The sequence below is a fragment of the Budorcas taxicolor genome, chromosome 4 (genome assembly GCF_023091745.1).
Source record: "Budorcas taxicolor isolate Tak-1 chromosome 4, Takin1.1, whole genome shotgun sequence".
In the NCBI taxonomy this organism is placed as follows: Eukaryota; Metazoa; Chordata; class Mammalia; order Artiodactyla; family Bovidae; genus Budorcas; species Budorcas taxicolor.
In genome coordinates this window covers 13,655,428-13,727,516 of record NC_068913.1, presented here as the reverse complement: position 1 = coordinate 13,727,516, position 72,089 = coordinate 13,655,428, and the positions used below count along the sequence as shown (strand labels likewise).

The window sequence follows — 72,089 nt, the reverse complement described above, 5'->3', positions numbered from 1 at the left end:
ACTGGAAAAACCATAGCTTTGACTGGACGGACCTTTGTCAGTAAAGTAATGTGTTTGCTTTTTAATATGCTGTCTATATTTGTCATAGATTTTCTTCCAAGGAGCAAGCATCTTTTAATTTTATGGCTGCAGTCACCATCTGCAGTGATTTTGAAGCCCAAGAAAATAAAGTCTTTCACTGTTTCCACTGTTTCCACAAGTTCATGCCCACCAAGAATTCCTTTTCTTGTTAAGAATTAATTGCTTTCTTTTCTCTCCCCGTCCTTCCTTCTTGTCTTCATTCCTTCTTCCCTCCCTCCCTCTTTTCCTCCCTTCTTCCTCCTCCTTCTCCTCTCTCTTCCTTCCTTTTTCTTTATTCTCTGGTTTTGTGTGTTGGTCTGCATCTTGGAAGGAAATGGCAACTCACTCCAGTGTTCTTGCGTGGAGAATCCCAGAGATGGGGGAGCCTGGTGGGCTGCCGTCTATGGGGTCGCACAGAGTCGGACATGACTGAAGCGACTTAGCAGCAGCAGCTGCATCTTAGAACCAAAATCTATAAATGAAATTTAGTACCTTTTGGTTAATGAATTTACATAAACAATGGCATTTTGTGTCTTCTCCTTCATAAAGATAGAGTTATAATGCTTCTTTGTATTTGGAGTTTAAAGACTTTTCTGAGTCATTCTCATCAATGGGCACTCAAATGTAGCACCATGTGGAAAACACACTTTCTAGGATAGTGACTTCTTTAGTATGTTTAGGCTTAATACAGTGACAGTATAATGTGGAAGAGCACTGGGATTTTGTCTGTATTTCCTATTTGATTAAGTTCATGTTTTCTTTTTATCTTTAAATGACTGAAGTATTTCCGGAAGTTAAATAGCTTTTCTTGAAAGTCAGCCAAAGATTTTTAATAGATAACTATTTGGGGGCCTGACTGTGGTTCTTCATAATCATGTGTTGCTTGTAACAGTCTTTCCCCACTTTGAGAATCTGATGATCTATTAAAAAGATCTGGCAATTTCCAGGGCCTTTAATTGCATCACCTGACTTCTGCCAGGTATCCTCTCTCACAATACTGTTTCATTTCAGTGGTTTTATAACGTAATCATTTTGAAAGCATGTTAAGTGAATATTTGAAATCTGAATTTCAGTCTGTGAGTAACAGCATAGCATGTGACACCATGGCTGAAAACAGGGTCACGACTCAATGACAAACTCCTTTGCTGGAATGTGTACGGACGTTGGCATCACAACTTATCCATCAAAGTTCTTGGGACACAAAGTATGAAAAAGTTTTGCTTTAGTTAAAAAATATGGTATTCTTGTTATTAATAAACATCTAACACACTGAGTTAGAGAATAGAAACGAAAAGGGTATAGTAGGGTAAAAGCAAGGAACTCGGTCTCTGTGTCAGGCAGGTCTCCTCTGATAACATGGAAAAGGAGAGATAATTCCAAGCAGCTTAAGAAAAAGAATATATTGACTTGTGTAACAGAAAATCTAGGGGTTTGATACAGGACTTAAAATACTATCATTAGGACCTGGTTTTGCCATCTCTCTTCATTCAGCTATCCTGTGTGTTGGCTTCATTCTCAGGCTGGCTAAGCCTAACCTCTCCAGTGTTCAAGTCCAGAGGAAATGGGAGAAAGTGTCCTCTGGAAATTTCCATGTAAATCCTAGGATCCACTGTAATGGGACCAATTTGGATTCTATGGTCTCTGACCCAGACTCCTGGGGGATCTTCTACTCTGATTGACTAGGCATCAGGATGGCATGCCACCCAAAATACACAGATTGAGACTCAGAGGGAAGATAAATAGTTTGCTAAGGAAAATTGTGCAATTTAACTTTAAGCAGCGTGACATGATATTGGATAGTCAACAACAACATGTCTTATAGATATGGTTGAATATTGAAGACAGAGAAAATAGATAAATAGGCTAAAAACTCCCAACTGTAGTAAGTAAAGGTGGCTGTGAGTTTCTATTTGATTACAAGTTATTAAATTATAAAGATTTTTAAAGGTCTCTAATTAGCGCTCTGTCATCAGTCTTACATATTACTTCTGTTCTTATGTATAGACTTTAAAATTTATTTAGAATTAAACTAAACAGAAGAAAGAAAGAAATAGAAATATATAGGAGTAAATTAGAAAAAGCCAATGTTTCATTAAATTATCCAAGTATACTTAAGGCTCTTTTTATTTATTATGATGACCTGGAACACTTTGATTGCATTGCTCTACTTGGCTCTAGTGTGTAGGTAAATAGTAGTAAAGAAAAGAAAATCTGTTTGCTAGCAACCTAGGGGTAAACCAGACTATATTATTTGCTGTTCCCATAAATCCCAGATACAGTGCTCTAGGTTCTGGTCAGAACTCAATTATTCTTGTTTACTGACTCACCCAGTAGTATAAATATATGTAAAATATGATTGTAGTATGGCATTCCAGCCTCAAAACTGATTTGTTATGCCTTCCTCTGAGATCGTAACACAGATAAAAATAGAACAGCAAGAAAATAAGCAGCTACTCCCTCTCCTAACCAGCAACAGGGTTACCCTTTCTCCCTGCCTCCTGCAGCCACGCCAGTGGGACCAGGTAAACACATAGAAGTGAATTGTTCTCCGCTTGGGTCATAATTTCAAAACTGTGCTTGAATGTTATCTGTCTTTCAGCTTCACAAAGGCTTTTGCAATGATGAATGTAAGGTGTGGTCTGTCTGAAGACTATTTGCGTTATGGAAGGAAATTCTTGAGGGCTCTAAAGAAGCTCTAGGAGCAGTAGCTGGAACTGTGGGAAGAGAGATTCTTGGAGAGCGAGGGGAAATGTCCTATCCCCACATTTTTGGTGGAGCAGAAAACGTAAACCAGGTGCTTTTTTCACAGTGTTTCTGCTTATAGATTTAACTTAGCTGTCTCCAAGTGCGTCCTGGGTGTGTGTGTGTGTGTGTGTGTGTGTGTGTGTGTGTGTGTGAGAGAGAGAGAGAGAGAGAGAGAGAGACCTAAAGATACTACAGCCCTTCCCTCTTCCAGTTCATGAGAAGTGGATAAATAAAGGCTTGGCAGCCATCTCACAGAGGCTGCTGACACCTGCTCCGGACAAATCCCAGGGCAATGTGCTTTCTATCTTCACTCCATGTTCTGCACGAAGGACGGAACTTTGTTTATCCTCATCCCTCCATCCAGCTAAAGAGATTGTATTTCATGGCCAGCTGGTTCCCTTTGAGGCTGACTTTGGCTCCTTAAATATGATACTTGTCTAGATAAATGTTTAAGTTATTTAACAAAGGACATAAAGGCCCACCTTTTCCTGATAGCTTTTTTCCACTTCTCATTACTCTAATAGAGATCATTCGTGTTTGTCGGCAAAATTATTTGGTTTTGTTCCCCCAGGAACAGTATTAAAAAGACTAAATATTTTATTACTGTAGAAGGAATTCCTTTTACTTCATTAGTATTTGTAGCACTGTCCCCTTGAGGCTGTGACTATGACGATAGTAGGTCTTAGAGTTATTGCCTTTTATTTAATATAAGTAATCTCAACTAATTTTTCTTTTTTGGGGGGGGTTTCCTTTTGGTGTATTTCCCCTTAGTGGTATGTAGTACTTTCCATACTCAACTTACCTACTAAGATGAGAGTGCTTAGAATTAAAAACTTAAGTCGTAATAAAAAATGTTAAGTACACTTGTCTCTGAAGATCCGCGGAGGTTTTCCAAACCCTACAGTGAATACCCATAATGTCTACTGCAGTGCCTTGCACATAATTTGCATTCTGCCTTGCTTGTTATTTGAGTGAAAAAGATGAAAATAGTTTGAATTATCTGTGTAACTATCCTCAAATCATAATATCAATGCTCTTCATAAATCTTCTATTATGGGTTATTTTGATGCTTTCACTGCTCACTTTCACAGAGCCCTAACCCATCAGCATGGGCTAGATCCTCACGAATGCAGTGGACTCAGATGTGAGAAAGCTTCAGACTGTTTCATTACAGCCAGTTTGCCTGGTTTCACATTAAAAAGGGAGCCTAGAAGTGTACGTCCCTGAAGATCAGAAAGCAGCCACCATGAACTAAGCTAAATGAGACACCTCTGATTTTTTGGGGCATGACTGTAAAGCCAGAGATACCACAGTTTTGTAGGGAGAATGTACAGCAGAATGGAGTCAGGTTATCTAGGTTTAAGAACCAGGTCTTCCCAATTACTACTGTGTACTTGCGGATAAATTCTTGAACGTCTCTAGGCCTTAGTTTCCTTGCTTGTAAAATGGAGATAATAATAGTATTTAACTCATAGGGTTGATGTGAGGATTCAATGAAATCATGCTACTAAAGGACACAGAACAGAGTCTGGCACTAAATGAACACTCAACAAATGTTAGCTGTTAAGTCCTGTCTGCCACAACTACTCCTTGACTCTGAAATACTCAAGCTCTTGGAATCTGCAGTGCTCGTTTTGGCACTTGATCATGCATCAATTCATCCATCACCATCTAGTGAGTGATTTCAATCCCCCTTAGATTGCTGAACATGGCTCACAGTGTTCAAGACAGCAGATTGCCTAGTGGTGCTGCTCAGGCTAAACTAATCTCTGATAAATATTTCCTCGCAACTCTAGGTCAATCCTAGATGAGGATGGGATGGTTGGATGGCATCACTGAGTCAATGGACATGAACTTGGGCAAACTCTGAGAGAGAGTGAGGGACAGGGAGGTCTGGTGTGCTGCATTCCATGCGGTTGCAAAGAGTCGGATACGACTCAGTGACTGAACAACAACTAGGTCAATACTAAAAAAGCTAAAGGAACGTGGTACCCTGTTCACGAAGAAAAAGTGTCTAGCTTATGGAAGCCCTGCTTTCTTCCTCATTACTAGAATATCCGGCTTAATTATGGGAACCTACACCCTGAGAATGACACGGATAACAGAAAGCAAGTATAGAAGAGTCTAGAAACCTTACGCGTTGTGAGAAATCGTGGAGAGGACTGGTGACGCAGCAGGTAAGAATCTTTCTTTGATGTTAGGCACTATTGGAGAGCTGCTCTTTTTAGATTTCTGTTTACAGTCAAGCTTTAATCTTTGAGCTCCCGAGGCTGGACTGGGGTTATTTAACCATCAAGAGTTACACATTTTCGAAGCCCTTATTCTAGCAGCTACTGTGGCTTTTTCCCTAAGTTTTTTTTATCGTCCTTGCCATTTTTTTCCCCCTCAAAGAGTTCTCCCTAGAGGTTCCTAAGTTTTTATGAGCTTCTTGAGAGTGCCGACCGGTTTGCCAGAGGGCTTCAGTGTTGCTAAATCCTGAGTCAAACTCTCTGCCCTTTCCCCCAGGCTTAATAGGCTCTAGAGCAGTGGAATAGAAACACGCAGGAAATGGGGACTAACAAACTGTAAGGAGACAAGGGGCCCCATCTTGAGCATGAACTTGGTTTGCAGACCAACTCTACAGCTGTGCTGCTAACCCTACCCTCAATTTTAGACTGTCCTGGATGTTGAGGATTCACTCTGTCTCTCTCTCAAGTGATTTTTAAAATTCAAATTACTTTAAATTACCAGTGGGAAAGACTGTGGTTTTTCTATAAAATAAAAAACTGCCACATTTATACTATATTCAGTTTGGAGACTGAGTGTATAAATACGCGGATCAAAACTGTCCGTGAAAGCACCCAAAACTGCTTTTTCTCATGATCTGATGTTGGGCATTACTGAATTTTGCACGTAGAAAGCAATTACTTTGATTTTATGTTCATTTTTGTTTCTAAAATCAGAGACAGGTGCCATTTCAGACTGCTATTTGCAAGCATTTCCCCACAGGTTTTCTTGGCCCTGCAAAATTTCCACTATCCTGACTGACTGTGACTATCATGATGGCTCAGCTCTGTGTTTTGGATGTTTTGCTAACAATTCAAACTTGCTGTTTTCCCATCACAATTATATTCTCCATTATTTTTCATTGTGTCTTGTTTTTTAGCAATAGTTGTAATTCATGTAATTGTGGGATATTTGTTAGATGTAAACTCTTAGTCCTGCCTGGAAATATCAAATATTTAAAACACTGTCTTCTTTGGAAGCACACGAGGAATAATATTTTAACAGATAGCTTTTATTCACTGAGCTGACATTAAGCTAAGGTAATTTTGTTACATGTTGTGTAATGTTCTCACTTGTGATTATTCCTGCAGTTTTCTCATTTTGTTTTTTTAATCACAACAACTAAAGGGCAACAAACAGCTGCTGGAGTTAGGGTTGTCAGACATTTTAAGCAGTTTTTCCTTTTGCATGAAACAGTTCTGTTGAAAATACTAAATTGTGTATATGTTGAGATTGCCACCCGCTGGTGAAAATAGAGAATTTCCATTTTAATGAGTAATTTAGGAAAACATATTTGTTTTCTGTTTCTGGAGTATGAATTTATAAGTTTAGGTTTAAAAATATATATTTTAAACTTTGCTAGAAGAATAAAGATTTTTATTATTCTGGAACACTTTAAAGCTCTACTGGAAAAAATTAAAAACTCTATCATTTGCAACCATTTAAAAATCTTTATTTACATCTCTTGTGGCCCCTACAAAAGGGAGAAGAGAAAAAGAAAACCAAAACCTCAGAATATGCCTAAGCATTATCAGTGGTTGCTGTTGACTACTAAGATTGAGGGAATAAAATAAATTTTGTTGCTCCTTTACATTTGTATGGAGTTATATTTTCTCCCCCTATGCAAAGCTTGTATTGCTTTAAAAGAAAAATATAAATCTGAAGAAGAAAAATAGCTATATGCGAGTGTACATAAATCTAAATGTAAGTCTCACAAGGGCACTTGATAGAGTGTTTAAAAAAAAAAGCGCCACCCTAAATCAATGCCACATTTAACTAAAAAGATACAAAAGGAACAAAAGCCTGGAGATTGAGCTGCAGCTTTCATCACTCCACCAGCACAAATTTTAAATTCAAATGCATACATAAGAATTTATTATGTGATAAAGATGCCATTTCAAATTCATGTGCAAGGGTACCTCACATCATTTACCAAATACATTCCAGATGTGAGAAATTAAAAAGATGCAATGAAATAAATTAAAAAATATAAATTGATATTTAGGCTAAGCAAAAAACAAAGGAAAAATTATAAAGGAGAATGTTGAAAATGTCTGTGTGCAAGTATCACCAGAAAAACAAATGATAAAATATTTAGGAAAAATATTTAGAGCTTACAGAACTGACAAGTAAAATAAGACTTTTAAAAAGAGGCCTGTGAGCATTTGAAAAGAATATTAACCTCATTACTAATCAAAGGATTACATATGTTTTGAAAACTGAAAAATTTAACTATAAAATTGGCCAAGATTTAAAAAATGTTATTATACTTAGTGTTTTCTGATAAATGTTTTCCTTTTCTGATAAAGCTTTCAAATATCTGACATGTTGAAAGTGTGTTGCTTGGTAGATGAAAGATGATACAGACAAAAGTACTCCATATTATAAGACTCTACTGCTGTTTAAAATTATTCCTTAAAATACATTTAATAATATGTAAAAACACTCAGCTAGAATTTAGATTACAAATAGGGTTTAAGTAATAACACAGTTTTATTTATAGCTATCTCTCCATAAGGATATTATTTCAGAGTTTTAATAGTGATTATCATACTACCAAAATTATTGGTGATAATTTCCTTCTTCATTTATTTCTGTATTAAAAAATTTTTTTGAAAACAGTAAAATTGCAAATACATAAAAGGCTTATTAAAAATTTAGGGTATGAAATAATACAAGTAGTTTATTAGTTTAATAAAAATATATGTTATATATACCTATGTATATTCATAACTATAGATTTAAATTATTTGAGAGTTTAATAGTGGTTATTTATATGGTTATTTCTATAATTATATTTCCTAGTTAGAGGTGATTATTTTCTTTATGATTCATTTTGTAAATATTTTACTTCTGATAAACAAAGATGTGCATTTCATATATATATATATATATATATATATATATATATATATATATATAATCTTTTAATTTCCCAGGTGGAGCAAATGGTAAAGAATCTACCTGGCAATGCAGGAGATGCAAGAGATGTGGGTCCAATCCTTGGGTCGGGAAGATCTCCTGGAGAAGGAAATGGCAACCCACTCCAGTAATCTTGCCTGGGAAATCTGATAGACAATGGAACACGGTGGACTACAGTCCGTGGGGTTGCAAGAGTCAGACATGACTTAGCGACTAAACCACCATTATACCTCAATAAAACTGTTAAAAAAGGAATACATACAACTCATGTCCTTTCTTTCTAAAAAGAAAATTTAATATTTAAAACATTCAGTGTTTACCTTTTACTAGCTCAATATTTATTTCATCCATTTATTGATGTATAGAATACCCAAGATATTTAAAATATTCCCTCATTGGCATTTGTCACTGCAATGAATCAGCATTTTAAATCAGTCTACACACATTTGGATCTGTACATTATTTTCTATAGTGGGATGGTGGGGGGGGAGTAGAGTAGAATATTTCCATTTATCAAGATAGGTTAGTCCTTAAAAGGAAATTAGCATCATGTACAAGGAGCTGACTGCTTTGTGGAAATATTCAACCATTATTTCATCAAAAGAAAGTAGTTTCTTATGATTAACAAACTTAAGCAATCAAATATGATGACTTTTCAGAAGGAAACTTCTTACCCAGATATTAGAATATCTCATTAATACAAACTTGGCTTCAGCAGTAATATTACTGATTTTGTGGACTGTTAAATAGTCTATCTGTAATGCAAATATAACCCTAGAAATCTGACATCAATGAATTTTCATCAAGCAACTTCAGAAATAAATTAAATAAAACTCGATTCGATGCAGGCATTCTTTTCTGATAAAGCTTCCAAATATCTGGCATCCTAAAAGTGTGTTGCTGAGTACGCGAAAGCTGATACAAACAAAGGAAAACGCGGTCTCAATCATTTTTCAATAAAGGAAAATATACAGCTCTCCTTTGTAACTGCACAAGGCCTGACTGGAAGGTAACACTAATATGTGTCCAGAGGTACAACAATGTATCTGCCAGGCTTGCTGAGCTGTTTGGAGATCTTTTGCTCAGACTCTCCTGTGGGACAGCTGGGTGTGTAGTCTGTCCTACCTTACTTGCAAGGCTGTCTCACTCTGAAGCCCTACCAGCTAATATTAAAATAGTAACGCATGGCATAGACCTAAAGAATGAATGAAAATACTCATCCCCGAGGCATCTCGAGTTGACTATAATAAAAATTGCTTAATTATTTATGACTAGTTGCTTTATAAATGACTCACTCTGGTTTTGCTGAAGGGTATCAACTGTGAGATGGGAGTGAAGAGCTCGAGAGGTGAAATTGTTAGGGGATCTGTGGTTAAGGGTTTCATATACCACGCAGATGCCTTTTGACTTTATCCTGTAAATAACTGTGAAAACAGGAATCTTTTAAAGGGGAACTGAAAGGTCAGATTTGTATTTTCTCTGTATGATGGAGAATGGATTTGAGGGAGTCAGGAAAAGAGGCAGGTAGTCTATAAGGTGAAAGACGATGAAAGGCTGCACCACAGATAAGAGGAAGCACCAAAATATTTAAAAGATAAAGCATGTAGGAAGAACATTTAGAAGGATTTAGTAGTTGGGTGAATATGGAGGCCAGAGGTAAAGCAGAAGAAAGAATGAGTTTTCTTCCTTATATAATTGGGTAGATGGTAACATCCTTAAATGGTACTGAAATGACAGGTGCTGGTGCTGATTAGAATGGGAAACATAAGTGGCCGGTTGAGCTACTTTGCTAATGGATACACGCAATCATTCAGAAATTTTACAAGAGCAAATTGTATGGACAGACATACAATAAACAATGACAGTAAAATTACAGACAAAGCCCTCCGACTAAATCACAAAGAGCCTGGAAAACATAAGAACCTTTTTATGATGCTGATGTTAGGGATGTGGACAAAGATGGAACAATTAAATTGCATTAATTGTATTTGTTATGTTGCAATGGGAATGATTTTGCTTGCTGTCATAATGAGCTCTGCTATAATAGGCATTCGCCTTGTATCCCACCTATTCATTTATTAGAATGAGGTTTTATTTTTCCCCCCTTTTACAAAGTAAATACACAATAAGATTAAATAAATTTTGATGATTGCCAACAGATGGTGAAGGGCTCAAACTCAGACCATCTGATCTTTTGGTTTTCAGTTCTTTCCGGCTGTTCTTTCTACTTAATTACCTTCCCCTCACTTCCTAATCCCTTCCATGTAATTCTACACCAAGATTGGGTCTAGCACTCTGTTAATCTTCTGCAGCCTATACTGCTTTCTGATGAGATATTCGGTCTTAGTATCTGTGTTGCTAATATATCTAAACAGTCTGGTTGTAGCAGAAAACCTTTCAATCCTACTTGAACCATGTCTTTTCTCAATTTATTAATTCAATTTAATGTTAAGAATTTAAAACTGTGTGATTCACTTCATATCTGACACAATGGATCAACCACCAGTAATTTTATGCAATCAAAGAACTATTTTAATTGACCTGTCTTTTGAACCCTTCTCATGAGACATGTATTTCTTTCAATCACTGAAATAGCCTTACTAGAGTGATATATGTGTTTCAGTGAGAAATTTCCTTTATTACATGAATGCATCTGTGCATCTTTTGTGAATGAAGGAGAGAAAGTATTGTGTATTAGGTATTTTAATGATATTTTAAGGAATTGCATAAAGGGTATGAATTTATGGACACTTCTGAGGTAATTTACCATAGACTATGTGTATTTATATAATCCATGTCTAGATAAAACCTTTCTTTTCTTTTGACAGGTATGTTTAAATGTCCAGTTCAATGTAAGGAGGCTGTTTTCGTGTTCAATAGTCCCTAATAGCACTGCTTTACTGAGGTAACCTAATAGAATTCTGTTGATTGCAATTCCTGCATTATAAAGGTGTCCGTGTGTTTCAGTCATGTTTAGCAGTAGCTTGTTTAACCAAATGCTTGTTCACTAGACACAGAAATTACACACCAAAAACTACATATTGTTAAGTATTTCTAATAATGCTTGGTTTTAAAGATACCATCTATATTTTTCAAATATCACTTAAAATAATCAGTTTTCTTCTGGTAATAGAAATATTAAATGTTCATTTACATTTTTTTTGAAAAATCAAGAAGGATACAGGAAAGAAACCTGACAATACCCATTTCTCATTAAAGGTGATGGTTATTAAAATTTTTACATGGCTCCTTTCTGGATTTTTTATGCATATGTTTGTAAAATGAAAAATTTTAAACAAACTTGAACTTTTATAATGATTTATGTAGACAGACATCACTTTTAACTTGTGTGAATTTTATTCTGCATGTGTGAGAGAGAGAACAACTTAAATAGAGTTAAAATTTTTCCTGTCCATTGCATTTGTGAGTACATGAAATAAGCATGAGACAGGGGGTAGGTATCTGCTGTTTCTCCAATGCGTCTCAGTTTCTCTGGCTTTTATAGTATGTGCATCTTGCTACACTGACTATGATTCTAATGGTAAAAATACATATTTTTCCTACAACCTGGTCAAAACTTAAGCCAACAGCTTTGATGCTCAGTCACAGAAACAGTTATCTATTCTAATACTAAAAAGAAAAACTGTCTTGAAGTTATGGTATTTGGTGTCCAAACTGGAGATTTTCATGGGCAGTCTTAGCCATATGAGATTTTTTAAATCATGTGCTGATTTTAAAATCTATTGCATGAGATGCAACTTCACTGTAATCTACTTGTTGTATCTAGTTATGAATTTTTTCTCATATCATTAAGTACTCTTTGAGAACATAACTGCTTTAACCAATCCACTATTTTTTAGATATTTGATCGCTTTCCAATGTTTGGCATTAAGTAAGGCTAGGACAGCTGTTGCACCCAAGATATGACGTGATAATCAACCATTATTTTTGCACATGTACTTAAATGCTGTTGTGGTATCTTTCCTTCAGGCAATTTTAACACTTTCATACTCTTAAAGTATAGAAGCTACGGAAACGTGACTTCAAAATAACCAATGGGAGATTGCCTTTAATGGAAGAGGAGGCAATATGACATGTATTTTAAATACAATCTTTTGATATTTTGGGGGTAGTTCTTGCCACAACAGCTCCTGTTCAGAGAGTTGGATTAGCACTTAGTCACATGAGCCAGTTCACAGAGTGTCTTTGCTATGATGTTTTTTGAGAGCTACGGTGTTCTGGTTCTTTCTGTTGGCTTCGTTCTGCAAACACCCTGGCATTTTCTCAGACTTCTATGATTCACGTGCTTGTCCTTCAGACTGGCATGGCTGTCCTTCAAAGCTTAGGTTGCGCTAAACAGTTTCATTGGAGGATAGCTGTGTGTTGCTGTGACTTGGGCAGTAGAAAGAAAACCAGGGTTTCACAGCGTTTTGGGAAACTCTTCACGTAGACACGCTTGTCCAAAAATCTTTAGGAAAATCAAGGATTCATCTCCTAGGATACATTCCTAGATGAGGGATAGTAACTTGTCAAAAGTATAAACATTTTAAATTCTTTTGATACATACTGATCAACATCTTTCCAGAAATTTTGTACCCATTTATGTATGAGACTATATGTCATAGTCATATAATGTCACTATACACATACACACACACACACACACACACACACACACACACACACATCATGCCAACTATACATGGGGCTGATCTTTTGTCTAAAACATTATTTTCAAAAGAAGCCTAGCCATAGACCAGGTGAAGTTTTACTTCATATTTCTTTAATTGTTAGAAGAATTGAACAGTTTTTTCACTGCTTAATGACCTTTCATTTTATATTTTTAAATTTGTGTTCTTTGTCCCCTCTCTCACAAGGTTTTTGGTGCAAGCATTTTTAAAATAAAAGCTAATGTGTAAGAGCACTTGGTATTTAAAAATAATGCTCAAACTTAGTGAAATAAGACATGTATTTATCAAGAGAAAGATGTGATAGCAAGAGTGTGAGGATAGAGAGACAACATACATTCAAACAGAATGGCCTTTATGGCCTTTATGCTCTCACCCCCTTTAAAAATTGCCCCATCCGTGGCTTCTGATGCCTAGGTGGCCACGTGTTATACCACATGACTTTAATGATCAGAGCTGATGGGATGTCGACTCAAAGGTCATGAGTTAATAGGCTGCCAAGGGATTTATGAACTACACTGCAATGTCTCCCTAGGGAACTAGAATAGCAAGTTAAAAAAAAAAAAGATTGCCAATTAATAGCAGATCTGAAAGGACAAACATGCAGAATATGAATGACCCAGATTAGCGGTGGAGCTGTAGAGAAAAGAGCCACAAATTCCTGCTCCCGAGATCGCTAAAGCCACCTTGAATAGCCACATTCCAGCTCCAGCTTCAGCAAAGCTGTTCACCTTTGCTGCTCTTATTCGCCTATACACCTCCCTGTCTCTTAAGCTTCCTTGAATGGACCTCTATTATTTACATTTAAGTGACCCTGAAGAAACAGAATCATTCTGAGGAAAAGTAACAGATTTAAAACGATCTTATTTACTACAACTCTCTATATATATGTCCCAGCAGAGTTATTTTAATAGCCAACAATTCTTTCGTTTAACAATTTGTTCAACGTAAAATCATTGAGCATGCTGTCTGTATTAGGTGTTGGGCTAGGTGGTAAAGGAGATACAGAGATGAATCAGACAGTCTCTCATCTAGAAGCATATGGTTCAATCGCGCTTTTCTACGTAGCGTGGTCTTTCATTACTACGATTGTCAGATCAATGGTGACCAACCAGTTGCTAGGCAACTTGAAATCCAGGAATACAGAACCGATGCAGCTTCATTATGATATGAATTCATCTTTGAAATGTTTGTCAAGAATTGTGAAGGGTCTGGAATTTTCCTCTCCTTTAAGACGATGATGTTAGCCTGCCAGAGTTTAATAGATGCTGGCAGAAGACGTGTGACTTCTGAGTCAGAAAAGGACTTTGTTACTCACAGCAAGGCAAGTCACATGAGCTTTATGTTTCCTTCTGGTCCTCTTGCCCCCAGGTCTCATGGGGGCATTGAGGGCAACTCCGTGAATGTGTCATAAATGAGGAACACCAAGTATAGGGAACCCCTATCTTTTACAGTGAACTGTGATCAGACCTGCCTGACATTTACCCTGTAGGGAAACATCTTTATTATACTGGACAGTAGCTTGCCCTCCACTGTGGAAGGAGACACTACCTCTGTCTCCCAAGGATACTAAACAAACATTCTTGAAAAGACAGTCCAAAACATAGACAGTCAGCGTATGGCAACCCACTCCAGTACCCTTGCCATGGACAGAGTAGCCTGGCAGGTTCCAGTCCATCAGGTTGCAAAGTGTTGGACTCTACTGAGTGACTATCATACTTTTGCTTGCAAGACATTTTATAGAAATTTTATAAATCCATAGAGAATTGTGTTCCAACAATATTCTTTCTCTGGATACTTTATAAAACAGTTCAAATGTTTGGTGTTTATTTCTGTTAACTCTTAAGTATCTACTTATTCTGAAATTGTCCTGTATTTCCCCATTTTTAGCATATTCTGTTAAGTAGGTGTATTTACCAAAACTGTAGTTTTTTTTGGCTTGTTTGTTTTATTTAACAGACACCAATTTTCTGTAACTTAAACAAAAAAGAAAGTTAGTCGAAGGACACTGGATTATTTCATAATTCAAAGAACAACCCCTGACTGGTGCTGTTCTGGCACCTCATCGACAGAAGTCCATTGTTGTCTCTGGAGTACAGTCATTAGCATGCCTCAACGTCAGTGGCTCTCAGTCCCTGCCGTTCTCCACTCCAAGTTTTAAATTCTCAGAGGAGAGGAGTGGAATGGCCCAGCCTGGCTAAGACTCTGCCTCTGTCTTTTCAATTATGCCCCAGGGAGAGGGACCAAAAAAGCGCACTAACCTAGTAAAACTTTGTCGTTCCCAAACTAGGAGAGAATTTCTTGGCAGCTTTGGAAACCTCCCGATTGCTTTCTTCTATATCTGAATTTTTTTTTTTTATTTGACTTTACAATACTGTATTGGTTTTGCCATACATTGACATGAATCCACCATGGGTTTTGATTGATATTCCACTGCTCATAGAAAAATACAGTTATTGTTTTATACATTATTCTAGTTCTTAATCAATTAAATATATTTTGGCTTTATGTGTCATTTTCTTAGCCATCTCCTGCCTTTTCTCAATTTTGGGGACTGATCTAAGCCAATTTACTGATTCAAGAGTTTGGGTTAAGTATAGGCATTTTTTGGTGGTTGAGAATAGATTGGACTGTATGTCTTTTCTTATCAATCTTGTTGTCAAGTGGTATGCAATAAGCAGAGCAAGGTTTAGCCCAAATTTTGTTAATATTAAATATTTATTAGTCCAAATATCAAGATCAACTATGATCTTGTCAACTATGAAAATTTATTTTTAACATCTTTCATGCTAATTAATATATATATTCTGGTATAGATTTCAATAATGCTGTTTGAAATACCAGAGTAGCCACCTCTATAACTGTGAATTTTCATAATTAGGGTAATTCCAAGATTACTTATTCAGCCCTGGAATGTGGGGTAATGTTACCTTATTACATATATGCATATATATATATACATGAGCCCTCCTACAGAAGTATTTTTAAAATAAATTATCAGACAGACAATACAATAAGGTCGAGATATAGGCATTTAGTCATGCACTCATGCTAATTTCCAAACTCCTTTGTAATTAACATTCCTCCTGGCCAGATTAATTGGGTTTGCAATAAGTAATCACATTTGTAATACTGCAACTGTTCCCAAATTAATTGCTCATGTGTTCAATGAGCCATTACATGTTCTCATTTAAAGCAGCTTAAAGAGCCCATGATTTTAAAACTGTAGTCCTAAACATTCTGGGGAGAGGGTAACAGAATCATCTAAGAATATGTCAATAATATGATGGGAGCAATAAACCAGTGGTTCCCAAACTTTGAGAGGACATGAGAATCACCTCACTACTCATTGAAAATACAGATACCTTGGCCCCACCACCAGCAGTTCTGATTAGAGAGTTATTATGTGGGGTCTGGAAAAACTTGGAGGAGCATCACACACTTTCTTTCTAGAAAAAAGCACATATTCACATACTTCCAACTTTACCAGTGATTTTACTGTGAGTTTAGTCTAGTACAAATTTTCTGGAGACTCATTGCATATTACAATCACTGAGGGAGTTTTAAAACAATATTTCAGACCAATTAAATCATAATATGAGTGGTATAGGGTGACTAAACTGGTTTTTTTCCCCAACTGAGAATGGAGACTAGAGATTTTCCCCAACATATTAATTTGTTTACTGAATTAGACTCACTTGACAGATACCTAGCAAAAATGATAATAAAAAGAGCTCAGTTACCCTATAAATCTTACAAAATACACAGTTTAATTTGCGTATTGGTGAGAAGGCACATCATTTTTGGCATTGATTTGTCTTTCTCGCTTCAGAGGTTCAAAGGATTTAGTGGGCTTTGTCCTCTGATTTGACAGATAGTTTTCACAAGCTTGAGAGAAGAACAGCACAGCTCTTTTTATAATTTATGACGGCAAGGTGAGTGTTTATTATATTATTTTAGCTGAAGAAAAACCTAAGAAAACATATGGTGCTTCAAATTGACCGTAAGTTCACTGTATTTTAATAACAGGCCCAAGGTAAATATTTGTTGTGAATAACCTAGAAAAATGGTTAAATGGGAAATTTTCTAGATGTTATCTGAAGAAGGTTTTTAACAATTTTTTTTTTGATTAGGAACATATTGTAATGAACAAAGTGGTAGATGGAAACTTTAGTTACACTGATAAAGTTCTTGAAATTATTTTAGACTTCTGTATAACAAAGGAAGGGAGACTGATAATCAGTAATAGAAAAACCATGTTGGAAATAACTCTAATCAAAGCTTCTTCTATGTCTCTTTGAAGTGGATCTACTTATAATATTACTCATATAGACATTCAAAGCACTGGCAATAATAGGTGATTTAATGATGTTTAAAACCCTTGAATAAATTTATATAGGACAAGAAATTTCCCAGAGGACATGAATTTGATAATTATGATCACTTCTTGTACTGATAAGTCTTGAGAAAGGATTACTACTGCAAGAGACAAAATTAAAAAAAAATCAAATTGTGAAAATTAAGTATCAGAAGTCTAGATTATTCAAATGTATGAATTATAGCCCATTTATATAGAAAAACTGGCTTCCAAGTAAGCAAAAGAACCATTTCTATGCTCAGAAACTTTCTCTCAAAAGTTGGAAGCTCCTAATGGCATAGGGCAGAGACCAGTTAAGTGCAAATTTGTTCTATTTGTCAGAAATTTTCTTGTTTTTAAACTGTCAAGGTGGAATCGTTATTGTTTTTTGTTGTAAAAAATTGAAAAGATTTCCAAGCTTTTAATAAAACACTTCTTAAAGTTGGATTGTGGAGTGGTATTCACCAAAACTGTGAGGGTTTGGAAGTTTGCCGGAATCCGTTTGTGGAAGAAAAAAATTAAAGGGCAGTGGTACTGTTGTTTTAGGCTGCTGCTGTCACAGAAGATGGCACCTGTAGAAAGGTGATTGCTGTTCTTAGCAATGTAGCCAAGGGCTTTCAGAGAAGATCCATCCTTGTAGGATAATGATAACAGTGGTTGCTGGGAATTTGCTCTACACAGGTCTTACAAGTTTCTCTGCATTCGTATTTCCAACCCTAACAGTCCAATGGGTGGTATCATCATTATCACTATTTTATGGATGATGAAATGGTGGAGACAGGATTTAAATCCAGGCAGCTCTGCTTACGAAGCCCCTGTTCTGTCTCTCACACCATCTTCTCTCTGTTGCATATAATCTTTAAACCCTCTTGTTTAAACCCTGAAGGATTACTCACTGTATTGGGGGGCAGAATTTGTAGCATGAGACAGCTCTGCTTACCTAAAAGACCATTCTCCTTTTGAGCTTTATGTTTGTCTCCTTGGGATTTCCACTTATTAGCTCCATGGGAGAGAGATTAAGGATAGATTAGAGGGGTAAATGGAATTTTACGCCAGCTTTTTCACTCTCCTCCTTTACCTTCCTCAGGAGGCTCTTTAGTTCCTCTTCATTTTCTGCCATTAAGGAGGCGTCATCTACATATCTGAGGCTATTGGTATTTCTCTCAGCAATCTTGATTCCAGTTTGTGTGTCATCCAGCCCGGCATTTCGCATGATGTACTCTGCATAGAAGGTAAATAAACAAGGTAACAATATACAGCCTTGATGGACTCCTTTCCCAGTTTTGAACTAGTTCATTGTTCCATGTCCAGTTCCAACTGTTGCTTCTTGACCTGCAGACAGATTTCTCAGGAGGCAGGTAAGGTGGTCTGGTATTCCCATCTCTTTAAGATAGAGGGGAAGAAGGAAAAGAGAGCATTAAGGACATAAAGGTAGACCCCTATGGACACTGTCTCTCCACCATCTGGAGAGAAGGCTATGTGTCTGGGCAGGCAGGAAATAAGTGCGGGAAGTTCTATTTTCTCCCAGATCTGAGTGTTCATTCTCTGGTGATGTGCACGCGGCTGTGTTAAAAGGCTGGGATGTTCTATTATCCCGTCAGCAGGGGGAGCAGCGAACTTGAAGTGGCATCCCGTAGGGAGAGAAAGGCAATCCACTCAGCATGGTGGTGTGAGTAAGTGTTCTTATCCTGCCTGGCATTAATAGATTCCATGAAAAAAATTACTTCCCTTTTCTTCCATGCTGTTTATACATAATTAAGTCATTGGACACCAACATCAATGCTGCAGCAGAAAAAAAATTTAGTAGAAAAATACGTTTCATGTCTATGTTCAGTAGTAGAGAACATCTATAAATATGTACTGAATTGCAGTTTTAAAGATATCTTTCTAGAATCCATTGGGATTGCTAATTCTGTCCAAGATTATTCTTATACCTTGGACTCAGAATAATATTTCTGCTTGCGGACAGCCAGATGAAGAAGAGATATTTGGTTCCATGAGGTGACTTGAGGGTCCCTGAAAATCGTGTTCCTATTATTGTCTTTACAACCTCTAACAGTGGCCAGGTTTTAATCCCTTTTAGGTTAAAACTTCTTTTTTAAAAAAATAGATATCACCGGCATCTGCATATTTTACATAAAGAGAATAGCTCATTAATTGTTCTCCATGATTGACTTTGTTCTCATTTGAAGAGGTTTTGTGGACTGGTGTATTCTGATGTTGCGGAGTATAAGGCTGGGTCATAAAGCATATGCTGAGACTTGTTGAACATAGGCCAGAGGGTCTATAGGAGGAAAGTGGAAGAGTGAATGACAAAGCTCCATTTAAATTTGGGCCATTGGTTTGTTCTCTTGGGTCTTAGGAGAAGCAGCATGAGTATGAGACCCAAGATAAGATATGAGAGTCATAGTTTAGAAAAGTCCAAGTTTAATGAAGTGAGTAGTATTTCTTCTGGTTGGTGGTTTATGACATCATTTTTGGTCTTAGACCCCTTGGAGTAGCTGAAGAAAGTTGTGGACCCTTTTCCAATAACTATGCATATGTGCACAAAATTTAGCCCTCTGTTTTAGGAATTTATTGATGTTCTGCCCTCACCTGGAGCCTGCCACAAATTTCTGTTTAGAACAGTGGCCTCAGAGATGTGGAGTGCAGAGGTGGTGCACACCAAGGGGTGTGCCAAATGAGCCAGAGAAGTGTGGAATTTTCTGTTTGTTTTTATTTTTTCTCTAAAAATTTTTTCCACTTAGGTTTTATATTGCACATAATATATTAGTACAGATAATGTTATAGTATACATATAACATTAGTATATAAAGAGACTAACAAAATTAATTGTAAGAACTTACATTTTTACTGATAGGAAGGCACAAGTCAAAATTGATCCACTACCAATTTAGAGAATGGTGCTAATTAAATTTAAATTCTAATCGCTGCTCCCCCTAAACTGGAGGGCCACGGATAGGATCTTAAATCAAGAGGTGACTACAAGTGACTGGAAGTTATGAACCTAACGATGACAAGTACCGTTTGTCTACACTTCATTAAACACTTTCACACTTGCCCCATGTGCTTCTCCCAGTGGTCCTGTGAGACAGGCAGAGTAGGTATGCTCATGGAAATCTCTGAGAGCAGAGATTCGTTAACCAAATTCTCAGAAAACTCTAGAGACTCTCCCAAGGGCCCTTGGCTAGTCAGTAGTGGAGCTGGTGCTCATACCCTTGGCTGCTGACCACAAATTATGTGCTCCTTTGACTGAACTGTGGGGATAAGCCAATCATTATGGGCTGCCTGTGGCCCCCTTGCTGCAGTCACCGGTGCTCCCTGAGGACGCTGAGCTGTTGGCTACCTGGCTGATCCAGGCATATGGACAGAAAGCCTACTTTAGTGACTCGATCAGAGGGCCAGGAAGCTGAGCTCACAATTCAGCATTAGCTCTCTCCTGTTGGTACTGTAATACCAACATATTTCAAAACAGATAGAGGGCTCTGCAAGGGTTTAGATACTTCTATATACAAAGAAGATTTACAATGGGTTATTAAATGGGAGTTTTGAGGCTGGCTTCATGGGAAGTGCCAGCCACTCTTTCCCCCAAATTTCCCTAGGTGCCACTGTCAAAGGCAAAGCACTCATCTAGATGGGTCATAGTTCTGACCCCAAATGACATTTCCAACTTTCCTTATATGTAATTCAATTTCTGAACTTCCTTTTCAGTGACATTAAGTGGAATAGGTTAAAAAAGTCTTTGGGCATTAAAGATATAGATGTGTTCAGCATTGCTCAGGTGTCTCCGCTTTTTGCCAGTGCATTAGCTGTATTGATTTTAGAATTTTAAATGACCCTTTTTACCAGACTTGATTAATATCTCTTCCCCTCATCTTAGCTACCTAGCTCCTTCACCCTCTCCTGTGCCATCTTCTTTCCTCTCATACTGGCACAAATTCGAGGCAGCTGACCTTCGTATGACCAAAGGTCAGGAGATGTTGTGAGGAGGGTCCCTGGAGTCTGGTGATTAGCCTTTAAAGAGGGGATCTACCGTTCCAGGGCCAAGCCTTCAGGACATTGCCCAGCACTGGGATCAGAAACAGTGGGCCTCCTGGCTTGGTAAGCACCAGACTGTCCTACTATGTGGCCTCCAGAGAAGAAACATTTAGCCAGGCAGAGGGCTAGAAGGCGAACTGAGATCTCTGGCGAGAGCTAGCTGGCCAGTCCCAATATCACTGTTATTGCATGAGGCTAGGGTCAGTTTCTTGACACTTCATCGCATTAATTAATGGAGTTCTCTGCTACTGGAGGACACTTCATTTAAAATTGTGTTCGCACGTTACTTTATTCTCTCTCTGCAACTGAACTGCGAGATCCCTGAGGACGCTGCCGCATTATGGGTTTGTACTCCTCTCCCCAGTGTCCCCCAGAGTAGCTGGGATGTGAGGAATAATGACACTTTAGGTCAGGATTTTTCTTCTTTTTCAGAAGGAGTGGGGTGAGTGAGAGGATGACCACCCTTCCCCTGGGGTTGGTCACTCCTCAACCAGGATCGTTTTCACTTGTGACTGTGTATTTCTTTTCATGATATTTTAAATTTGTTGTAAATGACAAAAGTAATATAACTACATTGCAGCAAATTTGGATAATTTATACATAAAATCATTTCTATTGTTAATACATGAATATACCTACTCTTGGTATTTTTATATGCAATTAAAATATTTTTAATGACAGTGTACCTGAATATATTTTAAAGACTCTGACATTCTCTTATCTTTTCTCTTTTAATTATCCTCATAAATGTTACTGGGATATAAAATTTTATTTCACTGTTTTCTTATTATTATCTGTTAGCTATGTCATTTTGTCCTCATTGGTATTTATTAGATATGCCATCATTTTTTTCCTTATTGTTATCTATCAGGTATACCATTATTTAACCGTTTCACTATACTAGTCACAGGTAGATGAGTAAATGACTAGTAAGTCGTTAGGAAATCTCCCTATTTGGATATAGTTTGACAAGTCATTATCATGGAGCATAGTTCAGGCTCATAGTTGGTAGGCAGTAAGTGTTGGTTTTCTTCCTGCTTCTCTTTCTCCCTTTTTTATGCTGTCTTTATGGTTGTTTCTTATACTGCAAGCCTGAGCATAGCGTATTTTTAATCTAGAGATTTCTAACTGATTATTATGTAAATTTACCTTGGTTATTTCAATTAGCAATTTGTGGGGAGTACTAGTACTATGATCGCAAAGGTTCAGTTTTCTGTTACTTGGTCAAGGGTATTGATTCTTTCTTTCTTGCCAGATGTAAAATGTTAAAACTACAAAGGATTGTTTGAAATAACCTTATCCAATGGTATCCCAGTTGGTGCACTGTCAGAATCTTTCAAGGTGCTTCAAGGAATGCTAATTCCATACTAAGTCTTAATTTGGTGGCTGAGGATTGGGAATCTGCATTTCAATAAGCATCGCAGTGTTCTGATCTTGGTGGTAGAGGGACCATAATTTGAAATTGTCGTTTGGTTAGTAGACCTTGCTAACTTTCCAGAGCTAATTTTAGATTTTTATCATGTTCAGTCTTTTGCTTTTAAAAAACTAATTGAATCTCAAGATGACTTTATAGCAGGAGGCAAATATTACAATCACAATTATGTTCTGCAACAGGAAGTAAGTTCTAAATGAATCTTAACATTTTCCTTGACACGCCACTATGTTTAAGTGTATTAAAGATGTCATTGAAAGGTGCAGGGGAGGAGAACGAACTTAATTTGGCAGGTGGGTGTTCACGGTACTATTATCCACAAGTGTCTGTGCTGATTGACAGCCCACACATTACCTCTTAACAGGCACTGTACTCAGTTGCAGCAGATTTAAGTGTATGGCATTTTTCACTGAATATTTGAAACTGTTTTAGTTAATAGTATTAATTGTGCATAGACCAACTTGCAGCCACTGTTTCAAAGTGCTTAATGGATAATAAACCAAAAGATTCTATGGACCTCTACTTAGAGTAAATGTGGGTCAACCTCTGCCATGTTGCTTAGGTATGATGTATTTTGAGTAGGGCAAATGTTAGTTCAGAGAAGGAGTCTTCCCCATACTATAGATAAATAGCGAAACTCAGGAAGGTGAAATGCCCAAGGTCAGTTAGCCGGAAGGAGCTGAGCCGGAATTGGAGCTCAGATCTCCAGGGTCCTTGTTCTCTGCTCTTTGTACCATACCAAACTGCCCTTTTGGCAGAGTTTCTATCTAATGAGAAACACTTGGTATTATGGCTGGTGGAGCTGCTACAATCTATATTTGTATTGAGAAGAGCACTGAAGCAAGGAATTCTACTCAATATTTTCTTTGGAAAACCAAACATGCTTTATTTCATTTTTTTCACAATTTATTTAAACATCTCACATATACAAAATAGGTACAATTTAATTTTTCTGCTTGTCCGAGAAACAAGACTTCTTTGGAACCGTGGGAGAGGATGAACATGAGACTGGCGAGAACAGATGCTGAATTTAAAGAAGAGGACAATGTTGGGCAAATGATCCACTTACTTTGTGGGAATAAGATGTAAAGTACTGATGTTACGTCACATGAAAAAAATACACGATACAGCTCAACAGCAGAGGAGTGTCTCTCCTCGAATTCTCCTAGCACCATCAACATTCTTCAAGTATCTGAAATACTGTTAATTAGCACCTTCGTATTTTGAACAAAAAAGCACAAATACCTCAGCTCATTTCTGGTCAGCACCTCACGGTGTGGATCACACTCACAGGAAAGTGTTTTGAGGTAGTTTAAACCTTTGGAAGTTTGGGTTTTAAACTTCCCTCCGTGGAAGATATTCAAAAGCCACAAGTGGTGCAAATGTTCATGGTTTTTATTTTTCAATTTTTATTTTGGTTTTCTTACAAAGGTTGACATTTTCCACAACAGGTGTAAGAGTGTTGAAAAAAAAAAAAATTCCAAATCTTTTGGAGAGGGGGGAAAGGGAGGGGGAATGAATTAAATTGTATTGCACAATGCTCTGATCAATCCTTCTCCTCTTTTGCCCACAATTTAAGCAAGTAGATGTGCAGAAGAAACGGAAGGATTCAGCTTTCAGTTAGGAAAGAAGAAAAAGAAATGGCCAAGAGAAATGTTTCAGATTTCCTTTTTCTTTAATTTAGGTTGAGTTTGTTTATTTGAAACAGACCGGGCCAATGTTCAATCTGATTTCTTGGTCAGCGCCACCGATGTCCAAAGGTGCAATATCAAGGATAGGCAGGCGAGATGGCTTGTTTGTTTTATACTCAATGATTGTCTTCTTCCATTCATTTGTCTTTTTCTATTTAAAAAGAGAAGACAGGAATAGGTATAAAGCAGCACTGTTATGGAATCTAATCATCTTGTACCATATTATATAATTAGATATATTACACACAATTATATTGTATAATATATAATTATATAGAACACGTATTTATAGAGAAATATATATCAGATATTATTCATATATAATTATTTTATTATGCATGTGTTGCTAAGTTGCTTCAGTCATGTCTGACTCTTTGCAACTCTATGGACCGTAGCCCTCCAGGCTCCTCTAGGTAAGAATACTGGAGTGGGTTCTCCAGGGGATCTTTCCGACCCAGGGATCAAACCCACATCTCTTATGTCTCCTGCATAGGCGAGTGGGTTCTTTACCAGTAGTGCCACCTGGGAAGCCCATTATGTACTATATTATAAATTACAGCCTGGGGCTTTTTAACCTCAAGTAATTTTAAGTTATGGCTTTACATCATCATTTAAAAAACATATGAAAGAAAAATAATACATGGAACATAGTATATATTTCAGTATTTCAGAGAATTTCAGAAGGCAAGATCTGATAAGAATGCTCTGGATTTACCATCTGAATTTAAACAAATGTATTTATGAAAGAAAAATAAGTTAGGTCTCTCTTTCATCTGTTCATTTAATGGTCTAAGCTCCACTATCCCACTTCCCAAATTAATGTTATTCCCATATTCCACTATTACTTACAGAGCAGCCATCTACAAGAACAGTGTAAGTGAATCTGCTGTTGCCCTCAGCAACAAGTTCGACATCATTGGATCCTTGCAGAATGACAGCCTTTTTCAGGTTGCCAGTTTCCTCATCCATGTATGCAATGCTGTTCTTGCAATGGTAGGTGATGTTCTGAGACGCATGGTTGGCCAGCAGACGCATGAAGGCAAGTTGGGTAGCCATTTCCTTGGTGGTTACTCCTTCAACATTATATTCAAACTACAGAGAGTAAGATGGGAATTCCAATTAAATGAAGGAGGACTCAGATACTAAAAGTCAAATTAAAAAAAATATTCTGGTAAAGAGAAGAATAATGGACACAGGTATGAACCTGTACTTTTAAAGGAGACTCAATTCACTTGTCTTTGAAATAGTGGCTACCTAGAAGGAACACAGGAACTACCATGCTGAGGCAAGCCATCTCAAAAAGGGACCTATTTCAGATAAAGCTTCTCTCTCTCCACATATATGTTTCCTTTTAAAAATAAGAGAGCAAGAAGGTAGAGATTTAGACCCTTTTATTTTCCACCAATAAAGTTGATGAAAACTTTTAATTAGAAGTTCAGAAAAGCTCACATCTTGAAAACATATGTTCCTGGATACTGGACTAGATGATGGCTTGTACCCCTTCGCACCATGTGACATTGTCACTTTCTCCAGTGACTATCAGTTAAGTCATATTTGCATAATAACTTCTGGATTGTATGGACACGTCCAATCAATCTATCTGTAATATTCAATCCAGGAAGTAACAGAACCCAAGAACAGAGCAGGTTCTTTTAAAAAGCCCATTTTGGTAAAAGGCCAAAATGAGGATAATTAAAAAGCAAAGAGTGCTAGACAGTATTCAGTAGGAAAAGGAATGTTTGTAAAATTCCTTACCTGGGTGCCACCATTGATAGTTTCTCCTACCCAGACATGCTTCTTGGCCTTGGAATTTCTGTACCAGTTCTTGACTGGGATGTCTTCAGGTTGAGCCCGGATGCAGGTTTCGCCGGTAGAGAAATCACAGTATACTTTGATAGCATCCATAGTACATCCTTGGTTAGGGTCAATCCAGTAGTAACCTTGAAAAGAAAAAGACCTAGGTCATAAAACCTCTCATTGAGCGAGAGGAGCATAGGTTCTAATAATTACTACTGAGAAATTCTGATTCCCAAAAGTAGCATTTTTGATCATACTGTTAAATTGTCTACTCCACATCAACAGGAAGAGGATGACTATTTTCAGTATTAGACAGTTCCTCCTCTCCTCTCCATGAAAATCAAAATCAGGGTATGTATTACCGTGGAAAGGGCAGAAATACGAATCGAGACAATCTTGAAAATGGGTGCTGGTTGGGAAAAGAAAATACTTTATTAACTGGGTAGGATTTTACATAATGCCATTTTGACTCAAATACCCTTTCATATCAGTGGGAGATGACTTTGAAAGGCCTAACTTGTGAGAAGGGTCATTCTGATCGGATATCTCAACCTACCACTGCTCCATTCTGGGTGGCTGAGTCTCAAGTCTCGGCATGTGCGAGCTGGGTTCTTCCTAGAGCCTTCTGGAGTAAGAAGGGTCTCAATCTGGTTGTTGAGAGATTTCAGAGTAGCATCAACTTCATAATCCTTGGGTCTGAGAGAAGTTGGTGAGCGAGGCTGGTCAGCCCTGTAGAAGTCTCCATCAAAACCAAAGTCGTAACCACCACCACTTGGGCCAGGAGGTCCAGGAGGGCCGGGGGGACCAGGAGGGCCCTGCAGAGGTGGAAGTGAGAAACAAGAGGCTCTGGATTTGGTCATGGTGAAAGACAACAATGATAACAGGTTTTCCATGGAGATTCACACAAAAGCTTGCCCTAATAAGTAAAACAGAATCAAAGTCATGTAATAACGACTTGCTCCAAGGCATACTTGCAGGGATGGGCTTAAAGAGTTATCAGGTACAGATAATTTTTATATATTTTAGAAAGCAGGGAAATGGGGACTACTTTAATGTGCTGTTATCACTGTCTTATATACTTAATCGCCCAGTCGTTTCCAGCTCTTTGCAACCATGTGGACTGTAGCTCATCAGGCTCCTCTGTCCAGGGAATTTTCCAGGCAAGAATACTGGAGTGGGTTGCCATTTCCTCCTCCAGGGGATCTTCCCAATCCAGGGATCGAACCTAGGTCTCCCGCATTGCAGGCGGATTCTTTACCGCTCTGAGCCACCAAGGAAGCCCTTCGCTGTCTTGGTTTGGTCTAAAGAAGATATTCCCATAGGTCAGTGATGCCCTTTATTATTTCCCCAAATCATACTTACAGCAGGACCTTGGCTACCCTGAGAACCACGAATGCCAGCAGGTCCGACTGCACCAGGCTGTCCAGTGCGACCATCTTTGCCAGCGGGGCCAGTAGGACCAGCAGGGCCCTAGGAAAGAAGGACACCAAGTCTGTGTGTGCCAGTGAACACCCCACAAGGGAGACAGCGGTCTGCCTGCCATAGGCTCTTCTCAGAGATAAACATCTCTTAGATCTACCTACCCTAGGACCAGCAGGACCCACAGCACCGGGGGCACCTTGATCGCCGTGATGACCCTTTAAAGAGAGAACAGGAAAGTCACACCTTTAGAACATGTGTCGATGAGCAGATTTTAAAAAACTGAACAGAAAATTTTAGTTTCAATGGACTCTGGATTGAGAAAATTAAAAATGTAAAATGGGCCTCTTTTCTTTCATTATGTCTATTCAATTATTTTTTTTTTTCTACAAGCTATTTCACAGTGCAGTATTAGTCATTCCTCTAATTATATTTATTTAAGTGGGGCTGAAGGACATTGTTGCCAGGAGATCTTAGTATATGTACATTTCTATCTCCTCTAACCCTCACCTTTCCATGTTGGGATGAAATAGCATTATCTCTGAGCTATGGAATTTGCCAGAGAACAGGAAATGAATATGGTGTAGGACATTTTAGAACAATAGCAGTAAAATTCAGAGGAAGTTCATTCTTTGCTGAAGGACTTTAAGATCTATATAGACATAAGCTGTTTCTCCATACTGTACTTACAGCAAGACCCGGAAGACCTTGCAACCCATTGTGTCCCTTTAAGCCAGGAAGACCTCTGGGACCCTTATCACCAGGCTCTCCCTTGTCACCTCGAATACCTTGTGGGCCCTATGAAGAAAAAGAAGGACACACAGGACATTTACGGTTAAACAACACTCAGTTCTTCACAAATATTGTTCAGTCTATTTACAAACATAATTCAATATGTGAAAAGTCTAAAAGCCAGGTGGGTGATATTCCCACCTCTTTCCTTAATCTTCTTTAGTTCAGCTCTCTGTTAAGTGGCTAATCTTTGTGATTGAAAGTCAAAGTGTTAGTCACTCAGTCGTGTCCAACTCTTTGTGACCTTATGGACTGTAGCCCACCAGGCTCCTGTGTCCATGGAATTCTCCAGGCAAGAACACTGCAGTGGCTGCCATTCCCGTCTCCAGGGGATCTTCCCCAACCTAGGGCTCAAACCCGGGTCTCCTGCAATGCAGGCAGATTCTTTACCCTCTGGGCCACTGAGGAAGTCCAATCTTTGTGATTATTTAATACCAATAAGAAGAGATTTGAAATACAAGAGATTAAAAGCTGTCTGTAGCAACTCTCAACATGGACTAAATTTTAAAAATATATATATAGTCTATGTATTATTTGTCTTCTTAATGGACAGTCTAGACTGATCCTCCCTAAATGCTGCACAGAAACCATCTATATGTACATACACTGGGACCTCTTGGGCCAACAGCACCAGCAGGACCAACAGCACCGACAGGACCCTGTGAATCAGAAAAGAAAAACACAACTTAGCAGCCAAGATCCTCCTCCCTAGGCCGCCCCCATTTCCCAAGCGTGGGGAGGCCGGGGTGGAGCCCGATAAGGATGACAGCATCAAGGGGCTGCTGTTGACACACTTACCGGTTCACCACGGCTTCCGTGTTTACCAGTGGGACCCACGGGGCCTTGAGGGCCAGGAGCACCAGCAGCACCAACAGGACCCGCATTACCGGGGTAACCACGCTCCCCCTATGGAAGGCAAACACGAAGCTCAGCATCAGTTTGGCTTGTACTGCAGTCCCCTTTGAAGTCACAGACAATGACGAGGTATACTGACCTTGTGTCCGGGTTGACCATCGCGGCCTGGGGGACCGTCATTCCCAGGGTTGCCCTGTGAAGACATCACACCAGCTTAGGCACTTAGAGAGACTGTAGCCCACCGGCCCCTTATAGTTGGGCTACCTGCCGTCATCACTCCCAGTGCCCAATAGAGAACCCGCTTTCAGGCTGTTCAAAAACAGGAACAAGAAACTTTCAAACCTAGATTTTTTTTTTAGAGGTCTTTTTATAATCTTTTGGCCACCCTGAAGTATGCTACTTAAAGACTCATTCCAAGTTATCTTTAGTATTTTCAGTCCTGAGAGTGGTTAGTACAACGAGACTTCACCTCAGGCTACAAAGTTGCACACAGTGATGTACTGCTAAGTTAGATTTTACAAACCAAATGTTGGACTCACGTCACGACCGGCTTCACCAGGAGCACCATTGACGCCAGGATTACCGACATTACCAGGGGGACCACGGGCCCCAGGTGGGCCTGCAATGCCGAGGGGACCAGGTTCACCCTAAAGAGGCAGAGAAGACAAAATTCCTTTCACTGGATGGAGGGCTAGTCTCATTCTCCCAAAGCAGTCCTAGTCAGGGGATTCCAGTTTCGAAAGAGAAGGTAAATGGAAAGTGAGGGGCCACCTAATGGTAAGCAATGTCATTAGCGTCATCCTTGCCCTCCTCCTATACACTGAGATGGTCAGTTGTATGTACTTTGGGAATGTCCTAAACAAAGTGAGCCTCATTTCATCTGATACTCCAGATTAAAATGAATTCATCAAGGTGAGAGAGTTTATGGAGATTAGATGGTTCCTAGTTACTGTCACATACTAGGTTTAATGGAATGATTCAGAACTTGCAAAGTTTCATTCTTGCTCTGGGATAAATGATGCTAGCATTTCGTACTACAAAGGAGTAAATGCAATTAGCGCTTGCATTGTTGTTAAGCATGTAAAAAAGAACAAGAATTGTTCTGCATAATGGTAAGCTGTGTCTTTCTAACGTGTCTAAGGGAGGTAGTATTAAAGCTTCTCAGTTAAGTGACATGTGATCTGTATAAAGAAATGCCATGAATAAAAAAATCTTAAGTGGAGTTATTCAGTGATCAATCTGTCACAGTTGAAGTGGCAGCTTTTAACATCTTTTATTATGTTAATGAGGATAAGAATGGTGTCAAACACTTACCACAGATCCAGCGACACCTGGTAGACCACGCTCACCTCTGGAGCCTGGGAGACCCAGAAAACCAGGAGCGCCAAGAAGACCTTGTGGCCCTGGGGTTCCAGGAGGTCCCTAAACAGCAATAAAAATAGTGGGCATTACTGGAAGGCCCTATAGGATAATACAGGTTGGTCTGAGATTCTGAGAATGGGTTTATCCTTAGTGTAGAAAAAGGCTGTGTGCCTGCAAAGTCACTGCAGTCATGTCTGACTCTTTGTGGCCCCAGGGAGTGTAGCCCACCAGGCTCCTCTGTTCATGGGATTCTCCAGGCAAGAATACTGGAGTGGGCTGCCATGCTCTCCTCCAGGGGATCTTCTCAACCCAGAGATTGAACCCATGTCTTTTAAGTCTCCTGCATATTGGCAGGTAGGTTCTTTACCCCTTGTGCCACCTGGGAAACCCAGAAAAAAGGCTAGTGACCTCCTATTAATAGGACATATCTTTGGCTATCTTTTCTCTAGTGATGACAATTAGTTTCCATTTTGGCATGTATGTTTCTTTGTACCTGGTTTCTCCTTGAGACCAGTGGAATGGCATTTAAAAACACGAGGTTGGGATTAACGAAGTCATCACAGAGTGAGGGAACAGAGTCATAGAATTTACGCTGGGAAGCAAAAATTTTTGACCTTGGCCTCTAACTAAACCAGGTCTAGTAAAATCACTTTTCAGAAGTGGCAATAATACTGCACACTGCGTGTTTTAAAAAACTGATAGCTTACTGAGATTGATTAATTTACAGTAGGATGACCACAGCGATAGAAGTTTGCTCTAAATCCAGTACCAGTAAGGTACCCTCAACAGCTTAAAAGGCTCTATTGATAAAACAGCGAGTTCACTCACTTATTGTTACCTCCACGAAGTGCCTTCTCAGTATCTACTGAAGCCCTGACACCTCAATATCTGTTGGATAGATTTCCTGGCTCAACTGAGTTCTACTTGAGAACCTGCAATACTCATCAGCCAATATATAGGCCGCATGAAGATTTGTATATGGGACTTATTTTAATTCAACACAAGGTATTAAGAAAGAAGAGTCTGAAATCACTTACAGCAGTACCAGGCTCTCCAGAGGGACCCTTCTCACCAAGAAAGCCAGGAGGGCCAGCGGCACCTGGCTCTCCAGTTCGACCAACTGGACCTTGGTCTCCACGAGGCCCACGGAGCCCTTCTTTACCAGCAGGACCAGGGGGGCCAGGGGGGCCAGAGATACCCTGTGAGCAAATGTATGAGGTCACTTTCTGTTAATCATCATGGAGCAGGGAGAGAGCAGCTGAGGTTTTAAATATTAAGATGTCAACAATTTGAAGCCACAAAATAATATCCTGGCCATTTTGGAGAAATGTTTAGACCTTTAAACAATCTTTCTTATAGAAAGAAGCAATTTTCATCTTCCTTCCTGAGGCTGTAATAAACTGAACAACTGAGGCAGAGGGTATGGCAAATGTCTGTGAGGAAAAGCAATGCTGTGGCCACAGCTGCCAGCATATTGGAATCAGAGCTATGCTGAGTTATACTAGTTAGTTGCAAATGAATGGGACTCTGGGTTTTGGGGGACTCTACTTGTTTCTTCTCGAAGAAAGCCAGTACAGGCATTTTGTTCATAATTGAGGAATCACATATGCTCCCAACTAGGTTTAATTAAATGCCTACAGGGAATGAAGATTTTCCTGTTATGAACCTGTGAAAGGATTCCAAGAAATCAACATCTCTGCTATTTTTTTTCCCCTGAAACCTTAACCGGAAGACTTAATCCTTGGTAATTAATTAAATTCTCTCGAGTCCTGACAGGAGAGTCTGAATCAAAATTAAATTAGAGGCCAAACCACCTTTAAATTCAGGAACAATTATACTTTAACAATGGAGGCAGAATGTTGGCCATAAAGGGTAATTAGATATAGAAATAACTGATAAGTGACTAAAACTGTCTTGATTTTTAAACAGAGACCATGCCCCTAAAAGGGGCAAGGGAACTTGTGTTCATATGAATAAAAGCCTCTTAAACTGATATTAGAAAATATAATTTCTGATGATTTTGCCTTAATGATTCAGAACAACTGATTTCAGATGAGGAAAGTCATAGCAAAATACTAGTAGCATGTTTCTCCGTAGAGAGTTTCTTAACAGTTTCCTACTAGAGGCTAGGGGTTTTGGCTAGAGTAAATAAATGAACACACGCTTGGGAAGTGATTTACTCACAGCGGGTCCAGGGGGACCAGTCCGCCCAGCAGCACCAGGGAAACCAGTAGCCCCCTAAAAGCCAAGCACATTAAAATTCCACAGTCAGCACCAACTCCGGTAATCTGGGTAAGAAGGAAAATCCTCAATACATGTAACCAAGGGTGGATCAAAGAGTAGGAAGTGACAGCCCTGGAGAGGGTATTATTTTAACCAGGACCCCGAAGACCCTCCATCTCCGCACATCTTCCTGACCAGCATGGCCCAGATTGCAGTGCACGTGTTTTGCATTCAGGCTCTGATAGTTCTGTCTGAAATGCTATCAGATTATATGATGGTTATAAAGGCAAGACACTATCCTATATACATCAATGTGTATATATTAGTAACTCTTAACCACCTGGCTGGGTGCTAAGGGAATGGACATGGAGTAAGTCATTTTGTTTTCAGAGGAAGGTACAGTAAAAGACCAAGGGTATTAACTGCTGTCCAACGAGAGGAGGAAGGAGTCAGTGGAGTTCATTCCTAGGGAGCTCTGGGTCTCTAGGGAGTCAGTGTAACCCAGGGAAGGGACTTGGTCAGGCAGAAGAGGGGTGTATCAGTAGAAGAATAAAAGGTACCAAAGAAATATTTTAGCCATTTCACAATGAAACTACCTGGGTTTAATCTTGTTATTACTACCTCAAGTGAAGTGGTAAGAATATACAGTACACTGAGTTCCAGCTGGAATTTAAATTAACATTCCAGGAACATGACCCTTAATTTCAGTATCAGAATTTCTCTAAACAAAGTTAGCTTGAGCCTCAAGACTCCCCTTATTAGAGTCCAAATTACCCAAAATTTCCAAACTCTCTAGTTGTCCCTAATAGCTTCTGAAGAAAGAAAACGATACAAATCCAGGGTAAGTACTCACAGGGGGCCCTCCATCACCACGACTTCCAGCAGGACCAGGTGGGCCATTTGGACCCTACATGGAAACAAAGAAAGATGGGGTCAAATCACAAAACAACCTTTTTCACTCTTTTCTTCAAATGGATTATTTCCATGTCTAGTAGAAGCAAATCTAGAGATTATCTTTGTTACATAAAATTCCCACTTCAATGTGACCACCTTTAGGGGGTTATCCAACAAATGAGATAAAACAATATTTATGATGCTTTTATAATATGTAAAGTGGGTACACATGTGTTAGCTCATTTTAAAAATAGTCTTGATGAAATTGTGCAATAAGTTGAAATAAAAACTTTAGCTGCCAAAAAAAAAAAAAAAAAAAAGTCTTCTATCTGATATGTTCCGTGATGTAGGCACTTGATTGATACATGTTGTTACAAAATTTCATGGGTAACTGCCCAGGCTGTGTTGACCACTTGTGGGTTCAACTTACAGATGGACCAGCAGCTCCAACGGGGCCTGTGGGACCAACAGGACCATTTTCACCCTTGGGTCCTTTGGTTCCTCTCTCCCCTTTAGCACCAGGTTGACCAGCAGCACCCTGTTGGAAAGGAACAGTTACAGTTCAGGTGTTCCAATGCACTCTACTTGTTCACTTGGGGTGTTTCCGGATTAACTTTCATGGCGTGATACTCACAGCAGGACCAGCAAATCCGTTGGGGCCAGCGGGACCAACCTCACCACGTTCACCCTAGGTGGGAGAAGGGATTGCAAAATGTCTTAGCAAATCTCAGATTCATCGGTGTCTAATAAAAGTTATGAGTGTCCAAACTGATCCAGGTTTCTACTTACAGGGCTACCACGAGGACCAGCAGGGCCAGCAGGGCCGGCGGGACCAGCTTCACCCTACAAGGGGACCAAAAATGAGTGCATCAGTGCACCTCCCACAGATGCTCAAAGAGGTAGGCAGGAAAGGAAACAGAGGTAGCCAGTGGGTTCTCGTCAGAGTTCACAGTTGCATCCAAAGAGGTGACTAATGCACGTCTCAGAGATAGAAATGAAATGGACTCTTACTCTGCCTAATGTTGTATTCATTTTGGAAGCTGAAGGGGTATTGGTCATAACACTTGTAGAAATATTATAAATCAGTGTCCACAATACCAGAAGGAGGATGTTTTAATTTTGAGATGGACATGAGGCTGATCTATTTGTGGCAATTTGCACAATATAATAAATAATGTCTATTTTAAGTGGACTGTTCGATGTGAAATGGGAACACATGTATTGATTTTTTTTTTTTTTTTTACAATTGAAGGCTTCAGCAAAGCTCAGTACATTAGGATATTGTTAATGGGCAACCCCAGAAGACTTTCAAACAAATGATAGGGATTAAAGTATAGCTCAGATACCAGGCACATGTATAGAAAGGAAGAGAACTTTAACCACGTAGCATTTGTTTTCTGCTGCCCCATACTAACAGGTATGTTTTTGAATAGATGGGCTTTATACAAAGGCATAAAAATGAATTGCTAGGGCCCTTTGGGGCCATGGCAGCAGGGAATTTTCGATATTGCTATCAGTCAGAGAGTTGCAAGTCAGTGAAAATGCATGCTTACCCGGTCCCCATTGGCTCCAGCAGGGCCAGGAGCACCAACAGCGCCGGGAGCACCCTAGACCCCAAAAGAGAAGTCTTGTCAATAACGCCCTGTACCGTCAGAAGGGACACTTAACCTCTCCCCTTGCTGTGCTTATTCAGTGGTGGAACACTTTCACTGGACACTTGGGACAGACCTCAAGAAAGCCTTTGATGCACTTCAGTTCTAATTATCAAGGCCGCAGAAGCCACTCCAAGGAGTAGTTACCGCAGCGATGAAGGTCATGGAAATGTCTAGGTTATGGCCAGATTAGGAACTGCAGAGATCTGAACTCTCTGCTCTTTTAAAATTCCCTGGAGGGTAGCCAATGACTAGCCTTGTTAAGAAGAGTTAGGACTATGTGATTCAGAGACAGGACTATGATGAATGTGTCCCAGCACTGAGAGAGAGGTGAGAAGAACCAAAGGGGCTTATGGCCCAGAAAAGCCATGATACCAGTATTCCAGAGTAGGATTATTATACCTTGATGGGACTCTCATTGGCACCTCCACGCCATTAACAGTTAATCTTGGGGATGCTCTTAAATGATAAATTCTTAGGGTATATAGAACCTTGTTAGAGGATATGGCTTCTTAAAATGTAAGAATTACTGCTTTTTTTTTCCTAAAGCCCTATGATAGTTTAGACAATAATGTTCTGTTAAAGCCAGAGATTTCGGGGTGGTAGTTTGTACTTGGTACAGTTAAAACTAAGGAAGGGAGACAATTCATAACTTTCATAATTTTCAAGGGAGTAAGTCCTCTTCTGAATTTGTCTTTTGGAACATGTAAAATGATGTGATTGGAATACCCTTTTACTAACCTTGACTCCCTCTTTTGTCAGTTCCATTTTGGAAAGCTTCTCAACTCAAATGGAGTGAAATGTTTCAAAAAAAACAAACCAATATAAGTACAAACAGAATTCTACTCACACGAGCACCATCTCTGCCAGGGCTACCAACGTCACCTCTGAGACCAGTTTCACCCTAAAAGTATAAAGCAAAAGCAACTTTTTATTTCCCAACCAAACTTTTGAATCAAAATTGTTTTTTTTTTCCCTACAGAAGAGGCTATAATACCTTTATTCCTTTAAGATCTATAGTAATGTTTTGATTTCCTACCATATTCTAAAAAATCGAATGGAAATACTCATCTGATAGAAATATGGAAGGAAAAAATAACAACAACAAAAATTCAAGTCCCTTTCCAGATTACTGTTAACTATTCTTTACTAATTTCCATGCACCCTCCTGAAGCATAATCAAGTGAGGTACAAACTCCTGTGGACAGAATTATAAGGCAACATCACAATGGGCTTCAGCGGCCGATCCCTCTTATGGCTTAAGTAGTGCAGCAGCACGGTTGACAGCTGTTCAATATAGCTTCTTCCCATTAATTAGGGCAGGCGGAGGCATTATTGTTAGTGGCATTAAAATGAGCCTCATGTATTACTCAACACCATCTGTTTGCGTGAAATTCCATGGTAGCAAGGAATTTTGCCAGATTGGTGAGTTTAGAAACACGTAGGTGCTAGGTGGCAGAGGGAAATGTATACAGATAGACATCAAAATGCTACCAGACCACCTGCCAAGAACTGTTTAAAAAAAAAAAGGTTAACCTTGTGCAGCCTTGTTTGCTAGAGTTCATCAACAGTATGTGTTAAGGCCCAATGCGGAGACAGTACCTTTTCTCCCTTGCCTCCAGGAATGCCAGCCGCACCCCTCTCTCCTGGGAGTCCGCTAGGACCAGATGGACCAGCAGTGCCTGGAGCACCAACCACACCCGGTTCGCCCTTGAATCAAACACATGCGAAATCAATTATTTCTGTGGTGAAAAGAAGAAAGGGGAGAGAGGAACTCTTGAAGGTTCCAATTGATACATTTAATGGAGAGCATTCTCTCCTGCTTAGAGAGACACAAAGGAGGCCTACCGAAGGAAAGAGGGAGGCTCTAAGTGAGGGAGACGCTGTTAATGACCAGGGATTAAAGAGAAGTGGGGGGTGGGAATGGGGGCCGCCAAGTTTTCTATAACCTGCTCTTAAAGGAAGGCAGGCCTGCAGGAGAAGACAGGACGACAATGGGAAGCAGAAAGTGAAGAATGTGTGCCCACAAACACGTTTCAAGGTGAAGTCTCTTAGCCTAGACAGGAAATGTGGAAAGAGACCTCATCAACCAGAGAGATGTTTACATTTTAATCTTCCTAAGAGTGGGGACTATAGCTTCCATTTTTCTATAACGCCTTACAATTCCATGCACTTAAAACCTGTTGACTGGCTTCCGAGATAAAACCCTTTGAAAGTACTTTCTCAGAGAACCAATATTTCCATTCTTCCTTCCTCTCGCCCTCTTACCTTATTGTTATGTTTTCCAATATCCTTCCATATACCAAAATAGTTTTTTATAGTGACTCTTTACTCCTTAAAGGTAAGAATCAGAAGTAGTATAAATTGCCTTCTCTTTACTGCAGTTGAAGTAATCTGTTTTTCAGAAATGTATAATTCCATCTATTTTAAGATCTAAATCAGAGGTTCTATTTTGAAATGCATGTTTTCAGGCTTAGGTTTTGGAGATGAAAGTACCGTCCAGTTAGTTTTTATCATCATAAATTCTCTTATTAAAATTTAGTTACTTTTCGAAATTTTACTCTACGATGTTGGGAAAGTAAAATTTCATTCTCCAAAAATTGTGTCCAGATATATATGGTGTTTCTAGATTAAGACAAAAGTATGAATAATGTAATGAAAAAAGAGTAAAAACCCATACTAATTCATTTATGTGTGTAGAACACTGGGGTTTTGCTTCCTTTGGAATAATTTGGGTCTACTAGAATCAGACTGTTATTTACTGAGGTGGAAATCATTACCGTACTGAAAGTAAATTTTAAAAATCTGAGAAATAGTTCATTTACTATTATAAAGGATTTTACTTATTCTAGAGCATACTGGGCCAAACCAGCAATATAGAATATCACATTTTACCTTGTTCCCATCAGGCCCTGGGGGTCCAGAAGGACCTCGGCTTCCAATAGGCCCAGTAGGCCCAGCAGCACCACTTTCACCTGGGGGCCCACGCTCCCCCTGTGGGAAGGAATCAGAAGAAGTGTTGTGCTGTTCATCATTTTCCAAGATACCATGTTATACATCAGAGTTCATGCTTGTTTAGCTTCTGAATCCCAGCTCTCCATTTACAAGCAAATTATAATTACTTTCCCATAATTTCTCTACTAGTAAAACAAAAGGATGGGATGAGATAATCTCTAAGGTTTTATTCAGTTCTAGTGGTCTATGGCTACAAAGTCAAAATCTGTTGCCTCTCGGGTATAATGTTCAACTTTTAGAATTCATTTCCTCTTTTTGGTCTTTTTCTGTGATATTAATAGATCCATACGTAAAAACAGATGCCAGTTATACACAGTATTCAAAGGGAAACATTGTATCATTTTCAGTGAAAAGCAATACCAGGTGTAAATAAGGTTATATATCCTCATATCTATGTTCTCTTTTTACAATTGCACACAATAGGGGTGTAACAGGTATAAATAAATATATGTGTGTGTGTGTGTATACATATACATATAAAACAAAATATATATATATGAAATGTGTATATTTGTATATATATCTCTTTATTTTTCTGCCTATCTAAACACGTCCCATTTTGCATGTAAGTATCACTACAACATAGCATTCTATGGTTCAGAATATTTGACATGTAAGTCCACACTGTAACTGTTTCAAAGACCCTTGTTACAATTTGGTTCTATGGTCCTAAAGAAGTGAAGTTGCTCAGTCCTGTGTGACTCTTTGCAGTCCCATGGACAGTAGCTTAGCAGGATCCTCCGTTCATGGAATTTTCCAGGCAAGAGGACTGGAGTGGCTTGCCATTTCATTCTCCAGGGGATCTTCCCAATGGTCCCATATCACTACATTTGTGTGGGCATCCCAGCTCTATGGTAACTAGCTACATAACAGGATACTATAGGGGCCAACTAATCTTTCCAGTTAGTCTAATGACCACAGACAAAATTATATAAATTTATTTAATTTTTTAAATAAGAGTAGGCTTCATGATTTCAGATTTTAGGCTTTGAGTATCAACAGGCATTGGAAAAACTGACTTTAAATCTTAATAGGATATTACTTTTCCTTAGCTCAGGTCATGTCACTGTCATATAAACATATCTCACGTGTATGTATAAGTCACTGGATATAAAACATATATTAGTTCACTTATGTTTTTTATACCTTGTAGATTTTTAATAAGAAATATGAGCAATTAGATACAAAAGTCTATTATCAATTTAGAAATCAATTTGACTACAGAAGAGTAACAGAAATTTGTTGTTACAAGGTCATCAGTAGTTTTTAGAAGAAAGCACAATATTTGTTTTAAAAATATTGTCAGGAGTTTATGAAAGTAATACTTACTCTTGCACCAGCAGGGCCAGGGAGACCAAATTCACCAGGGATACCCTAGGCAAAACATGGGAATAAATAAAGTATGACATTTACGTATTTTCTCTAGATCCACTTATGTTTACAATGTTTAGAAAGTTTTTGAAAGAGTAAAATAAAGCCAAATGGGCTCTACCTCCATGAGTGTGTAAGTACACAGGCTATTAGGAACAAGAAAACTTTCTTGGTGTATGGAAAGATAAAGTGAGAATTCCACTGATATGAAAGATAGATCTCCCCTAGAACCTGGTAGCAGAAAAGTTTAGTTTCTCATTATTTAGTGTATTGCTTTTTTAAAGGTGACAAAAGACTCTTCTCCTTTGATAATATAATAAATAATGATGATGAACAGTATCAGACATTGCCTATTTTTAGTTATATAACAGACTGCTCTCTTAATAGAAACAATCATATTCTGCCCATTACCTAGTTAATTGTATACCCAAGTGTATCTCCTTTATTACTGACCAGCTGTCTCCTTAATGTGCCCCACTGTTGACAAAGGAGAACAGGCCACAGAATGTAACTGAATTGAAGCACATTCATCACAATTATAGATAAAATGACTCAGAGCTCATGCCCTGATTGTGAATAGCGGTGTCATGTCTGAATGCCAAGAAAAACATTAAAAGCAATTTTTCAGGGCCTAGTTTGATGGAAAATCAGAGCATTCACTTCTTTTCTGTGGAGAGGGAAATAATCTGTATTTTAACGTTACCAAGAACAATACAAAAAAGTAAAGCTATTAAATGGAATGTTCACGATATATTTCACTTCCATAATGTGATGTTTCATTCAATCCTTAAAACAAAGTAATTTGAATGAAAATGAGTAACTTGGCTCATTCTCTCCAACAGTACCAACACACGTGGAATACTATCATTAACGCATGAAATATGAAGTTTCCTTTTGTATGTCCTAATTGCACTGCAGTAGGATATTAAACAGAGAAAAAGTCCTAAGTTTAGGTAAATTTATGATCACTTGTTTTACTCACCCTTTCTCCTGGTTTGCCAGCTTCACCAGCTGTGCCTGCAGGGCCAGGCAGACCCTAGATGAAAAAAATACAAACCTCCATCTTTATGACTATGTTTGGGGGATTTTCTAATAATTGGTTTTGGGGGCAACTATCTAATATCAATATGATCACTAACCACTGTGTGTTATGAAGGGCTTATAGAAAAGTTTGCCTTGAAAAATATGTACCCTTCTTTGCTTCAGTTCTTTCTAAAAACTTTTAATTGGAGAATATTTGCTTTACAGTGCTGTGTTGGTTCCTGCCAATATGGTAAATCAGCCATAAGTATACATAAGTCTTCTCCCCCTTGAGCCACCCTGCCTCTCCCACCCCAATCCCACCCCTCTAGGTCATGACAGAGCACCAGGCTGGGGGCCCCTGTGTTACACAGCAGCTTCTCACTTGCTATCTATTTGCTTCAGTTCTGAAATCATGTTCTGTGTGGTCGGCGGGGAGAGTGGTATAGTGATTTACAACTGGACAGTCTGACCAAAGTAACCATACGGACCCCGAGTCTGTGAGTTTTAGCTGACTTACCTGGAAGCCTGGAGGCCCAGCAGGACCTTGTTCACCCTTTCCACCTTGGACACCCTGAAAGTGATAGGAAAGATTACATAGAGGCATATGCCACCCTTGCTTTCTAGCTACATAACTTTCAGACTGGAGGAAAAACAGAAATGGCCATATTTGTGGGATTAGATTCATTTTAGGGCAGAATAGGACAAGAGTGGGCGAATACTCACCTGTAGTCCAGGGGGTCCCTGAGCACCATTGTTGCCATCAGGACCTGGAGCACCCTAAAATGTTTAGCAGAAAGGCTCAGTGTTAGTCGCTCCTGAGTCAGACAATATAAGGCTCCCTAAAGCACGTGTGACTCCCTCAAAACAAAGCTTGACATTTTAGCATGAAATAAATATATTGTGGGTCCCCAGCCGAAGCCCAAATACTGCCTGCTGACTTTTTGATATGGCTTACGGGAAATCCATGGATGAAGGGCAACTTGTGAAGGCCAGAGAATGCTACTAGCACACTCATAGCTCCTAAATCACAAAATGAATTAAGTAGAAGCCAGAAGCACCCGTAGATATTTCTGACTCAGCGTACATTCTACCTGTTCTATAGCTCACTGCCTTCTAAGTGTGGTTAAAGAGAAAAGACAGTTTTTGATTGTATAAAGAGCCTTGGGGGTACCATCGTAGAAAGAGAGCGATGGAATGATATGCAACGGCCTCAAAGATGTGTTGCTGTTGTTCAGGCGTGTCCGACTCCTCGTGACCCCACGGACTGCAGCACGCTAGGCCTCCCTGTCCTTCCCTATCTCCCGGAGCTTGCTCAAACCCATGTCCATTGAGTCGGTGACGCCATCCAACCATCGCATCCTCTGTCGCCCCCTTCTCCTCCTGCCCTCCATCTGTCCCACCATCAGGGTCTTTTCCAAGGAGCGTCTCCTACGTGAATAAATACCACATGGATAGAGCCACACAGAAATGAGCACCTACCCGAGGGCCAGCAAGACCAGCATGACCTTTTTCACCAGGTTTGCCAGGATCACCCTATAATAAACATTTTAAAAACATACATTTAATGTCAAGTTAACCATGACAATTCTGAAATATGAATGTCTTATTTTTTTAAGCTTCCTCATCCTTGAGTTCTGTTATCTGAGGCATGACCCATCGTTGTGTAGCTCTAGATTACAATAAGGTCCACCTGTAAGCAACTCAGGATGTGAGTTTTCACAATGACATATTGGAGGCCAACTTTTAATGTGGTAAGTGGTAAATTGCAGTTTTCTTGTGTTGAAAGGGACCCCTTGAGGTAGAGGGGACTGATGCCAGAGAGAAATGAGAGTTTTGATGAATTGTGATGCAAAAAAGTGCTGAGGGAGAGGAGGTGGTGGTGATTCTTACAGTGGGGCCTTTGGGTCCAGGGAATCCAATGTTGCCAGGCTCTCCTCTTGCTCCAGCTGGGCCAATGGGTCCAGGTCTGCCATCAATACCAGGGAGACCCTGAAACCAGAGTTTATTTCATGTTCACTCAGCATCTACAGGCTCTCACAACCTCAAGCTTGCGATTCTGCCATGGGATGAAACAGAATCATCTTCTGAATGCATAGAACTTCTTCTAGAAGATGTCAGTAAGTTACGAATCCATTTTCCTTTTCTGAATAGGATGTCCGTACACACGCACCCAAGTCAATCTCATCTGTACACAATTCCCCCCTTCTCTCTTTTCCAAACCTTATCACCCTCTTCAATTTTCCCTGCCCTGCTTTTCTTTTTCCTTTTGCTCCTGTGCTCATTTGGACTCTGTAATTACAATCTATTACTTTGCATTCCCAGATTTATGTGTGGCTGATACTTATTTTCAGTATAAACGTCTTCATGTGTAAATAAGCTACAGAATAGACTTGATAAGGGTGCAATAAGTGTCCTTGAAAATATAAGTGATACTTACCGCAGGACCTTCTTTACCAGCTGGGCCAATATTTCCAGGGGAACCTGGGAAACCCTGTAAAACAAATGAGGATGCCTTCCTATTGGCACTTTCACACATGTACTCAAGGTTCCAATGAATTGAAATGTCACAAAAGCACTTTCCTCCCAATTTTTGTTTGTTGCCTTAGGGCAAAAATTAGGGATATTAGCCCTAGCCAGGAGGTATGAAAAAGCCCTGAAAACTTTCTTCATTCTATTTTTAATGCCTTTCCTTTTATTGAATTTTAGTGCAACCAACCCATTTAAAGATATCTCAAGAAACTGTTGAGCAATACTGATGGGCAAAACATATATGTTTTTCTATCTTGTAATAGAAAAACAAATACTTTTAGTAAGCAGTTTTCAAAGTGGATTTTTTTTATTGCTATGTTTGGTGTCTCTATTACTTATTTATGGTACAATTACAGTTGATACCCATCCATAAGAGATAATGGAGGCAAAAAATTACTCTATTGCTATGGATTAGAGTGTCTACAGCTCTAAAGGTCATTTCTCCATGGCTAGTGTGATGCTGAATACATTATAGCACTTTGTGATTGCTAGAAAAATGACTCACTTCTGAATCTAATAAACTGATAATGTATAGTCCTAATACATTTCGTGAACACCTTATATAAAACTCACAAATTGAGATAAAAGATTCATGCTGATAGGAGAACCAACCTAATTTGGATATATTAAAATAAATCTATTCTTCCAAAAACCTCACAGCCATTGTATCAAGTAATAAATAGGACATTTATGAGCTAACTAAATTCATCAAAATATCTACTGGGCTTTGATAAAGTTAAATTAAAAAGAGAACTGTCAGCAAGTTTACTAACAAATTAACTTTTGATTTTTTTTTTATTGTTGTCTTCAAATATTAATCATCCCTTTAAAAAAGGAAACAGTGCCGCCAGGTGTGACTTTCTCAGAATCAATCTGAAACTTACTCGGGGTCCCATGAGGCCAGGCTCTCCAGGGCGACCAGAATCTCCACTGGGGCCTCGCACACCAGCAGGGCCAGTTGCACCACGGCTACCAGCAGGGCCCTATTTAAAAGAAGAGGGAGGGGAGCTTGTTAAAGCCAATGTCATAGCCACCACCAGAAGCCTCAAGTTCCTTTCCAGGATATGAATAATGGACACCCTACCATGACACCAGCTCTGCCGTCAGCTCCAGGTAGACCACGGGAGCCTGGATTTCCCTGGAACAAAGCACATAAAACACAGAAGAAAATCAGGGAAAATTCTTCCATCAGGTAGAGTAGAATTTATTAACATGGCACACATGCAAGAAATCTTGATGCCCTTCAGCAGGGGATACAATAACAAACCAAGCCAAAAAACTTCCTCTAAACCCCGAAGGAATGTGTGGGAGAAGCATTCTGCAAAAGTAGGTCAACCCTGTTTCCAGACCAATTTTATAACATATCAAATTGAGAGGCAGTGATTTAAGACAGCAGATGGAAAGCAGATGCCTCCTTCATCTAGAAAATGCACTTGGTAATTCTAACCAATTCCCAATGAAGGAGTGCCTCTGGCGTGTCTGGGTGTCAAGAGCATTTGGACCTACCCTCAGCCCAGGAGGTCCTGGGGGGCCAGCGGGTCCGATTTCTCCAGTGGAACCTCTCTTTCCTTCTTCACCACTGGGGCCAGGAGGACCTGGCTGTCCAACAGCGCCCTATTTAATTAAAAAAAAAAAAAAAAGGAAACGCAGGAAAATAAAATTTGTCTTTACATCCAGCTAGAGAAAAGCAATAACTTAAAAAAAGTAGAAGTATTACTTTTTGGATTGAAACAGTAGTAATTCCATAAAATTGTGACTACAGAACTACTCACAGGCTCTCCCTTGTTGCCGCTCTCTCCTTTCGAACCAGCTGGGCCGGGCTCACCCTAGGGTCCAATACAAAACAGTGGTCAAATGACAGACATCTGTCACAATCCTCTCTGGGAGACAAACATCAGGGACTGTTCATGAGTCAAGGTAACGCGAGCTTTAGTTCTCATGAAATACGCTCAGTTCACATGTAAACGACCTACAGGGGAACAGTCTTGACTTGAAAGGGTGAGACTGGTACAGCAGAGATGTGCCTTCCTGACCTCTGGGTGATGGTCCAGGAGAACAGGAGGGGTGTGTGTGTGTGTGTGTGAGAGAGAGAGAGAGAGGGGGGAAGACAGTATACATATAGGTGCCTGAACTTAAAGAAAAAATACAAATTAAAAGTGCTGGAGAGAAAGAGAATGATTAGATGGCAAGTGTAAGTCTAGACGGGGATGAAATGACGGCAGGGACGGCATTTGAGAATGAGGGGAGCATCAGCCACGACCACTTACAACAAGTCCTCTGGCGCCAGTAGCACCGGCAGCGCCAACAGGGCCAGGAATACCCCGGGGTCCAGGGAGGCCGGGAGCCCCAGCAACACCGGGAAGGCCCTGGGGAAGAAAGGCAGCAAGGTCCATCACGAGACAATGAGAGACAGCGCCCATTAAACACATTTAAAGCCACAGCGGCATATTTTAGCATATACTCACAGCAGCACCCTTAGCACCAGGAAGCCCATTGGCTCCGGGGTTGCCCTGTAAGGAAAAGGAAGGGAGAAGGATACGGTTCATAGGAGTGTTTCTGTTCTATGATCCTGCCTTCACTCCTTTCGTTTCCTTCCTCCTGCTTGGTTAGATTAACGACAACGGCTACTTACAGGAGGCCCAACAGGGCCAGAAAGGCCTGGAAGACCCACTTCACCACGGGGACCCGCGGGACCAGCAGGGCCAGGGTTACCGACAGGTCCAAGTTCACCCTAAAAGCAGGAATAGACACCGCGGCATTAGCAAAAAATGAGACAGCATATCTCTGGTTTTAGGTCACCAAGTTTTATGACATTTCTTCAGAATCGCAATAATTTCCCTTATGAGGTCTGGTACCACAGACAATTCCAAGAACAGAGGAGCCTGGCAGGCTATAGTCCATGGGGTCGTGAAGAGCTGGACACAACTGAGTGACTGAGCGCGCACCCCAGTTGCGGGTCTGCATTTCTATGTTTCTGGTCCGGTTTGACCATCTTGGCTGCCACTGCTATCTACATCTATGTCTGTCTCTCTTGGTAGAGACTCTGGGTCTCAACTACTCAGTTCCAGCTCGTCTGAGAGAGTACGCCAGAGGAGCCCCGTGGAGTCAGTTTCCATGCTACCATCTTTATCTATGCCCACCGTGCTCAGGGTGCAGAGAGAGAATCTATTTCAGGTTTAGAGAGAGAAAGCCAGCTGTTCTATACCCAGTTTGAAGGAAGGACCCATTAAGCTGCTGTTCTGTAACTGGCTACTTGCAAACACAGTCCCTTTCTTTCACATCACAATAAAAAGTGTTCAAGTAATGACAGTGGTCACCGGCGTTCTTACCTTGGGGCCAGGAGCACCTGGGAAGCCTGGAGGGCCGGCAGACCCAATGGGACCCTGAAATCGCAGGAGAAGGTGGTGAGAAGTTTCCTCCCAGTAAATTCACAAAACGGTAACAGGAGACTGAAGCGGCTTAGAGTGGTGTGGTCACAGTTGGCCAAGAGAAAACTGACAGCTAGTTTGTCGTCAATGGTATATTATCAGAGGGAAGCCATTCCAGGAATCCCAAGTGAGGTAGATTTTATTTTACATATCAATTTCAAGCCTCGAGGATAGTAGTTCTTATAAACAGACCCTTCAGAGAACATTTGGCAAGGTGTCTAAAATGGCGTTATTTCACAAGGAATTAATAAAGAAGACAGCTCCAGCCCACACTCCCAATCCTTCCAAATTCTTCAGTGTCACAACTTACAGCAGGGCCCACAGGACCCACACTTCCATCACTTCCACGGGCACCCTATGAAGAAAAGAGGAAAAAAAGTCAAGTGCAAAGTTAAATGGCAGATATTAGAAGCTTATAAAAAAGAACCAAACTGGAAGCACTCACAGCTGGGCCAGGGGCACCAACACGTCCTCTCTCACCAGGAAGACCTCGGGCTCCCTAGAAGCAGAAATATTTCCAGTGAAATCCAGAATTGCTAATTCAAGGAAAAGTCACAGGCATCATTTGCTTTTTTTTTCCCCAATTTCCAACATATGCAAGAATCCACTGGAAATGAATAGGTCTTGTTCTAATTCCAACTAAAAGGTAATGGATTTCAATTAACTAGGCAGAAGGCTATTAGAAAAATATCAAAGACTACAATGCCAAGGGAAATGGTAATTAGCAAAAACATTAAAGAAGTTCCAGCTTGCAAAGAGTGTACACATTTTTTATTTACAGTAAAGTAATCAATACTTACCGTTTGACCTGGAGTTCCATTTTCACCAGGGGCACCAGGTTCACCCTACATGGAAAAGGAGGATTGAGTTTTTATTCATTTTATATATTTATATATATATATTACTTTTTTCTGATTGGGTAATTTTTACACTATCATTTCAGTTTCAACCATTCATGTATTCATGTAACGTTTCTTATATAGACTGTTTCTCAATTATGCCGACCACGTAAATTTTAAAAATGTATACAATATGGGTTTTTATTTAGATAATATAATATACCACAGTATTAGGGAGATGTGGTCACATGTTATTTACCCTTTCCCCAGTTTTCCCCTTAGATTTTGGATATCATTTAGACGAGGCGTATGTATTAGGAATGATAACATAAAAAGAGACAACAGGGTAAATTGCTTGCAACATATTTACCCTCTTTAAAGTTATTTTGAACACAGTATTTTTACTTTTATAAAATGTGCATGAAATATTTTATAGAGCTGTATTATTTCCAAGCTACCTTCTTGAGTAAAAACCACGGTGGTGGTGGTGGTGGTGGTGGTGGTAATCTAATACTATGGCATGTGAAAAGGAACTTTCCTTCAAGATAATCTAATTTAGATATAGAAGAAACCTGGTCTGTGAGACCATTTAAGATGCTTCATTTCTAGGATTTTTATCTGAAGTGTATTCTTCGTGAGTGAGCCCTAGAGTGGGAGTCAGGAATTCTAGCCTGTGCCCTCCTACTGGATGTGTGACTTTGGGCAAGTCACTCATTCTCTTTAGGCTTCAGTTTCCTGGATCTGCAAAAGGAGAGCGCCTCCAAGGCTCCTTGCAGCCCTAGCATTTGATGGTGCTGTGATTAGTAGTCTGAGCTATTATCTTAGGCTCCAGGGAGGGGAAGTTTGACCTTATCCATTTGTGTGGCAGCTGCAAAGTTAGAACATAGTCTCCATATTCATGTTCATTTCTGGTCCCACTAGTATTCCGTACTCATTAATTTGTAATTACGTTGGTATTCACTTTAATATCACATTATCTCCTTAATAGAAGAGAGAACATTTTATAGTTGAAAACGCTGTCAGAGAAGAGCCGGGCCAAGAGATAACACACTTCTGAGACTTTAATTACCTAATTAAAATTTTTTTGAGTGTGCACAGATAAATCACAGGAAAGAGGCTGAAAAGTGTATTGTGACATGAATGTACCTATCTAATTAGTGCATGGCAAAGGGGAATTTACAGTTTAAAATAACATAGTGTTCTAATATCTGATTATATGTTTATTTACTTTTATTGTGGCTGCAGAGAACAACTGAAATTACAGGAGGAAAGGAAATGGAGGAAGAAACTATTGACATTATTTTTATCTTAATCATTTAATAGGTATTAAATTAAATGAATATTATTCATAATTGGCCTTTTGATATAGAATCCCATAGTCCTGACCATTGAGGGATTTAAAGTATTGAGGAAATCAGATATTCTTAAGAATATGAGTAGCCTTCAGTAAAACATATTTTTTGATGGCGATAGGAAATTGCAATCGTTTTAAAAACAGGACTTCTGATTTAGTATTTACCTTCACACCTGGGGCACCAGGCTGTCCCTTCAATCCATCCAGACCGTTGTGACCCTGAAAGGCAAATCCTCATTATTAAAATGCTATTCCATTACAGTGATCGGTCAACTCAGACGTCTTTTATCTTTGCAGTTACTGTTTCTCTAAGAACCTTGTGACTGCTTCAGGAGAATATGAAGTCCCAGTGCCCCAGCCCCCGACAAACTCCCTCTGTTGCCCTGGTAGGTCACTAAACCTCCCCCACTTGGAAGAGAAGCATAAAGAACGAGATGCTCTCTCACGTACTTTCCATCATTAATAATTTTATGATCTTCTGACGGCTTTAAATACCTCTTAAGTTGCACCCATTTTATACAGTTTTGTCTGTAGGATCCTCATTTCTTGGAAGCTATGAACAGACTTAAAAAAAAAAAAGCTACATTCCACTTTACTTTCTGGCCACTTTACTCTTTAACTCTCTCTCCACTTGGGCAAATTCCAGGAATTTGGAACCAATATGTGTTATCCAGAAGTTTAAAGGTACCTGAGGGGTTTACTAAAAGTAATCAACATTTTCTCTTTCGTGGGTAAAGAAGGTGCTCACCCTAATGCCCTTGAAGCCAGGGAGTCCAGGAGTTCCAGGAAAGCCACGAGCACCCTAAAAAGAAACACAGATGACAGATGACATTTTTATCCTAAATAAAAAGATCCTGATTTCTTCCCTCCAAAGTGTTTCTTCTCATCAAAGTCCAAGCTTGGAATCAAAGACTAGCATATGTGTAAGCACAGAGAGGTGATTAAGATGCTATAATTTGAGTAACTAATCCTATGATACTCTTAGAACCCACAATTTAGTTGTTTACAGTAGGCTTGCTGTCATTAATGTTACATTATTAGCATTAATAAAAACTATGCATTCTCAACTATTTAACTTAACTATTCTTAACTATTCTTTTATTTGTTGGATGCCCCCAGTGAGTGTCATAAGTACGACATCTACATTGCCACTTAGTCTGATTTTAGTTTTAGCAATTATTTGATACATGAGATACCTCTGATGTTTGGACTAAATGCTGTTATTAAAAAAAAAAAAATCTTACCTGTGGTCCAACAACTCCTCTCTCACCAGGTCGTCCAGGTTTTCCAGGGTGACCCTAAAACATCAAAGCATCATAATGTAAACCTTTTCTTAGTAAACGAGCAGCTCAAAGTGGGGATATCTTGGTTTTTACAGTAGGGGGAAAAATGCATTATATAAAAATATGGATCCAGATACATATCTAATTAACAATGATATTTCCTTAAATACAAGAAAATTAATCATTATTTCATTAAAACATTATTTTCCATATGGGGAGAATTACATCAGGCATATTCAGCTTTTGGCAGAATACTTCATTTGGATCTAGAAATGCTATCTGAGGCAGGAGTATTTAAATGGTACACTTGGAAATGCTTAAGAGTAAATACTTACATCCTCACCAGCCTTGCCAGGAGGGCCAGGTGGGCCACGAGCACCAGCAGGACCCTAGGAAAACAGAAGACCCCTCATTTTGTTAATGCTATATTAATAAACCTTTTGAAAAAAATACTTATCACACAGGGGGAAAAGTACTCACAGTCTGACCAGGTTCACCAGGCTCACCAGGAGGTCCCTGGAAACCTTGTGGGCCCTACAAGAAACACAGTAAGTCACATTCCAAGCCTTTATTTAATTCTCTGTCTTCTTTACATAAGAGAGAGTACAGGCTCCCGGTACTTACAGGGGCTCCAGAGGCGCCAGGAGGGCCGCGAGGTCCCATCAGCCCCTGTGAAGAGGACAGACAGTTAGCACTGGCAAGTCATCCTGGCTTTGCTGTGGGTTAGACAGAACTACCTCGGCAGTGCCACAGTCTGTGATGCACTAATGAACAGAATTGTCCTGGTTTCATTTCTTAAGTTCTTGTCCCTCCCAAGGAAGCATTTACTGACCCAAGTTTCTTCCACTGTTTCTCTGCCTTTGCTTTCACCTTTTCTCCTAACCCAGAACATAACTTGGTTAGATGGCATGGCCACCGGTTCCTTAAATTCGTGTGCAATTAGGCATACTGAGGTTCTTCTAATGAAATGAAGTGACTCAGTCTTTGCATGGTACAGACTCTACAACTACCGTGCATTCAGCCAGTGAAGCATTTCCATCTGGATTTCCTTAATCATATGTTATCTCCTCATATCATACCTAACTAAGAAACTGGTGTTTTTCTTGCCACAAGGGGCATAAGTTGCAAAAGATCGAAAGTCTTTCTTAATGATCAGAGGGAGGTTATAATCTTTTGTTTAATAATCTTATGTTATAATCTTATGGCTCCATTAAAGGCTATTAGTGGCTGCTGAAAATGTCAAACCAAAGTGGATGTAGTAAGGGGTGAAGGAAAAATAAAATACTATTAAAAGTCCTACTGGAAGAATCTATTATATGTTACTATTATTGAAAATATGGCCCAAATGGCAGCAGACTGTTCTCCCCTTGGTTCTTCATTCTGTAGCACACAGAGTCAGACCAAGTGTTGCTGGTTTGGGAGCTGCATACACCCGTGAGCCGCCTTTGCAAGGCCCATGCAATTTCTTCTGTAGGGGCCATGCCTCTAACGCTGAAAATACTGCACAAACAGGCCTCAGGTAATTTGTCTATGGGGGCTCTGCAGTCAAGTCTGCCCCACTATATTAATGCCCAGAGTGAAACAATACAGATTTTATTAAAAGCACATCATTTTAATTATAAGAATTATGTGTTTTTTTGGTTTTAGAAATTGCTTCCACGTTAAAAGAAAAACTGTCACTATTCAATCAAAATAATATTTTCAGGGGTACATTAAAAAATAATTTTCCTTGACACCATGAATTTTTTATTATATTTATTCATTTTTTCCATGTATTTGCAACAATTTCATTTACATAAAAGGTAGTTTATTTTGTGGAGGCTGTTGGGTGGAGGATGATTACTCATTAATTCAGAGAAGAACCCTTTGGGGTTTTATAGTTACTGATTTTCCAACATGGAAATTTATTTTAATGCTTTATTGCTGCCTATCTTGCCTGTTTGTGAAACAAATATCTGTTGATTACATATGTCTGTGAATGCCTGTCAATGTGCAAGCTTAAATTATATTTCACTGATATTTAAAAGTAAAACATGACACTTTCTGCCTACCAGAAAGATGTTCCGAAGTCAGGGAAACCTGAAATCCATATTAACTTTCCAGACTTATGTAGGTGTTTTTTTTTTTCTTTTAATTAATGAGTTACTTTTTTAATTTTAGCTTCTTCTTAAGATATGGGTACTGCTTTTAATGCCCAGCATTAGCTGAAATGGCTAGTTTCAAATATCCAATATAAACAAAGCCAAGAGAAAATCTCTACTTCCTCATTTCAGCTATGAATGCTTTAAATTACCAGCAAAATCAGGAAATTGGAAATCATCAATTAAAGGCATATTACTTCTCAAGTGAGAGTTTTAATTTACAGAAAATATTGTCTTGCCCTTACAGTGTATTAGCTTATTGCGGACCATTAGCTACAGCAGAACATCTTTTGAAGACAGCATTGCACACATTGTCCAGGTAAAATTTATATTTTAAGGACTATCTTAACTTTGGGCAGATAAATACTTTTGTTTGCAAATAATTAATTAAAAAATCACTAAATTATGTGTGGATATGTACTAAACTGCAGCGTTTAATCAACTTAATGTTTTTACTTGTAGCAATTTTCCCCTTTATTTTATACACACGAGTATATATTTTGCATTTTCTTATCAGTTTTTTTTCCCTAACAAAACTCACTAATGCTTGTGAGAAGGTTTACTTGTAAAAGATAGACTTTTATCACCACAGTCATATTCTCTCCTATACTGATTTATAATTAATCAGACTTTTAAAGGAATTTTTTATCAAAAATGGATAAAAAGAAACATTTCCTATGTTATTAATTCCTTGAGAGATGGTGAGAATGTGTCACATTCACTGTTTGTATCCCAAAGGCATAATAGAGTTTGGGTCTCATCGAAGATAGCTGGTAAATACTTGTTGAATGAAGTAATGTTTTATTCAAGTACTAGATACATAAGCCATGATGTTGAATATCAGACATCTTGCCTGACGTTCTGTCATTAACCACATGTATGTCCTTGGGAAAGACCTTAAACTCTCTAAATAGAAAATGAGCTTCCTCGGTGACTCAGATGGTAAGGAATCTACTTGCACTGCGGGAGACCCGGGTTCTATCCCTTGATTGGAAAGATCCCCTGGAGAAGGGAATGGCAACCCACTCCAGTAATTGTGTCTGGAGAGTTCCATGGACAGAGGAGCCTGATGGGCCCCAGTCCATTCGGTCACGAAGAGTCAGACACCCCTGAGTGACTAATACACACACACAGAAAATGAATGGGCTAGACTAGAACTTGCTGATCCTCTCCAGCAAGTTCATAGAACTTAATAGTTCTGGGTCTCTCCTGGTTGCTTAGAATTCTATGCAATATTAAAGGGCATAAAAAAGTTAGAGTGATCACTCTTCTAAATTAAATTGGTTTGCTTAAATTATGGTTACTATGTCCACAGATTATTTCTTGGAAATAAATATCTGATCTATCATAAGGAGGCATGTTTGTAGAGAAAATGGAACCCCCTTACCTAAGCTTAGATTTTTATAGATTTGTATACAAAAATGGCTACTGCTTTTATCTGCTCTGAGTACTATTAACCTAGGTAGCTAAATAAATGGCTATGTGAACTTTAAAAATTAAGTAAATTCCCTATTTAGTACTTTTTTGGCTGAGATAAAAATTGGAGATAAACATACCATTGGTCCAGGGCCACCTCCTTTTCCATCAAACTGAGCAGCAAAGTTCTAGATGGGAGAAAAAGAAAAAATATATATATAAAATAATTATTGGCCATATAGTTCATTTTTCTCATTCTATTTTTAAAGATTTTTCTGTTGATGTTTAAAAGGGAGCAGTATTTTTTACATCATTCTCAATTTAGATTTCCCTACTGAGCTAAATTCCTAAAAAAATTCAAGAATTTAAAATTTAGGGCCACCCCTAGTTTGAAATAGGGAGCTTCCCTACTTTATTTTGAAACTTTTCCTGCCCTGTTAACCCTCTCATTTCAGTCTCTACCTGTACACTGAGGAAGAGAGCTTTCTAAACTTTAAAAGTCAGTGGGAGCCCCTGATAAATTAAGCAGAAACCAAGAGAACAACTTTGCATTCCCACCTGTTGCCCTGTTCCTCCGGAACTACACAAAACGACTAAGGGATCTTTTTCTTGCTGTAGTTTCAAAAAGAGTATAGAGAGTATTCAAGTTTAGAGGAAAGTTAAATTAAAATGCCCCTTGGAAGATTAAACTTTTAAAAAATAGTTCACAGTAATAGCTTTACTGTTAAAGATCTCTCTTATAGTGGTAGATCTATTAAAGAAGGTGCTTTTTAATGCACTCAGTAGATAAGCAATCATAATAAGATCTTTGGGGGAGAAAGGTCTTATTTTACTGGCATATAGTTGGGTATTAGAATCAGGCTTCTGATTCATAGTGCTAACCAATTAAGCAAATATGTTTTCCTTCCTGCAGTGAGGCCATTTGGCGCTCATACCATTGTTAAAGCATAAAGCTAAAAGAAGATATTAATGAAAAAGGAAAATGTACTTTTCTCAAATTAGTTTCAAGCAAATTAAACCCAAAATGGCTTTGAATGTTGGTTCTGCAGACTTCAAGCCAAGGAGAATAAAAAGAGTAGGATGTTTGTGAAATTGCTTGAGATCAGGGATTTCATTTATAATTCAATCTAATCAAACTTTTTAATAAGGCAACACCTCTTATTTGTGCCCCATTGATAAAAGATATTAAATTCCCAAGTTAAATAATGGTCGCAAGGGCTGCAGCTACCTTCAGTGAACACAAAGACCTGTCCCGTAATTGACAAGGGTGCACAAAGAGATCTGCCAAAGCAGAATCTGGAATGAAGAAACCAAAGAAATGAAATAAAATACTACATTAACATCCAAATAGCAGACTCTCCCTCAAAACCACTAAAAACAAATTCCCCAATGAGTCTTCTTCCAATACAGGTATAAGAAACTGAAGTTAACGATACTTAAAGACACCTTACCCCGCCAAGACCAGGGGGGCCAGGAGGGCCAGGGGGACCAGGAGGGCCTGGGATGCCGTCATCACCATCTCTGCCTGGTGGGCCTGGTGGACCCTGTGATGGAAAAAGTGAATTACATTAGGGCTAGACAAGCTCCATGGAGACCTGTACTTCAAAAAGGAGCCCTCAGAATCCATGTGACAAGATTGGAAGTTGGTCAGAAGGTACACGTGGTGTGGACGTTTAAACTGCCACATTCGTCACTATTGACATGGGTCTGTTTTAGAAGGAGGTTTAGTAGCTGGTGTCCAAAGAAGACACAAGACAGGATAGTTCCTCTTGGAAGAGGACTATGTCAGCTATTTGATATTGAAGCATAAAGGAGCTCCAGTATTCAAATAAAGCTAAAACTTATAGCTATAAATTCATATGGTTAACAGTGCACAGTGATATACTATGTATGTGTGAAGTCGCTCAGTCGTATCCGACTCTTTGTGGGCCCACGGACTGTAGCCCGCCAGGTTCCTCTGTCCATAGGATTCTCCAGGCAAGAGAATACTGGACTGGGTTGCCATTTCCTTCTCCAGATATACTATGTATATTGACTGTCAATTTCTAATTGATGAATTTACTCAATTATTTTAGTATGTTATGTGTGAAAAGTAGATGAAATGACAATTAACAGTCATCACAGCATAGAAAATCCTGCAGTTTTCCTACCATTAATACTATTTATGTTAAAGTAATTTACTGACATAATCCTACCTGTAATAAATTGCTTGAGTGGAATACATTTAAGTCTGCACTTCTCAATGGATACAAGGTATGGGTATTTATATATTGATATCACAGAAATATAGCAAGGAGATCTAAGAATACCATGAAAAAAATGCAAGCCTAACTTATACATTTATTAAACAGAAACATGTTGTTGACTGCAGGTTCACTATTACATTCAGCCTACATCAGAGATCTTACTTGAAAAGTAAACAAAGCATGTTGAAAAAGGGAAGGGTCATGTTGTAGTGGGTAGGCACATCTCCCTTATGTATGTGTTGGACATGTCACCTTAAAGCAAAGAAAGACCATGCAAAGAATATGGCTGTCTGTAATAGGTTTGCTTTCTTAAAGGATAATCTTGACCTAAAAATAATATTGATTATCTAGAATTATGTTCATTCACTTTCTGTAAGGCATTATCTGCTTAAAAGGTAGGCAATTATCTGGATACATAACATTTTTATAAACTGTCAGACTCCTGTAGTTTCTAATATGTAGTTATTAAAATATGGGCCAAAGCTCTTTAATAGTTCAAAAATTACACACCCGTTCTCCGCGTGGTCCTCTATCTCCACTTGGGCCCTATAAGGAAGATACAAACAGCACAATAATAAATGTCTAAGCAATTTCCAGTGAATGAGCAAAGCATTCTTGATAATGATTAGTCAGGAGGCTGATCTAACCATAGTGTTATCAGATAGGAGCTATAAAAATAGCACAATACAATAGATAAAAATATTTTGTTTTTATTATAATTACATATAATTTTGTTTTACACTGGGAGATTGGAGGCTATAGTCTCCAGCATTAGGGCCAATATTGTAACCACTATTTTTAGAAAGATAATTTCTGTGGATAAAGTTATTATTTTGTAATGTCAATAATAGCATATTTATATAGTCAAAGCTCTTTAAAATAAACTTTTGTCTACTACCTATAATTAATACTCAGTTCATCTCTAGAACAAAAATCTTTTCTTTTTTTTTTAGTATGTAAGTCACCAGTTGTATAATATAAATATAATTAGAGATGACTCTGGAAGAGAATAAAGCTTTGTTATCTTACATATCAAAGCTACTTCATTTTATGGTTTAGCTAATGCATATTCATATGCACAAAATCTTGACAAGGTATTTTCCTTCTGTAGTGTACCATAAGTTTAGTTAAACTCTAAGTTATCTCTGATCATTTCAGATACAGAGAAGTATTAGATTCTTACCTTTCTTGCAGTTGCCTAGAAGAGAATAAGTAAAAGATTATTATGAGGAAAATTGTATAAATTTTAAAATGGCTCCCATTTCCATGTAGTATACAAATATACTTACAAATTATACATACTGCACATGACTATTATCTTAATATTTCAAAGTACAATTTACATTTTACCAATAAAAAATATGTACAGATCTCAGATATATACTTATCTATAATTATACCTCAAATTCAGTTCATGAGCTAAGAATTTGTTCATAATAATCTTGCAGATGACTCCAGGGAGTGACAAAATTCTCTAGCTCGATGAAGTCTAGCTTCGGGGAACCTGGTGCTAACACCCAACCTTCTACTGAATTATTTATTCTTCTTTTCTTATGGGTGTAGGTTTTAGGGTGGCCTTATTCAGTAGCCCCGCCCACTTTGGAAACTGGGGTGGGTACTTTCTAAGGCAACCAGAAAGGTTGGACTACCTTAACTCTTCATATTTTTGGAAATTCAGGTTGGTCAGTACCAATATAGCTTCCTTTTCCTTCCCCAGAGACGACTACTCTGGCCAAGGTAATCAAAGTCTAAAATTAAAAATTCTAAAAATAATTTTACTCACCTCTTGTAAGGCTATAGAGAAAAAGGGAAAAAAGAAATAATTATTAGTATTATTTCACTGATCACCAGCAGTGATTAACAAATGGGTATACTTGTCTATAAAACTGACTGACTTAATTAAAGGACCAGTTGTATTTTTTATTAAGAATATTCTAATGACTTGGAAATTATGCAGGTCAAAATTATGGCAGGGATCAACAGGACCATTTGTTTTAAATATTAATATGTAAATATATTTTGAATTAAATTGTTAATTATTTACTATTTTATAAATGCTGTGAAACATTAATGTATCTAAAGGATACTTGTAATATTTAGTAATTATGATGGTAAATTGCACAGTGACTCACTGAATGTGAGCGAAACCAGTAGATTGATGAGGAATAATTTGTAGTTTAGATAATTTTTGATACTTAGAAATTTAAAAGGGGGGAAATTTAGGAAACTACATTACCTAAAGCAGATTTTGTTTTTTTATATAACATTAACATTATGGTGTTTGTACCATTCTTAATGTCCTTTTTCAAAAGGACTAATTTGTGAATTAGTCACCATGAAAATGGATTCATTTGGACATCTGAAGTTTTGCTTTAAATAGGTTCACTTAAATTAGGTAAGGTCATTTTACCAACATATATCACTTTTGGCCCTGAGAAAGAATTGCTCTGTATAAATGGAAAAACTACATTAAAGATCTAGAAAAATAATGGGAAAAATACACCAAAGTAGTATCCTCCCCCTTTGCCATAATTGCTCTGAGTCCTTAAAGACTGAATTCCGCTCCTACAGTATAAAAATTACAGGCTAACACAGGATATAAATGTGGCCAAGTTGGCAACAAAATGAATCACCCCAAAAATTGCTTTAATTAGGTGGCCAAGAAGTGTGTCATTTGGAGTGAGAACATCTGTTGTAGCAGTCACAATTGAGGAGGGTGGACCACATCCAGCCCTGATATTTAAGGGCAATTTATGAGAATTACTTTTAAATTAGGAAAATGATATGTTTACTTCATTGTGTTCATCAGTAGGAAGAATAATTATGCCTGGGCTTGATTAACGGAAGTCCTCATGGTTTTGGAAATTTGCCTTCTAATTATTCAGACTGAGCCATTTTGAAGAATGTGTGTTGGGTAACTTTTATTCAGACTGGGGTTGGATATTGATTAGAAGTTGAATTGTCTTTTGTATCTTCAAACTTCCCTAGGTCTATTTTCATCTTTAGGAGAAGACCCTTTTTCCCCACCACCCTCAGATCTCATAAAAAATGAACCTGGTAATGTGAATTTGTTCAATGCAATTATTCCTTAGCATTCCCAGTGTGTATACTAAAAGTGGATGAAGGGAGAAAACACACACACAAATGCTTCAGTAATGATGCAACGGTAGACACCGTGGCATATGGGTGGAGTCAAGTTTTAGAGTGTTGGGTGTGGCCAGATACCCAATCGGGTCATAAAACCTACAGCTGGAAAGCAGCCTTGGAGTCCATCCAATTTCTATCCTGTGTTTTAGAAAAGGCTCAGTTTGACTCGCCCTCAGTCACATGATAAATTTTTGGCAGAGTCATGGGGAAAACCTGGGTCTCTTGAGACCCAGATCAGTGTTGATAATTTCCCAACTTGCTAAGTTCAGACTGCCTATCACAGGGAACATGTTAAAGAGATAACTCTCAGGCTCAACAAAAGGCAGGGCAGATTTTAGCTAAATCATGTTACTATTACCATGATCAGGTAATGAAATGAGAAGTTAATTACATTTCAGGAAGTATCCATTTTCCTTGCCGGGAAACACTGACTAGCTTTTGGGACTGGGTTCAACGAGAAATGCAGACATTCTCTGTATAACCCTGTGGAGTCTTTAAATTGGGGATTCCACGAGCCTTAAGCCCTGGTCCCCTGTGCCCTCCTTGTCCTCCCTCCAGAGGGCGCCTCATGGTCACCATCATCCAGACGAGTCTTAAAACACCCAGAGAAGTCTTTAGGGCGTGAGGTTTTTTTTTTTAATAACTTAATTAAAAGGTTTTCTGAGCCAGGCCTCAGGTTTTGCAGAGGTGGGCATCAGGGCAGTTATGGGGCCTTTTAGGTGGAGGCCTTTGGCTTCCTTGGTCATGTCAGATAACATCTCATCCTTAAAAGAAAAAGATTCTCTGCTCCCTTTGAGCTTCACTAGCTGGAGGATCCAGATGAAGTTCACAGCTTCAGTCCGAGTTAAGAGAAAAGTTCCCTAACTTTTGGCGAGAGTCGAGAGCCTCTTTTGATTTTCATTTCTACAGTATTTTCCACGTTTCTCCTATATGCCAGCGTTTCTCCACATGCCGGAGAGCCTGCCCTCCTAGCTGTCCCTGAAACTTGGCGAGGTTTTCCATTTCAGACCAGGTTTTCCTGCCCACCCCTCTAACCTCTTCCCCAGACTGCCCGAAACAAGCTGAAGGCACTTACATTGGCATGTTGCTAGGCACGAAGTTACTGCAAGCAGCAACAAAGTCCGCGTATCCACAAAGCTGAGCATGTCTACCACTCAGACATGCAGACTCCTTGTGTCGCAGAGCCCCTGGGTCACCGGCGGAGGTATCACCTGGCGGGCGCAGGCATGCAGTCGTGGCCAGTACCTCCAACTTAGCCGAAACCTCCTGCCGCCTTGGTGCTAAAATAATAAAGCCCGGATCTGCCCTATTTATACGGCCCAAGTTTCTCCGGCCCGAGGGTGCCTCCAAAAGCGCTTCCACCAATGGGAGGGCTGGGGCTGGGGGCCCGGGCAGCCACAGCTGGGAGGAGACTGCGGGGGCGCCGAGGAGGGAGTGCAGCGGGGGGAGGGACGTGGCCACGGGGCTGGCTTCTTAAATTGGTTCCATTCTTTTTGAGGACGTGGACACTTTTGAGGCTTTCAAGGGGAAACTCTGACTCGCTGTCTGCATACCTCCGCCCTCCCCATCCCCCCTCGCCCCGGCCTTCCTCCCCGCCCTTTCCAAGTTTGGAAACACTTATGGACACGTCGGAGGGCTCTGCTGACACCGACGTGGGCAGAGTTTGCAGCTCTCGGGGGCAGCCCGGCAGCTGGAGAAGGGACGGGAGCCCAGAGATCAAAGCGGGAGCTGTCCAGCCCTGCCTACCTTGTGCCCTGCGGGCCACCGGCAGGGTGGAGGGCCCTGGGGGCAGAGGACCCGGAACGGGTCCGACAGCGTGGCGCACCCGGAGGCCGCCCTCCTTCCGACCCCTCCACCCTGCCCCTCACCCCCGCCCCGCTTTTCTCCAACTCCGGGGCGTGTGTGCGCCCACTTTTTCAGAAGTAACGCTCCCTCTCTCTTCTGACTCCGGGGAAGGATGAAAGGGGGCCCCGTTTGTTGGAGGGTGGACCTGGAGTCCCGAGGAGCCCCGCTGTTGAAAGGGAGAGATGCGCGCTAGTGGCAGCGGGCCTCCCGCACCGGGGAGGATGGGCTTTGCCAGCAGGCCAGATCGACCAAGTCATCGGAGAGATCTTAGACCTCCTGGCCACTCCCTGCTGAGGCTGATCCTAAACCGGGGCTTTGGGGATTATCTGACCCTGCGAAGTGATTGTAACTGACCGACCTGGACTCCTCTCTCACTCGCAGCCTCTTCCTGAGGTTGCATGGAAAGTCCACCCTCTCCCTTTCAGGTTTCTAGTCTCCCCCCTCCTCTTCTCCACAGACTCCTTGTCTGGATTTACCAGCTCCATCCCAAGCCCAAACTCAAGAGTCCCCCAAACCCACCCATCCCTCTTCCCCTCTCTGCCCATTCACTGACCCCACTCTGAACAGGAAACGCCCAAGCACCTCCCAGCTCCTCTCCACACCTTGGAGAAAAACCCTAGGCCATCTAGAGGGACTTCTGATTTGAGTTTGGGATATAGGCTGTCTGCTCTGGTAACACCTCAAGCAAAGCTCCCACCAGCGTGGATGTTAGACCTCTCCCCAACACCCAACCCCCTTCACCCACCAGGGAGAGGAGGAGCTGGGACCTTGACCCTGAAGGACTGGAAGTGAGACACCGGAACTCTTGAGAATCCAGGATACTGAGTGCAGTCAACGTCAGCAGACGGCCCTTTCCCCAGCCCTTTAGAGATTCATTTCAGGCCCAGAGGAAAGGCCATTGGTCTGGGGCTGCGTCCCTGCTTGCTCAGCACCCCCAGTGAGACAACCATTCTCTCCCAGAAGGTAGCACAAAAGGGGCATCTTTAGGTCAATTCTGTCTCCGCCAAACAGAAATGAATAGGCTGTAGTTCCTTTCTGATCTTTTTTCCTCTCTTTCCCTCATCTCTTCTCTCCTCCCGCCACCTCTCTCCTGTAAGGAAGAATTTCTGCCTAAGTTAACTCTATCAGCAGCTGCTATAAAATAAACTTTTCTTAAACTAGTTGCTTCCTCTAAACTTACAAAGTTAGTGGAAATAAAAGAGAAAAATCCCAAAACTAAAAAAAAAAAACAAAAAACCCCAAAACCTCTTATTCTAATTAAGAGCACTGATGTGGGAGATAACTTTAGAAGACATTTTGAAATTGCAGTAACTGTTTGGGAAATGTGATTATAATTTACCTTTGAGCATAACAAAATTCCCAGCAAGTTCTGGAGAATTCGAGAAATTCGAGCACACGTTTATAAACTAAAGGAAAAATCTCTCTGCAGAGTAAACTGATAACTGGAAAAGCATTCCTGGAACCTGATGCAAATAGCTAACGCTGCCCGGCTCCCTCCTTGTTGATGTGGCAGAGTTTGAAGCTGGCAGCCGTCAGCCATTTGGTGGGAGGCCGCGGATCCAGAGGAAACAATGAGAATGGAGAAAACTGAAAGGGAATTTTTAAAGAGGGAGACATTTTTGTTCCAGCAGTTTTTTACACATTATTTTGACCTTCTCTTTCTCGCCACTTAGTGAGGAAGATAGCTAATTAAATGTTTGTGTTATTGGAGGAGTTCTTTAATGCTTATAAATGTAAGCATTTGTAATCTAAACGGATTTGTAATCTAAATAGATGTCTGTTCACTATTTTGTGCTTCCAAATAAAGGAGAATCTTTGTGAATGAGTGGGAGTTGGGGGGGGGGGTGGGGGTGGAGTGGGACTGGGAAGAAAACTGACCCAAAGCCTAAACTGAGTGTCTTGGGGATGGCTGTGATGATGTGGGTGAGTGAAGGGAAGCCTAGGTGACGGGGTGGGGGGGATTGGAGGCCCAGTAGGAGGAAACAGAAGAGTTTAAGAGAGTAAAGCAGGGTCGAGGCAGAGAGAGGAGGAGGGGAGAGGAAGAAGAAAGGAGCTGGATAGCAAAGACCTCTGGATTTTGCTGTTAGGCAGTTAACACCTGGGTTTCTGTTCCTAAATTGTTCTCCATTGAAAATAAGATGATCACTTCAGCTCCCTGCAACTCTCAGTTTACAAACCAGGCCACACCATATGGTTTGGCAAGAGGAGGGTCAAGAGACCCACTGATTTAAAAAATCCAGAGCAGACCTAGAAGGGTAGGATGCGGGGAATGGAGAGAGGTGGCAGATGCCTAATCATGGCTGATCCTGTTGTATGGCAGAAACAGACACAACATTGTACAGCAATTTTCTTACAATTAAAAATAATTTAAAAAACATGCAAAAAAAAAAAAGTAAAACAGCCTAATAAGACCATGCTGTCTTATGCTTTTATTCCTTTTTTTCCTTTGATCAAGCTTCAAACTGACATTGCCTTTCAAACATTTCTGAGGATCCACTCTGTGGAAAGCACCAGTACACTGTCTTATTCTATTTCTAGGTAGGATGGTCTTTTGCTAAGAAGGTATTAGCTGATCATTAAGGTGGTAGCTGAAGAGGTTTGAGGGCTGGCTTCTCTCCGTGACATTTGTTTGGAAGACGTGGAGATTCCTGCCCTACATCTTATCAGTTGGAACATTTGCTTATTTGCACAGGACCAGAGGAGTATTCACTGAATTATTTAGTACTGGAACCAGGCGTTGTGCTAACTGGTGGGTACAGAACACGGTCACTGCCCTCAGGGGCCATGATATCTGTTGGAGATCAAGAGACAAGTGCAGGGACTACTGTGATGGGGAAGCACAGGGTGCTTCCAAGTGTTTATGGGAGGATTACATCGACACCTAATCTAGATTTAGGTGGTTGTCGTTCAGTTGCTCAGTCATGTCTGATTCTTTGCCGCCCATGGACTTCAGCATGCCAGGCTTCCCTGTCCTTCACGATCTCCGGGAGTTTGCTCAAACTCATGTCCGTTGAGTCAGTGATGCCATCCAACCATCTCATCCATCTCGATCTTCTGTTGCCCCCTTCTCCTCCTGCCCTCAGTCTCCACCAGTGTCAGACTTATGTGGGTGAAATCAAAGAGGGCTTCTTGGAGGATGCAAGAAGCTCAAGCCTTAAATATGAATAGGATCAGAAGAGATGAGGGAGAGACCCAGTCACAGAGGGATTAGCAAGTTTGGCAGTTCTTAGGAATGGAAGCCTTTTAGCACAGTAGGTTTGTGAAGGGAGAGAGAGCAGAGCAAGGAGCTGGAAATGAGACTGGTGGATTCAGCAGGAACTGGATCAGAAAGCACCCTTTCAGCTGTGTTCTGGAGTCTGTGTTTTCTCGACTATGCTACGGACAGTGTTTGGATGATTTAAGCAGAAAACTTGTGTAATTAGAGAGTGCTTTTAAGCAGGATGATTGTGGCTGCAGTGTAGGGAAATGAGTAGAAAGAGAACTCAGTGGAGACAAAGAAGCCAGTTACGAGGCTGCAGGTGTAGTTCTGAAGGATAACCATGGGGGCCTGGGGTCGGGCTGGTAGAGTTGGAGAGGAGCTGGCAGACTCTGTAAACATTTGGGAGTAGAAGAAAAAGACTGATGTCTGGTTGTGGGTAGTGAGGGAGAAGGAGTTGGGGAGCATCAGGGGATTTCTTGCCTGAGCAACTGACTGCCTTGGAGGTACCACCCATTGAGCAGGGAAACATTTGAGGGGGAAGACTTGGAGAGAAGGAGGGGGAAGATAAAGAGGTCAAGTCTGGCTGCGTTCAGTTTTAGGTGGTTATGTCCTATCCACAATGGTGGACAGGTCTCATAGTTGGTTTAGGCCTGAAATCCAAAACCCTTGTACATGGCCTAGACTGATGAATAACGGAGTCAGCAGATTACTGATGTCACAGGAGTGGATGAAGTCCCCCAGGTTGTACATGCAAATGGAAGTTGACATCAATAAAACCTAGCACAAAAGCTTGAAGAGCTCCAGCATGTAGGCAGCCAGCAGTAGAAGAGGAAAATCTATCCTGATGACTGAGAAGGAACATCCACACAGGATGGAAGAAAACCTTAGTGTCTCCATCACAGAAGGAAAGGAAATAGGTTGTTTGGGGGAGGAGAGCAAGAAAGGTCAAGTAAGGCTAGAAAGACAACAAATTAACAAATTGGAGATCACTGGTGTCCTTGGTGAGGGTGGTTCCAATGGAATGAAATCCCACTGAGAGAATGTGGAAGAATGAGGAAATAAACACATCTACAGTAGAATTTATGTTACATCAGGAGTATAAAAGAGTTGGGAGAGAGCTAGGGTATAGGTTAAAGGTGATGTTAGGATTAATGTGGAAGAGAATTTTCTGTGTTAGAATGATACTATCAAAGCAGATGTTAAATCTTGACACAAACCTAATTTTACTTTTTTTAAAGTTTTTTCTTTTTTTTTTTTTGGTGTGGACCATTTTTAAAATCTATGTTAAATTTGTTGCAATATTGCTTCTGTTTTAAGGTTTGGTGTTTTGGTCTAGAGGCACATAGGCTCTTAGCTCCCTGACCAGGGATTGAACCCACCCCTGCACTGGAGGGTGAAGTCTTGATCACTGGACCACTGGGGAAGTCCCCAGACCCCATTCAAAGCCTTCCATTGAAATGTTCTTCTCCTTCCTTAGGTTTCTGACTTTGTATTCCTCTTTATCTGCTTCATGCGAAGAGTTGACTCATTGGGAAAGACTCTGATGCTGGGAGGGATTGGGGGCAGGAGGAGAAGGGGACGACAGAGAATGAGATGGCTGGATGGCATCACTGACTCGATGGACGTGAGTCTGAGTGAACTCCGGGAGTTGGTGATGGACGGGGAGGCCTGGTGTGCTGCGATTCATGGGGTCGCAAAGAGTCGGACACGACTGAGTGACTGAATTGAACTGAACTGATTGAAGCAAAGAACACCTAAGAGCTTGCAGGATTTTTTTTTTTTTAAACTTGGTAGTGAATAATCAGTTTTGTTTTTTTTTTCAGGAGATCCCTTTAAAATGTGTAGACAGAGTCAATTTATTTCACAGTTTTCAAATCCCACTTTAATCTGAGGGACTCATTTGGGATTCAGTGCCCTATATTTCATGTTTGCTGCTGCTGCTAAGTCACTTCAGTCGTGTCTGACTCTTTGCGACCCCATAGACCGCAGCCCACTAGGCTCCCCGGTCCCTGGGATTCTCCAGGCAAGAGTACTGGAGTGGGGTGCCATTGCCTTCTCCGATTTTTCACGTTTAGAAATATGAAATAATCACTTCTTTACTTAAGTACAACTCATATTCTGGAATGCACAGATTGTGTGGCTGTAGGTGTTTTGTGGCATCTTGTTATTGACTATTCCAAAACCGGTAATTCAGAGGGATATATTAGGCTACGTAAATTTCAGCTTTTAAGCCCACCTTTTTCTTTGAGGTGGTTTCTTATAAGCTATCAAGGAGAAATTAGGTGTTACATTTCTTCACCTAGTTCCAAATCCATCCCTAATTTGAAGAGCACCATAATGCTGGTGCATTCCAAAAGTCCACTCTGGCTATTTGGGACTTTGGTTGTCTTGGTTTCCAGACTCAAATTTTTCAGTTCTTTTCTAGTGGCTGAAAGAAATAAGAAGATTTTAACTTCAGTTGCAGTGGAATTCTAGGTGTTGTTAATTGATTGATTCACCCATTAAGTTGAGAAAAAGAATGATAAAGACTTAATTATATATGATACCACATTTAGAATTTATATAATTTATATTTCATTTAAAAATAGCAAATTAAATTATTGGTATTACTGACAGACTCTTTATAGAGTCTAAACTTGATTTTGCCCTTTGGAATTCTATACTTGCATAGATAATCTTCTAGTTAATGTGATATTATAACCACCTATTATACAGAGCGTTAACTATTGTGCTAGTAATTTTACATAAATTATCTCAAACCTCCAAAAATCATTATCTAAATCTTGGTGGGGTGTGTTGTATTATTCCCAAGTTTACAAGTAAAAAGAAATGAGATTTAGGTGAAAAGATTTGTCTAAGCCTTCCCAGATATGCTAGAATGGGTCACATCCATTCTTGGGTTTGGGTTCATTGCCTGTTGTATGTTTTCAAAGACCTTGAAATATACATTTGAAAAATGCAAATGAATTGGAGAATATGGAACTAAATGTAAATTCCAGTTGTTTTCTTCACTGACGGTTTGCCACTTAATCCACACACTTAAAATTTTATTTGTATTAATAGGTAAGAGTGGTAATCAACACATGAAATTTGCTTGAATAATATATGAATATTTTATGTTTATATTTTGGCCACCTCACCTGATAGTAACACCTAATTACTCCTTGATAGCTTATAAAATTTTTATTTAAGTCAGACTTATGAAGGACAAAGTTATTGAAGAATAGGAATAAGCTAATTTTTTAAAATAATAAAGCCACCCAATTTTACAGTTGGAAGACAACTTAGATATCATCCAAATCATAATCATAATTATCCTGTGTGGAATCAGGACTTTTCTTTTTTAAAAATTAATATTTATTTTAATTGGAGGCGAAGTACTTTACAATATTGTGGTGGTTTTTGCCATACATCAACATGAATCAGCCATTGGTGTACATGTCTCCCCATCCTGAAGCCCCCTCCCGCCTTCCTCCCCACCCCATCCCTGGGGCTGTCCCAGAGCACCAACTTTGAGCGCCCTGCTTCATGCGTCAGAATTGCACTGGCCGTCTATTTTACATATGGTAATATACATGCTTCAGTGCTGTTCTCTCAAATTAAGGGATTTGTTTTTCTACCATATTTCTAATGTCTGGCACATGTCAGTGACACAGTGGGTGTTCCATAAGTTTTAGTTGCATGAATTAACACATTTTGTAAATGAGAAAACATGCCTAGAGAGGTTATGTGGCTGGCTAGCCTGTGGTAGACCTGTAACCAGGAGTCTTCTGATTCACCGTCTCCTGCTCTTTTCTTCAGATTAAAATCACATTTAGCGTTTGTCTGGAATACTTTGCAATATTTAGCCATTACAATAATCTGAACGTTACTTATTATTTTACAGAGTATAAATTGAGGCTCAACAAAGAAAAAAATATTCTCCAGATTAGTGGTTCTCAAAGTGTGGTCCCTGGATCAATAATACTAGCATCACCTTAGAACTTGTTAGAAAAATTGCATGCCTCATCTCAGATCTACCAAATCAGAAATTTGGGCTGTGGGTTAGCAGCAATCTGTGTTTTAATAGTCCTCCGGGTGATTTAGTATTGAGGAATGTGACTATTATGGTTAAACTTGAATTATTGCTGTTTTTCACTCTCTAACTCATGTCCCGCTCTTCTGTGAACCTGTGGACTGTAGCCCACCAGGCTCCTCTGTCCATGGAATTTCCCAGTCAAGAATACTGGAGTAGGTTGCCATTTCCTTTTCCAGGGGATCTTTCTGACCCAGGGATCGAACCTGTATCTCCTGCATTGGCAGGTGGATTTTTTACCACTGAGCCACTAGGGAAGCCCCTAAACTTGAATTAGATAGTTCTGGCATTGTAGAGAACAGATGTGAGTATGACAGGAGAGTCCAGTGGGAAAGTCCAGTTAAGGAAAGCGGAAGTTGCTCAATCGTGTCCGCCTTTTTGCGACCCCCATGGACTATACAGCCCATGGATTTCTCCAGGCCAGAATACTGGAGTGGGTAGCCTTTCCCTTCTTCAGGGGATCTTCCCAACCCAGAATCAAACTGGGGTCTCCTGCATTGTAGGCAGATTCCAAAGAGCTTCCACTACATCCTTTTAAAAAAATAATTAATTTATTTTAATTGGAGGCTAATTACTTTATGACTTCCTTGGTGGCTCAGATGGTAAAGCATCTGCCTACAATGCGGGAGACCTGGGTTCAATCCCTAGGTCGGGAAGATCTCCTGCAGAAGGAAATGACAACCCACTCCAGTATTCTGGCCTGGAAAATCCCATGGATGGAGGAGCCTTGTGGGCTCCAGTCCATGGGATCACAAAGAGTTGGACACGACTGAGCGACTGCACTCACTCAATTACTTTACAATACTGTAGTGGTTTTTGCCATACATGCACATGAATCAGCCACGGGTGTACATGTGTCCCCATCCTGAACCCCCCTCCCACCTCCCTCCCCATCCCATCCCTCAGGGTCATCCCAGTGCACCGGCCCTGAGCGTCCTGTCTCATGCATCAAACCTGGACTGGTGATCTATTTCACATATGATAATATACATGTTTCAGTGCTATTCTCTCAAATCATCCCACCCTCGCCTTCTCTCACAGAGTTCAAAAGTCTGTTCTTTACAATTGCGTCTCTCTTGCTGTCTCGCATATAGAGTCATTGTTACCATCTTTCTAAATTCCATATATATGCGTTATTATACTGTATTCCACCACATCCATTTTTGCTCTCTAATATATCTGTTGACAGAGCATCTTTTCTGATTCTCCTTGGTTCAAGAGGATGGGTATCTGAAAGGCTATTCAGTTCCGTTCAGTTCAGTCGCTCAGTCGTGTCTGACTCTTTGTGACCCCATGAATCGCAGCACGCCAGGCCTCCCCGTCCATCACCAACTCCCGGAGTTCACTCAGACTCACGTCCATCGAGTCAGTGATGCCATCCAGCCATCTCATCCTCTGTCGTCCCCTTCTCCTCCTGCCCCCAATCCCTCCCAGCATCAGAGTCTTTTCCAATGAGTCAACTCTTCGCATGAGGTGGCCAAAGTACTGGAGTTTCAGCTTTAGCATCACTCCTTCCAAAGAACACCCAGGACTGATCTCCTTCAGAATGGACTGGTTGGATCTCCTTGCAGTCCAAGGGACTCTCGAGAGTCTTCTCCAACACCACAGTTCAAAAGCATCAATTCTTTGGTGTTCAGCTTTCTTCACAGTCCAACTCTCACATCCATACATGACCACAGGAAAAACCATAGCCTTGACTAGATGGACCTTTGTTGGCAAAGTAATGTCTCTGCTTTTTAATACGCTGTCTAGGTTGGTCAAAGGCTATTAATTGTTAACATCAAAGGAATACTGTGTTTAGCCTTTTTTTCCTGCTCCAAACTTTAAGGCTCTCTGGGTAACATAACATTTACAGTGGAAAAATCTGTGCTAAAGGATATATTACCTTAACTCAAGAAACCTAAATGTGATTGGCCTAATGGTTAGAACATGAAGTTCTCGTTTGTAACATCAGTTCATCTCTGGACCAAGTAACTTCTCCTGTTATAGTACCTTGGAATTCACCACTCTGTGAACCTAGGGTGTAATTCCTTGGGTAATTAAATAGCTCAGGTGAGACAGGAAAGATTTGTGGTTTATTGCAAATCCATTACTCATTCTAGAAATGTTCCCCCCCACCCAACCCGGACAAAGACCAGGTGATGTTTTGAAATGTTTTATTTCTATATTGACATCATAGACTTATGCTTCTATTCCCTCTTTCCCATGTCGTGCTTTGATACTTGAGTTAAAGTGGCACTCCACAGCCTTGAAAAATGGACTTTCCTTCTGAAGCACCCAAGAGAGTATCTGAGAGGATAGATCTTCCCATTCAGAATTTCAGAAGGTGCAATATATTGGGCTAAAACAATCCCAGAAGTCATTGTTTTTGCCTGCGAGTCCCTGCTGGGTTTTCTGACAGGTTCCTTATTTTACAGCTGTAGCCATCTAGGCACAACTGCAAAGCCAGTCCTGTCCAGACTCTGGAAACAGGCCCTGTCCCTGCACATGCTGAATTGAAGAAGCTCCATTTCTGGCATTTTCTAACTACCATTCATTGGATTGGACTCTGTGGCATTCTTCTTTTAGCTGAGCTTCATGCATCTGAAACCCAGTCTCCATGGGAAGCCCATTCTGAGAACTCTTTTTATCTTGTCTTCTTGCCCCTGATTTCCTCTGTAATTGGCTTTATTCATTCCATTCACTCATTCGTGCATTCAGTCACTCAAGAAACCTGTTGTCTATGCTTGGGAAGGCCATGGACACACTGCTGTATTCAAAATGGATAGTCAGTAAGGATCTATTGTATAGCACATGGAACCCTACTCAATGTTACGTGCCAGCCTGGATGGGAGTGGGGTTTGGGGGAGAATGTGTATGAATATATATACACATATACCTATATATGTATACCTTCACTGTTCACCTGAGACTACCACACATTGTTAATCAGCTATACTCCAATACAAACTAAAAAGTTTAAAGTTTGAAATAAGAAAAAAAAATAACAAGTCTCTAAAAGAAAAAAACCAAACCTATTTTCTAGGCAAGATGCAATGTTGGAAACTGGGCTTGGGCTAGGATCTTGGCCACTGGCCTTTTCCGACACCCTGGAGACAGGAGTCTTGCCCCTGAACTTCAGAGCCATCTCCACGTTCATGTCTGTTACTGTGGCACACCTGCTTGCCTGGCTCTGCTTGCTCGGGGCTCTCTACTTCAGCGCCTGTTGCAACACCTGCGTTCCTTCCCCTCGCTGTTGGCTTGCCTGGCTGGGCCCGGCACATCCTAGTTATCGCTGTGCTTTCCCGCCTCCTAGCCTCAGCTATCGTAGAAGGCAATGGCACCCCACTCCAGTACTCTTGCCTGGAAAATCCCATGGATGGAGAAGCCTGGTAGGCTGCAGTCCATGGGGTCGCTAAGAGTTGGACACGACTGAGCGACTTCACTTTCACTTTTCACTTTCATGCATTGGAGAAGGAAATGGCGACCCACTGTAGCGTTCTTGCCTGGAGAATCCCAAGGACGGAGGAGCCTGGTGGGCTGCCGTCTATGGGGTCGCATAGAGGCGGACACGACTGAAGCGACTTAGCAGCAGCAGCAGCTTCAGCTATTGCCTGCAGCTGAGCCCACTGCTGTCATGCCTGCTCCCAATCTCCGCTTTTCTCTTAGAATCTCTATCTGAGAGAAGAGGATGGGTTTTACCAACCACATCTTATTTTGGATCGCATCTTCAATAATCAGTGATAGAGTTTCAGTTATGTGCCCAGTGCAGATACAGGGATAAAGGGATAAGCTGTAGATGCCAGTCTCAGGAAACATCACAAATAGAGTGGATCCTCCCCAGTTGTGAGGGGAAGGAGATATTTCCGTTGAGGTATTTAAGGTTTTAGGGGGACAGTAAGGTTAAAGGCAAGCCATTATAAACCTTAGTATCATCTCTAAAACATCAAGATAGCATGCTAAATGAAGAGAGTATCAGCGACATTTTTCACGTCTTAAATTACTAG

General features: G+C 39.9%; 1 protein-coding gene across 1 annotated transcript; it reads right to left on the bottom strand.

Moving 5' to 3' along the window:
* Positions 1-23,884: 23,884 nt before the first annotated feature.
* On the bottom strand, positions 23,885-60,246 carry COL1A2 (collagen type I alpha 2 chain). The gene is made up of 52 exons (XM_052638564.1): positions 60,060-60,246; positions 57,621-57,631; positions 57,021-57,035; positions 56,348-56,383; positions 55,043-55,135; positions 53,732-53,779; positions 50,659-50,703; positions 50,515-50,568; positions 50,370-50,423; positions 49,996-50,049; positions 49,500-49,553; positions 48,917-48,970; positions 47,359-47,403; positions 47,004-47,057; positions 46,869-46,913; positions 46,460-46,513; positions 45,763-45,861; positions 45,596-45,640; positions 45,398-45,496; positions 44,903-44,956; positions 44,637-44,744; positions 44,215-44,268; positions 44,015-44,113; positions 43,039-43,092; positions 42,492-42,590; positions 42,081-42,134; positions 41,325-41,378; positions 41,119-41,172; positions 40,561-40,614; positions 39,537-39,581; positions 38,088-38,186; positions 36,795-36,902; positions 36,043-36,096; positions 35,094-35,147; positions 34,330-34,383; positions 34,175-34,228; positions 33,971-34,078; positions 33,500-33,553; positions 32,608-32,661; positions 31,461-31,622; positions 30,376-30,483; positions 29,601-29,708; positions 29,201-29,254; positions 29,005-29,112; positions 28,812-28,865; positions 28,105-28,212; positions 27,579-27,632; positions 27,358-27,465; positions 26,552-26,810; positions 25,954-26,138; positions 25,048-25,290; positions 23,885-24,349 (listed from the first exon to the last, which is right to left on the bottom strand). Exons 1-52 carry the CDS (start codon positions 60,127-60,129, stop codon positions 24,203-24,205), a joined length of 4,095 nt encoding a protein of 1,364 aa, XP_052494524.1. The 5' UTR covers positions 60,130-60,246; the 3' UTR covers positions 23,885-24,202.
* Positions 60,247-72,089: the final 11,843 nt, after the last annotated feature.

Coding starts and splice junctions, on each gene's coding strand:
- COL1A2 (XM_052638564.1), bottom strand. CDS start 60,129: ATGCTCAGCTTTGTGGATACGCGGACTTTGTTGCTGCTTGCAGTAACT. Junction 38,187..39,536: donor CTGGCCCTGCTGGTGCAAGA/GTAAGTATTACT, acceptor TCCTTCCCACAG/GGGGAGCGTGGGCCCCCAGG. Junction 30,484..31,460: donor CTGGAGAGCCTGGTACTGCT/GTAAGTGATTTC, acceptor ATTGCTGTTTAG/GGACCTCCTGGAACCCCAGG.